Here is a 69,634-nt window from a genome sequence, read left to right as displayed (position 1 = left end):
GATGTGTCCCAGCTGGAGGGAGCAGCTGGGTAGGTTTTGACCCGAGGGGGCCTGAGGGGGGTGCTGCAGGCCAGGGGACAGCCAGTGTGGACAGAGGGAGGAGATGGGTCTGAGAGGGACTGGGAGGCCACTGGGCAACCCTGGTCACACTCAGGCCACAGGTTCTCACACTGGACAAGGGCAGCATCTAGGGGTGTAAGTGGCACATGGGTCTGAGGGTCCCTCAGGGAAGGGGTGTCTGTGAGGATGGGGGAGGGAGAGGAGCAGGGGCGGGTGGCCCCAGGGGCTGGGAGAGAACCCCAGTAGATGGGGAGGAACAGGTTCAGGGATAGTTCTCCCAAGGAGTTGGGACATCAATGAGGTTGCTAGCCACGCCAGCCAGGGACACAGGGACCTGGGGTCACAGGCCCAGCCTCCGTCAGGCCAGCAAAGATGGGGGTGGGGGCCAGCCATGGTGGCATCGAGGAAGCCACCAGCGGGAACTTCAGGGACAGGTGGAGAGGCCAGGAGGGGACTGCCAGGCCTTGGGAGAGTGTGGGGACAAGGCTGGTGACCTCAGAGAGTGGGCCATGGAGGGGAACCAGTGTGGGTGGGGCTGAGGGCAGGGGCATCCTCTCTGAGAAGTCCATGGAGAGGGCAGGTGCATGTGGGTGAAGTTTTGTTGAGTTTGAGGGGGGTGGGCAGGAGGATCCTCACCCTTAGCTACAACTGTCCCTGGGGGGTTCTGGAGGCTGAGCGCGGCCGTGGTCATAAGACCCTTTGTAAACTATAAAGTGCTGTGGGCACACTTGGGAGGAGCTCTTCGTATCGTGTCCCTGGGCAGCAGCCAGAGGGACCTACTGAAATTTCAGGTGGTGTCAGAAGTCCTTTCTTAACAGAGGTCCCCCCAGGCCCCAGGGAATGTCCTTGTGCCACAGGGGGCAGGGGAAGTGTCGGCCTGGTACCTGCTGCAATGTGGATGAACCCTGAGAACATCGTGCTGGGGGACAAACATAGCGTGACCTCACTCAGGCCAAGTCTCTAGAGGAGTCAAAGCGCAGAGACGAAAGGAGACGAGTGGTTGCCAGGGCCTGGAGGAGGGAGGAGGGAGGAGGGGAGATATTGTTTCCTGGGTACTGATGTCCTGTTTTGGGTGACGAAGTTTTGGAGGTGGACAGTGGTGGCACACAACTGTGAATGTCAGTAGCGTCACCGAATTGTACACTTGAATCGGCAAAGGATATGAAAAATACCATGGACTGGCAGAAGAACGAACAAATCCATCCTGGAGGCAGTATAGCCAGAACGCTTCTTAGAAGCAAGGATGGCGAGACTTGGGCTTTCTTACTTTGAAACTTCCTGAGGGAACACCAATTGCTAGAGAAGGACATCATGGTTGGTAAAATAGAGGGTCAGCAGAAACAAGGGAGACCCTCCATGAGAGGGATTGACACGGTGGACACAATGATGGGCTCAAAGAGACCAACGATCACAAAGACGGTGCAGGACCAGGGAATGGTTCCTTCTGTGTACCTAAGGTCGCAGGAGTCAAGGGCAACTGACAAGACAGCAACAGCAAGTTTAGGGTTGTGTATACTTTACCACAATTAAAACACGTCCTTTGTTTCCCCCCTGCTGAAAACCCCAGTGTGTCTGGAAGCAATGAAGGGAAAGCCCACAACCACACAGTGGCCATGAAGCCCTCCGTGAGCTGAACCCTACTACCTGTCTACCCACACCCACTCCAGCGCTCCCTTCCCCCACTCCGTTCCAGCCACACTGGCCACCTGGGGCACCCCAGCCTGTATGTCCAACGAGGGCTTGCTAGCCATCCCCTCCCTGCAGCCGACCCTACTCTTGGGTCCTACACAGCCTGCCCGGGTTTTATCATCTTGATCCCCCATCTCTCCCACGCTGTATTCTTTATCGTTCCCTACACCCATTACCTTCATGATAAATGCCTTGGGGCTCCTCCAGATGTCAGCTCCCCGAGGGCAGGACCGCTGCCTATCTTGCCCCTGCTGTACCTGGTTCCAGCACAGCACCAGTACCCAGTAGGACCCTGGCCCAGAACTGTGAGTCTTGCAAACAACAGAACCAAGACTCCTGCAATCCTGGATGTAAACCCACACACCCTCCACGACTGAGGAAGTGGAACCAGAAGACTGTGGGGCTGCAGACTTCCCTCTCCTCTATGTGGCGATCAAACCATGCTTGAATTCCTGTAGTGACGGGGAGCTCACTGCTCTCAGCAGCTAGGTCCTGAGAAAGGCCTTCCTTATATGCCGGAGGCCTGCCTCCCTGCTCCACTGGGTTGTCCTCACAGTCTCCCATGTGGGGGGCCTGGCGGGCCCCAATAGTGGCCGACTTTCCCTTGAGCTGGGTCCTTTGAGCAAGGGGCATGCCCCACCCTACAGAGGGCTGTCCTGGTGACTTAGCTGCCACCACACACTGCCCACCGCCCTCCACTTCCACAGTGTTTGTCCTTGAGATTTAATCAATCCTCTTCCTGGGAACCCAGGCACAGAGGCAAGCATTAGCCACCCTGTCCACGTGGGGATCCTTCGACAAGCCTATGCCTGCTCCCTCGGCGGTCGGGGGCAGACACAGGGAGTCCAAGGCTGGCCTGCCCAGTGAGAGCCCCCAGGGCAAGCCCCAGTCCTCAGAAGGCCACGGAGGCCCAGAAGAGGGGCTGAGAGTGGTGGGACCTGAAAATCCTCCAGAGACCCAGGCCCGGTGGAGGCTTGGGGGGCCAGAAGCAGCCTCAGAAGACGCCCCAGTGCCCAGCCTGCAACCACACTGGCTCTTATTTGAGACACTTTTCCACGGGGTTGCCAGAGAGGCCGGCTGGCAGGTAGGCCCTTCGTCCAGGGGGCACGGGACTATGTTAGCCACAGAGAGGAGAGGTGAGGGCCAATGAAAGTTCCTGCAAATGCTAGAAAATTCAGCCACATGCAAGGTTCCCCTCCATCCTTCTGGAACCTTCTGGAACTTTGTCAGCTGTGGGTCCACTCTCCAAGTTCCACTCTCTCCATCCCCAGGCCCCCCAGCTCCATGATCCATAGTCCCTTCAGTTAACTCCAGGCCCTTCCAGGTCCTCCCTCACCTCCCTCCTGACCCCTCCTTTCCATTTGTTGTTTTCCTGTTCAGCCTCAGCTTAGATGCCAGCTGCTCCAGGGGACTTTACCGAGCCCCAGCACCACCAAAGCCAGGTTCCAGACCCCTCTGTGTTCCCAGCCCCTATTTCCCCCCATTGCAGTCTGGGGCATGGAGCTGAAAAAGCCTGCCACCCCGCCCCCGACTCCCGTCCTGGCCTGGGAGCCAGTTGAAGGGAGACCCCATTTCCGACTCAGCTCTGGGACTCGTGAGGCCCCGGCCAGCTTGGTGATGGGGAATGAAAGAGGCAGGAAGTAAGGAGCATGTGAGTGGATGGACGAGACGTCCCACCCTGCTTGGTGGAAAGCATGGCTCAGGCCAGACAGAAGCCCAGCAAGGGGCTCAGGCAAGTCCCCCAGCCTGCTCTGGGGTAGTGTGGAGTCAGGTATGCACAGCGAGCCAGCAGAAGGCCCCCACCATGGCCCAACCTTGCAGTGCTTACTGGGCAGCTCGGGGCAGGGGCTTCTGGAACTGCAGACACCGATGTTGCCAGCCAAGCGAGCCTCTCCACTGGGCTGGTCCTGGAGGAACCAAGGTTCTGGAGGCCACCTTTAGGCTCACTAAGGCAGTGGGCAGGTGGGGGTAGCCTGCGAGAGGAGATAGCTAGGCCCCAGGGAGGATACCTGTGTCCCTCTGTCCTGCACCTGGATGGTGCCCCAGCTCCGTCCTACCAGCCATTGGTCCTTTGCCTGCAGGTGGAGTAAGAGGCCGCTTGATCCTCAGCCTGCGTGTCCACTATTTGAGCTGCTTCCTTACACGGATGAGGTGTCCAAGCTACACCCCCGCTGTGGGCAGCTAAGAGGCCGGTGCCGTGTGGGGCAGGTGGGCTGGCAGCGCTCTCAGATGCAAGCCAGGCCTGCCGGTTCCAGCTGGGGCACTGCCCACCCGAACTCATCATGACTTACGCGAGCCTTCAGTGGCTCTGGGTCCTCTCACCAGGCACCTGTCTGTCCACCTGCCCACCCCGGGCCACTGCTGGGCACTATGTGGGTACCAGGCCTGTAGTTCTCAGGCCTCTGAAGGTTCATGGGTTCTGGCTCCCAAGGGTCCTAGGTGCCCAGGCCAGGTAGCCCTTGGAGCCGGGACCCTTCCAAACCAATGACCTGAGAACAGGCAGGTGGAGTCCAGAGAAGGAGGGCTGATGCCAGCTTGGGAGGGAAAAGGGCTAGAACAGCAGTAGGCAGGATCCCAGGCAGACAACCAGCTGAACTTCCTGGCTCCCCTTGCGGCCCTCCCGGAAGGCGCAGCTGCTTGCTGGGGAGCTCTGGCTTTTCCTGTTTGCGGGAGGACAGGGTGGCTCAGCCTCCTTGCCTCTCCCTTCCCCTCCCACCTGCCTCCCTGCCCCTTTACCCCCTCTGACCACCAGCCCCACCCACCCCAGGCAGCCCCACGGTTCCTCCCTCTTCACCCCTCTCATGCTTTCCAGCCCTGAGAGTTAGGAAGTTCACCCTGATGTCTCACCCAGAGCTTCCCTGCTGCTTTTGAACCTGGTCTTTCTTGTTCTGTCTTAGGGGAAAATGGAGTGTTCCTTGTCATTGCCTCTGTAAGCCCCATCTTAGCTGTCCCCTTACCACACAATTGCTGTGTGGCCTTGGACAAAGTCCCTGGGCCTCAGTTTCCTCTCATGGGAGGAAGCATATGCGTCAGGTGGAGGGAGCGCTCACCTTGACCCCAGAGGCCCAGAGCTGAAATCCTGATTCGGCTTCTCACTGGCTGTGTGACCTCAGACAGATCCCTTTATTTCTCTGTGCCTCAGTTTTTCTGTCTGTAAAATGGAGCCAGCACTCACTGATTTAGGGACAGGGTGTCGTGTCTGGCATGGGGATGTGCTCAGTCTCCCAGGGGCCTCAGTCTGCTTGGGAGGCAGGGGCAGCCCAGGAATGGGGGCCCTGTCCATGAGGGTGAGAGCTAAGTTGGAGGCAGGGGGAGAGTGAGCTGGTCCCCCTGTGAGCTTGGAGAAGACAGGCCTCATGGGAGGGAAGGGTGTGGGGTGAGGGGCAGTAGGAGAGAGGGCATTTCAGGGCTAGGGCACCACAGGGGCAAAGGCCCAGAGGACAGGCACAATGGTGGGTCTGGGGAGGGGCAGTGCTGGCAGGGGCTGGGGGCTCCGTATAGGGGCAGGTAAAGGGAGACCAGGGAAGACTTGGCAGAGGAGGCAGGATGGACCCTGAAGGCCTTCCCAAGGAGATAGCCTTTCCACCAGGCTGAGGAGGGCTTCCAGCAGGGCAACAGGCCCCGGAGCTCTGGCCTCCAGACAGCGGCTAGGTGGCGGCGAGAGCAGCCCTGGGCATGGCTAGGGTGGGACATCCCGATGCTAAGGCTTGGCCTGAGCAGAGGGTGGGCAGAGGGCACCCACACTGCACTGGGCAGAGCCTGCCTTCTTCTTATGCCCGTTCTGCAGATGGGGAAGCTGAGGCCTGAGATGTGGAGCCACTCGTCAAAGCCTTTTCCTCACTCCCAGGATGCCTCAGTCAGCAGACTGCACCTCTACACGAACAACCGGAGCCCCTGGGGGTCAGGGCCAGAGTGGACCACCCTCAGTCTCTGGGGCAGCCCAGGGCCTCAGCCGGTGAATGAGTGGATAGTAAGACGTGTTTCTAGAGCTCTTGGCTCTCACTACCTCCCAAGTCTACACTGGGAAAGATTCACTCTGCCCTGGGGTATTGTTCTGCAGTCTGTCTGTCTGTCTGCTCGCCCACAGTGGAGCGAAGAAGGCAGGTCGGCGAGGGAACAGCTTGGGTAAATTTGAGCGCTAGGAGGCACCTGGTGTGTGCAGAGGCCAGCAAAGGGCAGGCTGGCCAGAACGAGGGGTCCCTCTGGGGGTAGAATGAGCCACCGCGGGGCTGGCTGGGGCCATGCCTCTGAAACACTGGCTTTAAAGGCAGAGCCTTGGCCGGGGATCAGGTGGGATTCCAGTCCAGGTGGGCAGTGTGGGCTCCACGTCCCAGGAAGGCAGGGGCCCCTCGGAGGATGTGCAGTGTGCCTGGGAGGCTGGGGCTGGGCCGGCTGGCGGGCTTGAACCGCAGCCAAGAACCAAGTACAGTCTGGGCACCTGGGCCCTGGCCTCCAAGCTGCTTCCTCATTCCTACCACTGTGGGAGTAGCCGGACCCAGGCGTTCCGCTGCAGCCACCATCACGGATTTTCTTACCGTCTCGCAGGGAACTGGGGCCTCCTGCCAAACTGCCCAGCCCAGCCCCTCCAGTGGGGCCACCTCTTGCTGTCCAGATGGGGAAACTGAGGCTGCGCCTTGGGAGGATTGTGACTGAGGCTGCCTGTGCAGGCGGGGTCAGGAAGGGGCAAGAACTGGACTCAGAGTCCAGTGTTCCTCCTTCTGCACACCCCACCTCCTGCTGCCCTGCTCAAGGGGCGCATCCCCTGGAAAAGCCCACCTGGTGGGCCCTACTCTGAGATCTGGGGCGGAGGCCAGGCTCCGTGGGTGCCAGGCTGGGCACAGAGCAGATGGGGGCTGTTTGATCAGCAGTTCCACCCAATACCAGGCTGCCAGAGGACAGCGGGCAGTGGCCAAACCGGCCCCACCGCATGCCTGTCGGCCCTCGGCTGGAATGCCATTCATCCTCCCGTGCACAGCAGCCTCGGGCAGGGCTCGGCAGGTGGCAGCCAAGGGGTGCTGAGCCCCCGTGCCTTGGAGCTGCCCCCCAGCCTGGGGAGGCAAGGCAAGATCCCAGAGGCACTGATGCCAGACCCAGGAGATTAGACCTCCAGGTACCCTGAGGCCAGACCCTACCTTGGGTCAAAGGGGAAAAAAGGTGCAGAGACAGGTAGGGCCAGGCCCAAGACCTTCTGGCTGTACCCCCACGCCGGCTCCCCCTTCTCCTGAGAGCAGCCATCCCGTCCCTGCACTGAGTCCAGGGCTGTCCAGGGAGGCCCTGGGCCTGGGTCCAGCCCCCACCAGCATCCCACTCTCTCCTCTCCCAGCCTTTCAGTGGCCTCTGGGTGGGGGCCAGCCAGGAGGTCCTGGAGGTAGGTGGGACTCCAGCCTCTGCTGGACAAACGTCTCCATGCATGGCTCTAAGAATGGAGGAACAGCACAGAGCCAGCTCAGGGCCTGGGGGCAGGTGATTGTCCAGGCAGACCCCTCTCAGCCCAGTGTGAATGAGACCCCAACTCCCAGGCCCAGTGTGAATGAGCCCCCCACCTCTCAGGACCAGAGAGAACAAGGCCCCACCTCCCAGGCCCAGTGTGAATGAGCCACCACTCTCCCAGGGCCTGGGGGCAGGTGGTTGTCCCAGGCAGACCCCTCTTGGCCATGGAGAAAGTCGAAGTGGTCACATAAGGCCAAGAAGCTCAGGGGCTTGTCCTCGGTGGACTGAATATCGCTCAGTGAGACCAAACCCCCAGGCCCAGTGTGAAAGAGCCCTATACCCTCCCAGGACCAGAGAGAACAAGGCCCTACCTCCCAGGCCCTGTGTGAATGAGTTCCCACCTCCCAGGCCCTGTGTGAACCAGCCCCCACCTCCCAGGCCCAGTGTGAATGAGCCCCCACCTCCCAGGCCCTGTGTGAATGAGTTCCCACCTCCCAGGCCCAGTGTGAACCAGCCCCCTGGGGCCTGCAGGGGCACATGCGGGGTCCACATACACTCAGCCTCTGATTCCAGCTTTTATTGAGCTGAGCACCCCTCTGCAGGGAGAGCCATGACACAGCCCACCAGACCCCCACTCCTCTCTTGGGGACGCTTCAGTGACAGCACTCGGCCATCGTCACCCCAGCCACACCGACCCTGGGCTGCGAGGCCTGACCCCTTCGACCGGGAACAGAAGGGCAGGATTCTGGACAGTTACAGGAGGGCAGGGTCTCGCGTGGGCAGGGTCGGTGCACCAGGCGGCCAAGGGACAGTGCGAGGGACTCGGTGGCATCGGGAGCCCCGAGGGTCGTTCAAGCAGAAGGAGGATCTGGCTCAGAGGGTGGCAGCCGTGGCCATCCCCCGCCCCTCCCGTACCCAGTGTAGGTCACAATAATTTAAAGACACTATAGACATTTTGACACTATATAACAATATAAGTTAATCAGGTTCCTGGGCTGGGGACGCTGGGCCTGTGGACGGGGCCGGGGTGGGGCATTCATGGCAGCCTGAGGCCCCCGGGACGGCAGCCGAGGGGCATCCTGGCGTGAATGGGGCTGGGGTGGGGGCATTCATGCCAGCCTGGAGGCCCCTGGGATAGCAGCCAAGGGGCATTCTGGCGTGGTCAGGGGCCAGGGCACAGACAGGGGTCACCGGGCTTGTTGACGGCCTAGAGAACACACGTTCAGGAGCTTCTGCAGAGAAAACACCCTAAATTTGGGGAGGGGGGTTGTGGGCAATGGAGGGTACCCTGGAAGCAGGCTGCAAACCTCCTTCCTGGCCTCATAGAGTGGCTCCCCCTGTGCCTCAGTTTCCTCCAGGGGGACTCTGAGCTGGGTGCCTGCCCCTCCCCCTCTCCCAGGGCTCCATCTGACACGAGCAGGGGAGGGCCTGGGGGCGGGGGCTCCTCTGGGAAGGCGGCTGCAGAGCAAGTGTCTGTTAGGGTAGCAGGGGGGGCCCTTCGGGAAAGGGCTCTGAGCCCCAGGTCCGGTTTTCTCAGTATCCGGTGAGGGGTAAAGGAGAGCAAGTCTAGGGCTGGGCAAAGTCGTCCCCAAGGGACTCTCGGAGGCACCGTGAGAGGGGTGCAAGCGCAACCAGGCGGGGTGGGGGGAGCCTCCGCACCCTCCCTGTGAGTCCCCAGAGCACGTCCTCAGAGATCAGGACACGGGCGACCAGGGAGGAGCCTCCACTCACAGCCGCAGGGCCTCTGCAAGTCCCCAAGTCCTCTGGGCCTCAGTTTCCCCATCTGTCAGTGGCAGACCTCCCTGGGCTCCCCTGCCCCTGCTACAGCGCTGCTGTAGGGGTCAGGCTGGTGCCAGGTGGGGAACGCTGTAAACCGGGGTGCCAGGTGGGTGGAGCTGGGAGGGCGGGCAGCACAAGTGAGGGGAGGCAGCAGGCCTGGAACCTGACACAAGTGACATTCGATTTGTTTGATAGGATTTTCAAGAAGAAGGGGTGTGGGCCAGAGGACCCTGTCCATGCCTCCTCAGAGCCACTTGGGGACCGCACCGGCTGCCAGGCCCCTGCCCAGCTCACCTCAGACCCACACGGGTTGCCCAGGAGGGCGCTAGGCGTCTGGCCAGTGTGGGCACCATGCCCAGGGCTGCTCCTGAGGCAACCCCAGGCTTTCTTGGATACTCAGGGGGCAGAGGGCCTGGTGGGCAGGAAGGGCCAGCTCAGGGGGCCAGAGTAGAAGCAGCAAGCGTGGGGTGGGGCTGCACTAACCAAGGATGGAGGAGGACTGGGTGCTTGTCAGTGCCCAGAGCCCTCTCTGGATGCTAGGAAGACATAAATAACCGTGTCAACATTGTCCACACCACCCGGGCCCAGCAGCTGCCGCAGCCTGGGAGACAGTCTTCCGTGTGGCCGGCTGGCTGGGCCTCTCTGTGTCCACGCCACCAAGCGGGGGGGGGGACACCCACGGTCCCGTCATTGTCAGTTTCCAGGGTGTGTGTGCCCTTGAGATCCGCTTTCCCGGGAAGAAGGAAAGGAGTCGCTGTGTCCTATCTGCGGACACCGTCGCCAGGTGCTGTGCCCCTCGGCCAGTCCGTGGTCACTACTCTGCTGCAGGAGGTGGCCAGGACAGCAGGAAGGAGTCCCCGGGGGGGGGGCAGGGCGACGCGCCCCAGGGGTGGCCTCCTGCGTTTGGGGCCCTGCCCTCTCCACCCACCTTTGCCCGCCGCGGCTGAGGCCCTGGCAGCGGCGGCAGGGAAGGCTGCGCAGAACGCCGCGGGGCCGCCGGCCGGCCGGGCTCACTTGCAGGTGAAGACCTCGGCGCGCTCGCTGCACGTGTTGCACTTGACGAAGCAGCACCAGTGGAATTTGCAGTTACACTGCCAGACCTTGGTGTACTGGTGCGTGTTGTAGCCGCGCCCGCAGCACATGGTGTCGCAGCCGTCGGCTCCGGGCGAGGTGCGGTTGCACAGGCGGCCCTGGGTGCCCACGCTGCCCGTGGCCGCGTCCTCCTCGCAGTAGTTGGGCGACTTCTCGATGTACACCAGGTCGGTCTCCATGGGCTTCTGGTAGCTGCGAAGCTGCTTGATGCGCAGGAAGGTGGGCTGCCGCAGGCGGCTGGCGCGCACCACCTCCACCTGCACGGCCGCGTTGTACTTCTCCTTGAGCAGGTGGCCCACCTCACGGAACTTAGGCAGTGTGGTCCAGCACGTCTTGGTGGTGCACGAGCCCGACACGCCATGGCACTTGCACTCCAGCTTCATGCGCTCCTCCAGGACCTGTGGGGACAGGGGCCATCAGCATGCGCTGGCCCGCTCCCACCACCCCTGCCACCCCCGCCGCGCCCTGCCGCCCATCAGCCTGGTCCCGTGCTCACCTGCACCCTGGGGCCAGTGCTCATTTCCCGCCCTGTGACCACGGGGATGTGTCTCTCTCTCTGAGCCTCGGTCTCCTAATCTGTTAAATGGGGACACTGACAACAGGCACCTACCGCATACGACGTGGGGAGGGCGTGGTGAGACCACGCAGAACTTGGCAGAGCCGGGTGCACGCTTATGGAATGTTTCTCATTCAATTCTCACAGCACCTGCTCAGGGACTGCTTCAATGCAGAGGCAAGGAAGCAGAGGCTCAGGGCTCCTGGTCCCCGGGCATCAGGTGGCAAAGCCAGCTCTCACATGCAACCAGCCAGCCCAAGACACGCACTGCCCCCTGGGGGTCCTCCCTGTGTACCTGCCTCAGCAACCGAACCAGATGGTGACAAGTTCATTCCAGCTCACGGAGGCCCCGTGTGTTACATGAGAGCTGTACGCCATGGGGCTTTCAATGCCTGATCTTTCTGCAGTAGATTGCCAGGTTTCCTTCAGGGGCACCTCTGAGTGGGCCCTAATCTCCAACCTTTAATTAGCAGCGAGCGCTTAACTGTTTGCACCACCAGGGACTCCCTCTGTTCCAGAAACAGTAGGTGCTGAATAAGTGTGGGTGCCCCTCCTCTCTCTCTCCTACTCCCGCCCCCTTACCTGGCATAGGGCCTGGCATGCAGTCAGTACTTAATAATGACCCCCTGGTGGCACAATGGTTAAGCGTTCAGCTGTTAACCAAAAGGTCATCGGTTTGAACCCACCCAGCAGCTCTGCAGAAAAAGACTTGGTTATCTGCTTCGTGAACGTATCAGCCTAGGAAGCCCTACGGGGCGGTTCTGCTCTGTCACGTGGGGTCGCTGTGAGTCGGAATCAACTCGACAGCACCTAACAACAACCACGAGAGCCTGGCCTGTGTATGGAGCTTGCTCATGCATGTTTGCTGGAGGCTGGGGAGGGGTTGACGGGAGGTGGACTGGGTCAGCCCACCTTGCCACCTGCTGGAAAGCCACAAGGCTGAAGCCACAAGGCCTGGAACCGGACTGCTGTTGCCCCTTCCGTGAGGGCTGGGTGGGCGCAGCCTGTGTTTTCCTTGCCCCCCTCCCCACTTGGCCCCGGAAAGCTGCTTCCCAGCGCCAGCCCTGACCCCGGGTACTCATTTACCCAGATCGAAAGAGCCTGCCAAGCTGGGCCTGATTAAAGATGGGGACTCAGAGCGCCATTTGTCAGCTGTCACTCCCGTGGGCCTCTCTCCACAGCCCTCGGGGTCCTGGGACCCTCTGCCCCCCCTTCAGCACCCGAGTCACGGGGCACCTTCCTACACCCAGCCCCAGTTAGCAGTGCAGGGAGCCTCCCCCTTCCCCACTGACAGGATGAGGCAGGCCGACGTGGTCCCCCAGCATATCACAGGAGCTGGGTCAGGCCCCGCTGGGAGTTCCTGACCCTGTGCTGATGGAAGCTGGTCTGGGCAGATCCCTCTCTTGGTGGGGATTTGGGGGGCCCAGTCCCCTGGGCCCAGACAAGGAGTAGTACCATCGATCAAGCACCAGAGTCCCGTCCCTGCTACCTCCCCCTACGTCGGTGAGTTCTGCCCCTGACAGCCTGGAAGCTCTGGCCCAGACGAGAAGTCTCACAGCAGATGAATGGATAGACCAGAACAGGGGAGGGCAAAGATTTCCCTGGCCCGGCCTGGCCCGCGTTAGCCAGAGAGGGCAGAGAAAATGAGTGGGGGCTCCTAGGACAGAGGAAGTGGGGGGACTGCAGAGCTGTTAGCCAGGCCATCGAACACAGAGGGGACAGTCTGACTTTATGTGGGGTGAGGATAAGCAGGGGAGGGACAGGGTCAGGTGTGGATGGATTTCATTGCTCCTGCGTGGAGGACGTTGCATTGGGGACAGAGACTGGGGGCTGGAGAGGAGGCAGGCACGGAGGCTGATGCCCCTCTGGAGGGACTGGAAGGTGGGAGGGCCCAGGGGCCTGGAGGAGTGAAAGGGGGATGGGTCTGGGGAACATCGGCCTGGCATTGGAGGGCGTCTGACTGGGGAGGGGTGGTGCATGTCTGGGTAGGGGTGGGGCCCACCTCAGCGAAAGCACAGCTGGGGCCTGGGCATTTACCTCCAGGTCCTGGCCTGACCATCCTCTCCTTCCCCTTCGTGGGCATCTTTGCTTGATTCTGTTTCTCCCCCGTGGCCCTCTCCAGCTAACCTGCCCTTCCAAGCCTGAAGCCAGGCCTGCCCCACTTGCTCCGGCTGCACTGCCCCGTCATCAGCCCCTCCTCGCCAGGAGCCAACAGACAGCCCATCTCCTTGGAGCAGATCCCACCAGCCCAGTCTGCTGGCCCAGGACGCTCCTCCTCAGACGGGTCTTGGGGGCCGGAGACGTGGCGAAGTGTCCAGGTGGAGGTTGTGCAGGCCAAGTGACCCAGAACTCTCCTCAGACAGGCCTTGGGGGCCAGGTGTCTGTCCAGGTTGTGCAGGACAGATGGTCCAGGCTCAAGTTCCCATCCTGTGTCCCTGTGAGGCCTGCTGGCTGGCTGGCCTCCCCCACACCCACCATTGCACGTCCACATCAAGGCCAGGCAGCCCGGCTTCCGCCAGCCCACCTGCCACCTGCCTGGCCTGGCCGACGACAGCCACAGCCAGGACCAATGGGGCAGCTGTTTGCGGAGCCAGGGTTCGCATCCTTGCTTGGCTGGTCCCCAGGCTGGAGCCTCTCCCAGGAAGTGGTCATAGGATTCAGGAATGTGCCGCTTCCTTCTCCATCATCCTCCTGATAAGAGCCCAGTGATGGTGGTGCCAGCTGTGGCCAGGACTGCGGGGCCCTGGAGCTACCCCCTCTGCCCCACGGGACCACCTGGGAGGGGCAGCGTGACCCTGTCCTGCCCCAGGGGCTATGGGGCCTCCTTCCCCTGCCCAGGCAGTGTCGGGGGTAGGCTTGGGGCTGACCTGGTGTTCCCTCCAGAATAAGGGGGACAATGGTGGGTTATAGCCAGGTGGGGAGCACGTGAGGTGGGGTTAGGCTGATGATCTCCCAGGAAAGGACGGTCAGCTCAGGACCCTGCACCCTTCACCCATCACTGGACCCCAGGTTTTTAACCGAAGAACGGGGATGGCACGTCCCCCCCTCAGGACTGCCATGAGCCCTGGACAGGTCAGCTAAGGGCTATGCCAACACACAGCATGTGCCCAGCACTGGGTGGTTCTCGTCAGCAATGGCTTCCACCCTCAAGTCATCAAGAAGCCCCCATGATGACAGCACCAGGCCTGCCAGGACTGATGTCCACCTTCACTGGGCCCTGAGGAGGGGAAAAAAACGGGGCTCCCACCTCCCCAGGAAGCTCCTTCCACTGCCCTCTGCCCCTGCCTCACGCAGCACCGGGGACCACAGACCAGAACAGAGCGGCCAGCGAGCCTCGGTCATCTACACTCACTTGACCCAAAAGCACCACAGGCCACAGTCAACTTCACTGAGGATGCGGGGTCTGGATGAAGATGGGGTGGGTGGGGCTCACTGTGATGGGCAGGGGTCCCGGGTCAGTTGCGAAGGGCAGGAGTCCTGGCCCAGGTGTGACTGCCCCCCACAGTAAGACCCAGCACAGCTGGGAGGAGGACGCCGCCTCACCCACAGGATCACTGCAGTGCCCTCTGCCAGGGCTCAGACCACCATGCAGACAAGAACATGGAGGCTCAGGGAGGGACCGACCACCCGGGCTCTCAGACAGACATCAGGCAGGCCGGCTGCTGACCACATCAGAGCCTCCTCACAGCAGGTCCTGAGGCCTTGCCCATGGCCGGCCCTCGCTCTGTGGTTCTCCTCTCCCCAGCAACCTCCTCTGTCTCCCGTTCCCCTCTCCACTCACGTCTCCCAGTTCAAACCCCGTGTGCTGACCTCTCCGCCCTCATCCCCTGCCCGGGCAGTGACGGGATGTACTGGTTCCCCCCCTTTCCTGCCCCTGCTCTGCTGGGCCCACCACCGGCCCCCTGGCTCCCCATCCTGTTCCTGCCGCCATCCCCTCAGGCCGTCTTCCAGCCATCAGCCCAGGCCAGCCCTGAATCTGAACACAGTCCAGTACGGTCAGCACAGAGGCCCCAGCCCAGCCTGGCCTCCACAGCCCTTCCCAGGTGGCCTGTCCACGTGCCTGTCCCTTCACCGTCCCGGCTGCCCCAAGCCAGGCCTTGGCCTCTTGGACCTTCGCACCGTGACCTGAGCCCCCGGGCCTTTGCCCGTGCTGGTCCACCTTCAAAGCCTGCCCTTCCCCTCCTCCCTGCTGCCTACTGGACACACTCTCACACAACAGTGACCAGAGCTGGCTGGGGCCTCACTGCCCTCAGCTGTAAAATGGGGGTGGTGAGACCCTATTCCCAGTGGCATGGGGAAGCCTGTGAACAGGACCTAAGCTCGTGTAGAGGCTCAAGGAGTGGTGCTTCCATTCAGGGCTTCACCGTGCCTCCTCTTCCAGGGAGCCTTCCCTGGTTCTTCCAAGGCCATGCCCTCTGTCCCCCACCCCACCCCGCCTCACTGCATGCTGGCTTCTATTCCGGCATGTATTCCCATCAGCCTGTGCCGGGAGAGTGGTGCTCACAGGCTGTCTGAGCTCCCCCGAGGCAAAGACTTTGTCACTCATTCATTCATTCATTCATTCATTCGTTCAACAAAAGTTTAATAACCACCGCTGTGTGGTGACCTCCACATCTACAAGATCAAGCTGAACCCTTGGCCTGGCATTCGAGGCCTGCCTGGGCCAGGCCCAGCTTACCTCTTGAGCCCCATCTTGCCCCCTTACCCCTTGCTCCCTCTCAGCCCGAACCATTTGCAGCCCCACAAGAGACAGCCCCTTCTTGCCTCTGCTCTTCTCAGCTCAACCTGTCCTTCAAGGTTCCCTTGGGACATCACCCCCTCTGGGAAGTCTCTGTTCCCTCCACCCACCCCACTGCACCTGGAGTGGCCCCCGTCCCCATCACATGGATCCAGTGGGAGTCGCCTGCGCAGAGCTGTATCTGACACCCACTTCTGTGCCCAGCCCAGCGCCTGGCCTAGGAAAGGGCAGGAGGGTTTGTTGAGTGAATGAGTGAGAGGCCCTGGGCCGAGGGGATTTTCAGCTCCTCTTTGCCTGGAAAGGTGAGTCTGTCCCACACCCACAGAGCCCTTGGCCCTGGCGCCCAGCGTGCAGCCCCCCTCTCCCCCGACCAGGGTAGGCAGCAGCCCGATGAGGCGTTCTGCTCCGCTGCCGCCCTATCTCGGGCCATCTTGCCGCCGGTGTGGCTGTTCCTCCCAGCCCAGTATCTGGGGCCTCATCTCCCTGAAGGCAGACAGGCGGGGCCAGGCTCCCCTGACTCCTTCCCCATAGTGTCTCTGCCTGGGTGTCCCCGTATGGCCACCATGCTCCATCCCACCCCACGAATGAAGTGCCCCTGATCTCAGTTGCTGCAGGCTGCTCCTGCTTCCCAGAACCTGCCTTTCTCTGCATCTGTCCTGGCAATCAGCTATCTTTGGGCTAACCCAAAGGCCATCTCCTCCAGGAAGCCTTCCTTGGTGTGTTGGCATGGCCCTGCTGGTACTAGCAGCGTCACGGGGTAGAGGCCTATCACTGTGGCCTGGAGGTCTCCACCCACCCTCGAGTCCCCAGCCAGTCCTGGCCAATACTCTGGGCGGACACAGGGTCCCTGACTGTCACAGCCCTGCTGCCCATCAGCTGGGGTCTTAGGCACATCCCTTCCCTGCTCCAAGCCTCAGTTTTCCCATCTATGAAATGGGAGCTATAAGGCCAGCCTCTAAGAACTGTTGGGAAATTCAGAGCTGGGGCTGGAGGGACCAGCAGGGGTCTGGGGCAGCACGTGGACATCCCCATCTGGGCGGAAGGCCCAGCACAGTCACCACGTGCACCTGCAGACCCCTCATCCAGAGGAGGTGCCTAGGCTCAGAGAGATCACCCGGCGGCACTACGCGCCCCGCGCCCTACCTTCCTGCCAGCCTCGTTGTTGTGCAGATTCATGAGGCGCCGTGCGTTCTTCTTGATCTCACGGGCGTCCACGAAGCGCCGGGAGAAGTCGATGCCATAGCGCACGTCGGCGGAGCAGCCGCCCCACTTCCAGCCCTCTGCCTGGTTGTAGTAGCCCTGCTTCTCCCGGTCGCAGCCGCAGTTGCTCAGGTTGCCTTGGCTGCAGGCCGCGGTGACAGCATGGGCCACGCCAGCCGCCGTGATGGCGTACGTGAAGGCGGCCTCACGGCTTCCTGCGGGAAGAGGGGTGCACAGTGAGACCCTGGAGGACGCCCTGCTGCCGGCGGGCTGTGTGACCTGGGGCTGGTCATATGCCATCTCTGGGCATCCAACTTGGCACCAGCAAAGTGGGGTCCACGGAACCCACCTTGCAGGGATGTTGGAGGGCAGTGCCTGTATATAGTGAGCACGCAATACACGCCACGACCCTCCCACTCCTGTGAAAGAATGCGCTTTTTCAGACCAAAATGCCCGACACTTGAGAGCAAAGGCAATTATTTGTCAGCTGTCTCCCTGTCCCCGAGGGCCTGGCTGAGGGGTTCAGAGCTGTGCAGTCAGAAGGGATGGGGGTCTGCGACTCTATCCCCCTTCGGCAGATTCCCAGCTGTACTCCTCGTGAACGAGCCGTTTGTGCTGATAATGTGCGGGGACCCTGAGAGCATGGAGATGGAAGCTGGGGCCCCAGGGAGCACAGAGGCCCTCCCTGGGGACCAGGAGCACCCTATCCAGGCAGCCAGGAGCCCAGTCAGAATCCCCACAGCTGGGACCCCACTTGGGCTCCCTGTGGCCACCTGCCTCTCTCTGGCACCACTTTCAATCCATCACCAGGTCCCCTGAGGGCCCCCTCCTTTCTGACGCCCCACCTAGTTCCAGGGACCCCTGAACTGCCTGGACTTGGGCACCAGCCCCCCTCTGCACAGGACCCTGTGCCTCCCTTATCCCCCCAATCATCCCAAATACCAGCCAAGTCATTCCGAAGTATAGCTCTGGGCAGAGCCTACCCCCTGAAACCTTCACTGGCTCCCGTCTGCCAGCAGAACCAAGACCATGGCTGAGCTGTGAAGGGTCGGCCCCACAGTCCAAGCTCGGCCACTTCCCCAGCACTGCACCCGCCTCCCCCCAAACCATGACTTGACCCTTTCTGGTGCTGTTCACACTCCCTTGGGGAGGGCGCTTCCTAGTCTTTGGGAGGAATGTTCTTACCCTCCATACCCAAATCCTAACAACCTTTCAAGGCCCAGGTCAGATGCCTCCTCCAGGCAGCGCTCCCAGATCCCTCTCACTGCCCCGGCCCCTCAGTCCCAGATTGACCCTCTCACACTTTCGGATGCTCTCCACTCAGGGTAGCCCTTAGGGTGGAGATTTCCTGGCCCCATGTGAGTCCAAAGGCCCCCTGTTCTTTTAGCTGCTGTCAGGTCGGCTCCAACTCATGGGAACCCCATGTGTGCAGAGTAGACCCGCCCATAGGGTTTTCAAGGGTGTGACCTTTCGGGATCAGACCACCAGGCCTGTCTTCCGAGGTGCCTCTGGGTAGGTTTGAACCAGCAATTTTCAGCTAGTAGTTGAGTGTTTAACAGTTTGCGCCCCCCAGGGGCTCCTCACCAGAGATGGGATGTTTGATTTTCCCCAGCCCAGGCCAGGTCTCTCAGGTCCCCTTGGCCTCCCCACCAGCACAAGGCCCCAGGCCCGACTGGGTCTGGGCTGTCTCACGTCCCCAGCCCCTGGCACCAAGCAGGCTCAGAGAATGCTAGCTGAAGAACCAAAAGCCAACTTCCAGTTTTTGGACTCTCTCTGCCTGTTCCAGCTGCACATGGCGCACCACTGTGTTTCATGGCAGGGCAGGGGATGCCCACTACTCTGTCCTCAAATAGGCCCTGCAGTCAGGGTGCCAGACACTGAGGTGATTGCCCAAGATGGAGAGAAGTTGAGAGTCAGGTCAGGTCCATTTCACACACACTCACTGAATGCCTGCTGTTGCATGCCAGGCCTTGTGCTGGGCACTGACAACCTGCTCTGGGGACCACCTCTTCACCTGCCAACAGGCTGGGGGTCTGCCCTTGGGGGTCCCTGCTCCGTGGTGGTCTTCACCCTCAAGGGGTCACTGCTCCCTAAAGGGTCTCCACCCTCAGAGGTGTCTGTTCTCTGAGGAGTCACCACCCTTGGGAGGTTCCTGCTCCCTGGGGGGTCTTCATCCTTGGGATGCCCCTGCTCCCTGGGGATCTCTGCCCTTGGGGGAGGGTCCCTGTTCCCTGGCAGTTTCTCCCAGGGTGAAGAGCAGCAGGGGTGTGGGCCAGGTCTACAGTTCAGGGCAGAGGGGCTCTGATTGGCCATCTGCCAGTAGCAAAACCACTTCCTGGAAACTTCTTTCCTTGAGAAGAAATGAAGGGGTGGCGTCCAGTGTGCACCCGCACCCCAGCAAGACCAGAGTCAGGTCCCTTGGGGAGTCAGGGAGTGAGTCCTCACAGATGTTGTGGGAAGGAGCCGGAGCTTCTGAGCAGGTGCTGGGCTGGACGGTGTCGAGCCTGGGTTTTAGAGAGCTCACTCTAGTTACATGAGGGATGGAGGTTCTGGAACCCCTGAGAAGCCAGGTCAGCTGAGCTGTGCCACAGTAATCGCAGTGGCCGACACTCACGGAGTGCTCACGGTGGCCAGCCCACGTACGTTCTCACTTCACTCCCAGGGCAGTCGTACCGGCAGCCGCTACAATACTGTTATTCCCATTCCACAGATGAGGAGACTGAGGCACAGAGCAGTTATGGGACTAGCTGTTGGGGCCAGGGCAGGACTTGAACCCAGGCAGCGGGTCCCAAAGCCCAGAGAGGCCGAGGGAGGGACTAAGGGCCCGGGATGAGGTCGTTGGAAGCCGCTGTCCCCCAGGTTGGCCCCTTTCTAGCTAAGTGACCTCAGACAGAAAAGACAGGGCAGAAGGATAGGCACCGTCCTCAGGAGAAGGTGCTGAGTCTGGCCTGTCTGTAGGACCTTGGGTTGCAGGCGAACACCTGGCCAGCAGCATGTGTCACAGCTCAGCACCCACAGAGGGGCTTAGAGAACTGACAATTGTGCAATCACTCAGGAGGCCTGGCTGAGGGAGTTAAAGTGTTCACAACCCGGCGAGCCCTGCCCGCACAAGGACAGATGTGGGCGTTCCCTGGGCGGCCTTGGAACTGGGACCCTCCTCGTCCCAAAATGCTGATCTCCCGGACAAAGGCCCATCAGGGACTTCGGGGTCACATCACCCTGAGCGCCCAAAGCAGGCCAGCAGACTTTGAGGCTGGGCCTGCTTTGGGGGGCACTAACCAAAGCCTCTCTTCTGTCCCTTCTAGAAGTTTCTGAGCTCACCCAGTTTCTGCCTGTCTCAAACTCAGACTCAGTTACTCATCAGCTACTCATCGGGCCGCCACTCCCGCTAATTCTTTTTTTATTTGGTTTTAATGAGCCAAGCCTCTTGTCTCTTGCCTCAGCGATGAGGTGGAGGCCGACAGCAGAGACAAGGCACAGTTTTGAGTGCGTGGAAGAGGGTCCCCTGTGCCCTGTGCTGCACTGGTTTCTCCTTCAACTCTCAGGAAGACAGAGCCCCATTTTACAGACCTGGAAGGGGGCTCCACGGGCTTCTTGACGCCCCAGATCACAGTGCGCAGGGGTTGGAATGGGGCCAGGAGGCCTCGGAGCATCATAGTGTCCTTCCAAAATGCCCCCAAGGCCTGGCTGGGTCGTCCAGCCAGCCCCGGCTTGCGCCCTTTCTCGTCTGGACCCAATGTGAAGCCTGGCCTCTGCGGTGAGAGCGAGTGTTGATTTACAAGAAGACTGAGCTTTTTCGGGTATACAGCAGTCCTGAGCCAGCAGACCCCTGCTCAGCAGCCATCGATGGCTCCCCAGGTCTCTGAGAGAACTTCAAGCACCTCAGCCTGGCCCCTAAGGCCCCCCAGGCCCAGCCCCACCCACGGTCACCCACCACTCCTCTGGCCTCACTTGCCCAAGTAGAACACCTGGCCCACCTGTGCAGCCACGCCACGGTACAGGCGTGAACGGCCTAGCTCCTGCACCTCTCCCTGCCTGGGCTGCCTGCCCACATGTGCCCCCACTCTTTCTGGGCTCCCAGGTGCAGCTCCTGCTCCAGGAAACTCTGAGCTGGGGGGGTGCAGGGGCAGGGCTCTGTCTGATTCTGTTGTGCACCCCAACACTGTTCCTTGAGTCCCACACAGCAAGGCTGGGGCAGGTGCTCTGCCCACACCACCTCATTTGACTCCATGGTGACCCCCTGAGACAAGCCCTGGGATCGGCCCCATCTCCCAGACGAGGAGCTGAGCCTGAACGTGGTGAACCATTGCTCCAGACTGCCCAGCCTGGCGGCGTTCGCGCCATTGAGTCTGGTGATGGTGAATGGGCAGGGAGGCAGGGCTAGAAGAAGGCAGCGCAGACCGTCTGCCAATTGTGGGTGCACGTGACTCTTGGGGGGCCTGGGAGACCCTCTCAGGACCAAGCATGGGTCTGCCTGGTGGGGTGAGTGGCCGGGCTCTGCAGCCTCAGACACCAAGCCAACAGCAGCCGCCCGCGGCATCCCTGGAAAATGCTGGAGACCGTGAGTAGGCTGCACACCAACCCCCACCTCCGCCCCAGCCTCCTGAGCCCCTGGGGACTTCTGAGTGCTCATGGCCCCGAGCACCCCCAGGGCAGGGCTCACTGTTTCCAGGGCAGTCATCTCTGGTGCCCAGACAGGCAAGGCAAACATCCCCCGCCCTGCAGTGGCATCTGCTGAGGCTCACGGAGGGGCCGGGAGACTTAGGCAGGGAGCCCTGGACCTGGAATCAGACTGTGTGTGTGTCCCCATCCCTCGACCCCAGGAGCTGGCTCCGGAAGCAGACAGGAGATGGTGAGGGGCCAGGTAGGCTGGGGCCACCAAAGCCAGCATGGACTTCCAGGACAGGCCCAGGGCGTCTCTGGGGCTCAGGATGAGCAGGGCTGGGAACTGGTTCCTCCCTAGACCAACCTGGTCAGCCCTGCCCTCCACAAAGAGTAAATCAGAGCATCATGGAAGCAGGGCACCCAGGGACCACTGCCACACAGGTAAACTGAGGCCTAGGTACAGCCCAGCTCTCTCTTCTGTAGGCTGTTCAAACTCAAGTCCTCTCTGAGGCGGCTGGGCACCAGGCCCCAGCTGGCATGGGGCAGCCTCAGATGGGCAGAGCAGCCCCCTGCCCTACTGTGCATCCTCGGCAGTGCCAGCCAGACCTGGATACCCAGGAAAAGGGGGCTTCCCGGGACAAAGCCAGGGACCTCATCCGCCCCGTCAGCCCCCCGCTCTGACCCCAAGCCGGGTGCCGGAGACCAGGTGGATCTTCATGAGAAGCTTCTGGGAAGGGCAGGTGTGCCTCCTGAGCAAAGCTAGGGCTTAGGCAGAGCTGGAGGCTGTGCCCGAGGCCCCAGGCCCCTGGCCATCCACTCAGGGCTGCCGCCACTTCCCAGCGTCCACATGGGGCCCAGTGCACTAATTTTAGAAAGCCATGATTGAGCTCATAATGACCTGATTAACAGCAGGTGCAGGGGAGGCAGGTAGGGGCCAGGGTGCAGGACCTCAGTGCTGGGAAGGGCTCAGGACCCCCACCCAGTGCAACCCAGAGAGGGACAGTGACCTGCCCAGGCTTACGTAGCAGCTAGGGCCATGGCAGATCCCAGACGTGAGGTGGCTGAATTGGCTGAGGGGAGGTCGAGGGCCCCAGAGTCCATCAGAAACAAGAAGAAGGGGTTCGGAGCCTGACACCTGGAGTTCAAGTCCAGACCCTAAAATCTGCCCCTTGGGCTATGTTGGACTAGCCAAGGGTCGTTTCTGAGCCCGTCTCCTCATCTGTGAACTGAGGATAATTGCTCCAAAATGGCTGAGTCGCTGAGCCAGACGGGTTCACACATGGTGCCAGGGCAGACTCGGCCCCACATGCAGAGGTCACGCCCTGAGCTCCCAGCCCACACACGTGACACACACCACACGAGGAATATGTGTGGGTGTGCACACATGGGGGTACCCACGTGTGGGCGGGTGTGCACCTCCGCACATACCTGCATGCATGTCTGCCTGGGCACACCTGGACTCAGACTCCAGTGAGGCTCCCGTGAGTGTGCGCAAGTGTGTGCCCCTGTGTGTGCAGCACCCGAGGCCAGCACGGCTCGGTCCACCCTTCCTCTCTGCCCATCGGCGCTCACCCTTCTTTTAAAAAAGTATGGCATTTCCTATAGCTCGACAATAAAAAGGCAAATCACCCAACTACAGATGGGCAAAGGATCTGAATAGACATTTCTCCAAAGAATACACACCAATGGCCAACAAGGAATGCAATGAGGCTCACTGTACCTAGTCATGAAACCACAAACCAAAACCCCTGCCGTGGAGTCGATTCCAACTCATAGTGCTCCCTGTGTTACAGGCTAGATCTGCTCCACGGGGTTTTCTTGGTTGTAATCTTTTTTTTTTTTTAAATATATAATTTATGTCATTTTTGTTGTTGTTGTGGAGGATGTACACAGCAGAACACACACCGATTCCACATTTTCTACGTGTACAATTCAGCGACATTAATGACATTCTTCAAGCTGTGCAGCCATCCTCACCCTCCTCCAAACTGTCCCTCCGCCGTTAACGGAAACTTGGTTCTTCCTAAGTTTCCTATCTGATCGCTGGAGTTGCTGTTGTCAGTTTGATCCCATGTAGACAGATCTGAGAAAAGCACAGCACTCGAGGCAGACAGTCTTCACTAGTGAAGCTAAGCCATGGTTTGGTTTTCAGAAGACTTCAGGGGATATTTTTGGTTTAAGGTTTAAAGATCATTTCACGGCAACAGTTGCAGGAGTTCATCTAACCTCCAGGGCTCCAGAAAGCCTGGGGTCCGTGAGAATTTGAAATTCTGTTCTGCATTTCCCCCCTTTTGATCTGGATTCCTCTATAGCATCTTTGATTAAAGCATTCAGTAAGGATATTGGCCGTAACCTTTACAGAAGCAGATTGCCAGGTCCTTCTTCCATGGCACCGCTGCATGGGTTTGAATCACCAACCTTCTGGTTAGTAACCATTTGTGCCACTCAGCGGCCTAGTTAGTCATTAAGGAAATGCATATCAACACCACAAAAAGATACCCCGCCACGCCCCGCAGGATGGCTAGAATCATAATAAAAAAAATGGCCAGTAACAAGTCTTGATGGGAAGCTGGAGAAACCAGAGACCTCGTTCACTGCTGGTGGGCATGCAAAGTGGTGTAGCCGCTGTGGAAAACAGCCTGGCAGTTTCTCAAAGGGTTAAATACAGAGTTACCCTATGACTCAGCAATTCCACTCCCAGGTACGTACCCAAGAGAATGAGAAAATGCATCCACACCGAAATTTGTACACAAACATCCATTCGCAGCGTTATCCGTATCAGCCAAAAAGTGCAACCAACCCAGATGTCCACCAACGGATGAATGGACAAAGAAAATGTTTTCAGCTATCAAAAGGGATGTAGCCCTGGCTCACGCTGCTGCGCCAGTGAACCTTGAAAACATTACGCCGAGTGAAAGAATCCAGACACAAAAGGCTCTATATTGCATGACTCCATTTATATGAAATGCCCAGAACAGACAAATCCAGAGACAGAAAGCAGATTAGCGGGTGTCGGGCACTGGGGTAGGGTGGGCCGGGGAGGCGGAAGGGACTGCTAATGGGTGCGGGCTTTCTTCTTGGGGTGATGAAAATGTTCTAAAGCTGTATTGATGTCTTACAACTCTGTAAATATGAAAACCACTGAATGGTATACTTCAAGCAAGTGAATTGTAATATGTGAGTTGTAGCTCATAAAACCATCGTAAAAGCACATGGCACTTAATGGGTTTTGTTGTTGTTAGGTGCTGTCCAGTCGGTTCTGACTCACAGCAACCCTACAGGACAGAGTAAAACTGCCCCGTAGGGTTTCCAAGGAGCAGCTGGTGGATTTGAACTGCTGACCTTAGGGGATTGCGTACACCTCAATCCGACCCTGCACAGCACCCCATCAGAATGCACTAGGGCCTCGCCTCAAGGTTCAGATGCTGGGCTCGAAGGAGGCAGGGAACGGGCCAAGGTCACCCAGCTGGCAGAGTGTGGAGCTGGAACTGACCCCAGAGCCCAGGTTGGGACCCCCTGTAGTGCTCTGCCCCGCCCCCCACCCCCAATAACAGGCCTATGCCAGCTCAAGCAGAGGCTGCCCTCCTGGCTAAGCCCCCCGAATCTCAGGAGTGAGGGACTCAGGTTCCCCCCTCATCTGTCAACCCTGGCCAAGGGCCTGCCCTGAGGCCAAGCACACGGCAGAGCAAAGCCAATAAGTCATAGCCTTGGCTGGCCGGGCCCTTCAGACAGAGGGCTGTGTTCACAGCCATGGAGCGGCCAGCAGGAGAAGGTGGATGGGGTGGCTTGAGTGGAAGGGTCAGGGAGGGCCCCCTCAGGAAGGAAGGTGAAGGCAGGTCCTGAATATGAGACCAGTAAGCCACCCAAAGGCACGGGGACCCCTAAAACGATTGTTCTGAGATAATCTTCAAATCTTAAACCAAAAATATCCCCTGAAACCTTCTTAAAACCAAACAACAGTTAAGCTTCATTAGTAAAGAATGTCTGCCTTCAGCATTGTGCTCTTTGAAGAACCATCTACATGGGATCAAACTGACAACAGCAATGCCAACGATCAGATAGGAAACCTAGGGGGTAGTGAGTGTATGTTATGGGCGAGGAGCATTTTGGAAAAGGAGGGTGAGAACGGTTGGACAACTTGAAGCATGTGATCCATGTAACTGAATTGTCCATGTAGAAACTGTGGAATTGGTCTAGGTTTTGCTGTGTGTATTCTCAACAACAACAAAATTAATTATTTAAAAAAAAGAAAGAAAGAAAAAGTGTGAAGAACAAGAACAAAAAAGGTGCAGAGAAGAGTGTTCAGGCTGAGGGAACAGCAATGCTGAGGCCCTGAGCTGGGAGTGATCCAGGTGTGTGTGGTTTGCCCCAGCAGAGCAAAGGGAGATGAAGTGGGCAGTGGTCCATGAGGGTCACCGCGTGTCAGGCCTGGGGAGCCAAGGGGAGGAGTTTGGGCTTCACTCCATGAAGATGGGAAGCACCAAGAGGATGTTTTTCTGACTTAGATTTAAAAGAACCCCTGGTGCAGTAAGGATGCCACACCGTGGGGGTCACAAGCGGAAGCAGAGAGGCCAGCAGAGGGTGGGGAGCTGTTGCAAAGGTCCAGGTAAGAAAAGATGGTGGGCTGGCCAGGTGGTGGAGATGAGGATCGGTCAGATTGGGGACAGTCTGATGGGGGAGCCAGGAGCGTTTGCAGGTGGATCGATGAGGGGGTTTAGGGAAAGAAAAGTCCAGAAGGACCCCTGGACCTGGGCCCTGGGTTGTTGGTAGGGGCTTTTACTAAGGAGGGGAGACAAGGAGAGGATCAGATTTGGGGGGAAAACCAGAAAGCTCTCGACCAGGATAGCTGGAGGGGCCCAAGGGACAGTAGGGTGCAGGCGAGGAACAACTGGAGACCTAAGTGGGGCCCCCATGGAAACACCCAGCCTTGCCTGACACCCCAACACTGGGGACCAACTGCAATAGAACTGGGGCTTATGCTGCACGACTTTGGCCAAGTCCTTTCCTTCCCTGGCATCGGTTTCCCAGTGTAACATGAGAGTGAGGCCTAGGCTAGGGGTCCTCAAGCCTCTTTAGCAGAGGAGCATTTTATCAGATGTACAGATCAGAGCTGGGCTGCTGGGATAGGGACACAGGATGGGGCAGGGCCCCCCAAGTCACCTCCAGAGACCCCCAGCTTATAGGTGGAGAGATTGAGGTGAGGGGAGGTAAAAGGACACCCTGGACCGTAGCACCTGTGCCACCAGCCGGCCTGGGCTGTGCCCATGTCCAGGTTTAGGGGGTCCTGGTCTGACCCTGGTGTTGCTCCTGGTCATAGGATCCAGGCTTCGAAAGCCATGGATCCAGGCTGGACCCAGCGTGTCCCCTCATGGCTGTCCACACCTCTGCCAGGCCCCTTGGCCCAAGATGGGGTTCAGTTCAGTTGAGTTGCCCCTCTGAGGCCTGGAGCCAGTTCCTACTGTCCCCTGGCACACGGGCTGGGTGCCTCTCCCTGCCTGAGCTGGTCTGGGGTCTGTACCCCACATACACATACACGGAGCCACAGCCAAAAGCACAGAGCCAGACAGACACAGGCTCAGCCAGGCCCCGGCTGGGCCGAAATCCCTATTTGTGCTGTTGAGGAGCCAGGAGCCTAGAACCCCTGACTGGCCAGACACCCTGCAAAGGTCTGGGGCCGAATCACCAGGTCCAATCCAACACTTCAGTTCCTGCAGTTGCTGAATGGGGGTAACAACAGCCCCCACCCTGAGGCGTGAGGGAGTTAAAGCAAGGGAGGGCTCAGCACGGGCTGGATGTGGGAAGGGGTCCACGCTGTGGCTGTTTAACTGTGGATCTCAGAGCAGGCCTGGGCCTGGGGCAGGCGGTCGGGGGGGCCACAGGCCTCGTCAGCGCTGTGCGTACGTGTGCTTGTGTGTGCATGTGTGTTCATGAGTGTGTATGTATGTTCATGTGTGTTCATGTGTGTGCACATGTGCATGTGTGTAGGGGTGGGTGCATGTGCACATGTACTTGTGTTCATGTGTGTTCCAGTGCGAATGTGTCCCCGTGTATGTGTTCACATGCGTGTGTTCGTGTGTATGTTCATGTGTGTTCTTGTGTGTATGTGTGCTCACATGTGTAGGGTGGGTGCATGTGCACATGTACATGTGTGTTCATGTGTGTTCCTGTGTATGTGTGTTCACGTGTGTATGTGTTCAAGTGTGCATGTGTGTTCACGTGTGCACGTGTGTTCACATGTGCATTGTGTTCGTGTGTGTGTGTTCACGTGTGTATGTGTGCTTGTGTTGCCCTCTCTCTGCCCCTCTCTTTGTCAATGTCTATGTGTCCCTGTCCCACTCTGTTCTCTTTCTTTCTGTGTTCCTGTCCCTCTCGTCCTCTGTTCCCCTGACTCTGTCCCTCTCTGTCCTCTCTCTTTCTCTCTCTCTCTGTCCTCCATCTCTCTGTCCCTCTTTCCTTTTGTCCCCCTCTCTCTGTCCCTCTGACCCCCTCTGCCCTTCTGTCCCTTTCTGTCCTCCATCTCTCTCTCTCTGTCCCTCTGTCCCTCTCTGTCCTCTGTCTCTCCCCGCCCCACCCTGGCCCCCACCCGGCTCCGGCTGAGTCAGTGTCTCCACGCTAAGCTCCATCCTACCGTTGTCATAAACAGAGCACTGGAAAAAGCCATGCCAGGTCCAAACACGCCAGCACGCCCGCGCGCCCGGGGCCTTTGTTCCGACCCAGCGGAGGCCTCACATACTGCCGAACAGCCCCCACAGGCCGGCCAGGCTCCAGCTGGGCAGCACTGTCACGTCCAGTCCCCGGTGGGGCTTGGGAGGCACAGAAGTGCAGAGCAGGCAGAGCCTGGCCAGGGCCACATGCCAGGGGGCAGCCTGGCCCGGAGCCAGGGGCTGGGTTACTAGCGCTGGACCCAGACCTGGGCCTGGCCTTCTGTGGGCTCCCACCCACCCCTTCAGACCTAGCCTCTGTGGGGCCAGGCTTCCGGCAGGGCTCTTATTAGCAAGTTTCGCCCCAGGCGGCCTGTCCAGGCTTTCAGCAAATGCAGCAGCTGCCTACCTGTGGTGGCCTGTGTCCCCAGGGACCCCTGCTCCCAGGGCCTCCGGCAGCTTCTAGCACCCCGACCCCATGGCGCAGTGGTTAAGCAAGCGGGCTCTGGAGCTGACGGTCAGGGTCAGACTCCAGCCCTCACCAGTCACTCAGCCCTTGAGCCTCGATAGCCGAACCAGGAACCGGGATGCCATGGAAAGGCCCAGCTGAGTTATAAAAGAAATGATCCCCAACAGCAGTGGAGGGATCGCTCAGGGATAGGTTGGCCTCACCTCATGGAGGCCGAGGATGGGGGCCCACCCGCCATGGTCTGTGTCCCAACCCTTATCTACGAAGCCCTTCTAGCTCAGTGCTGAGGAGTAGGGGGCCTTCCTGTCCCCCATTCCAAAGAGAGACCCCAGGTTCCACCCAGCACTAGCCCCAAGAGCCCAGGCTTGCCCACGATCACACAGCAGAGTCCTCACAGTGCCCTCTTCCCTCCCAGACCCCCTGCCCGCCACGGCCTGTCCTGTCTGCTGTGGCTCTGACAGAAAGGCAGAACATCTCATCCTGGATGTGCCCCAGGTGGCCCTTGGGGGGTACTGTGGGAGGCTCCGGGGTGGTGGACAGGCTGCCCGCCAAGCCCAGGGCCCCCAGCCTGTTAGCAGGGCAGGGCAGGCAAGGCTACCTCCTTGGTCACCTGGGAATTGTCCCTCCCAGGTACGAGCCGACCCTGCAGCGGAGGGGCAGAGCACTGGCCACCTCGAGTGACCTGGAGCCTGGCAGCCTCTGGCCTCCACGATGCAGGCTTGGGTGGCTTCGTCTACCCAAAAAGTCTTGCTGACTCTATCCTTCAAGGCACCAATTGTTCACTTGTCTTTGGTCCCTAGAGGGGTCACCATCTCTTCTCAGAGGCAGGCAGGACAAAGACATGTGGCCCCCACATCTGGGGCCTGCAGAACTCCTGGTCCCAGCCACAGCTGCCCGCACTGCCCTCGGCCTGGGCTTACCCAGCGCATCCCAGGACACGCCTTGGGTTGGCCAAGCATTGTGAGGTGAGGCTGAGCGGCCTTCCTGCTGCCCCCAGTGCTCTGCCCTAAGCCTGGCATATGGTGGGTGCTCAATGCGTGCAGGCTGGATGGCTAACAGGGTGGAAGAGCGCTCTCTCATGGCTGCTCCACCTACATCCTCTACTGCCACCCAGGAGACCCCAGCCCTCGGGTCTGCCCCCACAGAGTGGGAGGATGGAATCCTGGAAGGAGACAGATCTGGGTTCACAGCTCTGCTCCACGCAGCCACAGTGACCTTGGGCAATACCAGGAGACCTTGGGCAAGTAGCTTTCCCTCTGAGAACAGTGCTGTCCATCAAAAGCATACCACGTGCCATGCCTGTAATCTACAATTTTCTAGTAGCCACAGTAAAACCAAAAAACAAAACCAGACCCATTGCTGTTGAGTCCGTTACGACTCATAGTGACCCTACAGGACAGAGTAGGACTGCCCTGCAGGGTGTCCAAGAAGCAGCCGGTGGATTTGAACTGCCGACCTGTTAGTCAGCAGCTGTAGGTTCACCACTGTGCAACCAGGGCTCCTTTTATAAATGAAAATAAACTGGGGGAAATTCACTTTAATCATCTATTTTATTTAGCTGGTACAACCCAAATATGATCAATTGAACCCGTAATCAATGTAAAAGGTATTGATGAGAGACCTGAATCTGCCTGTGTCTTACCCTTAGAGCACATCTCCATCGGTGCTGGCCAAGGCTCCCCACCACCAGTGGCCATCGCTGTGGACAGGGCAGCCCTGAGCACTGCCTCATCCCTCCTGGGGATGGACCTACCCAGGGTGCGGCTTGCAGGGCCCTGGGCAGGGTTCCTGGTGTGCAGTAGCTGAGGTCCTGGGAGTCTCCCTCTCCTCCTCAGCACCTCAAGTCCTCACTGCCCAGACACCCCAGGGTGTCCCTCTGACCTCTCTGATTGTCCGGGACCTGACAGGCTCTGCTGAGCCCCTGCTGCACAAGGACAGTGGGCTCAGGCAAGGCCCACCCATGATGGCACTTTCAGTGCAAATCTCCCCCAGAGCAGACAGGCCGGGGACAGCTGCCCGCCACCCTGGGTGCTCACATTAGCCAGGGTCAGGGCAGCCCTATGCCCAGTCATGTCTGAGGCTGGCACGGGGGCAGGACATAGCCGTCCATGCAGCATGGCAGGGCCGGGGGCTAGGGAGCACACACGGCTGCCCAAAGGGCTCTGGGGGGGAGCAGGGAGTGGAAGGAAGTCTTTTGCCTGCTCAGCACCTTTTGGGCCCTTGGGTTCACAGCGCTCCAGCCCTGCCCCAGCGTTCCAGCCTCAGGTCCCCCTCCTGTTCGCCCTTGACACCCCTGCAGAACTGAACTTCCCTTCATTCTTGGAAAACACAGTCTGCTTCCAGGCCTTTGGGCCTTGGCACGTGCTGTTCCCTCCACCTGGAACCCCCTTCCCTGCACTCACCTCCAGGCTGGCCTGCATCACTCTGAGTCTCCCTCAGGTCTCGGTTCCATGTCACCTTCTCAGGGAAGCCCTCACCCACAGCCCTGACTTGGTCATGGTGCCCATTACGCACCTCCGCCCTGAGGAACCCCAAGTCTCTAAAAGTCTTCCCTGGAACACCACGTCAGTGGAGGGAGGGCCTTGACCCCTGAAGGGGGCAGAGTAACTGGTGCAGTGAAGGGGGCGGGCCCCAGGGCAAAGCCAGCAGAGGATTACCATCTGAAAGACCTAGCTGCGGGGAGTAGTCAGCTCCCCATACCCGGAGGTGCTTAGAAGCCATGGCACTAGCCTGGAAAAGGGATTAGAACTTTGCACAGAGGGCTGGTTTGCCCCTTTCAAGGTTCCCTCTTAGATCTGAAGAGTCTGGCATGGACCAAGGTCACAGGCAAGGCCTTCAGGGTCCATGCCACCCACCCAGGCCAGGCCACCTCTTGGGTCAATCATTAATTGGCACCGCTATCGTGGCTGCTCCCACGAGTGCCCCGGTCACCTGCCAACTCACGGTCTGGCTTCCATCCTGGGCCTGGGGCACCCAGTGTGCTCTGATGTGGCCGGCCTCCCTGCTTGGCCCCACGTCCAGTTTGTGATGCCCGGCAGCCAGGCCACCACGGGAGCACCCAGCCTACTGTCTCCCAGCCAAGAGCTGGGCCTTCACGCAGCAGCAGTGAGACCAAAGGAGGGTTTCAGGCAGAATGAGGAGACCCTAGGACTTGGCTTTGGAAAAAGCACAGGGGAGCCTGGTAGCTGGTGCTGAGCTGAGTCAGGGTGGGGTAGACTGGGAGATGCCCAGGGGTGGCTATGTCCTGGCTGTGGCAGCCAAGAGCCAAGGAGGGGGTGGAAGAGGCAGCCCCCACCCCCGTGGGGAACTCCTGTGAATAAGCAGAGCAGAGGGGAGGGGCCTCCCAGGCCGAGTAAATGGCAGGAGCTAAGCCCAGGGGTGGGGAGGAGACAGGGTCCAGAATGGCTGAACTTCTGGTTTCGGGAAAGGAAGCAGGGAAATAGGGGTGAGGAGTGGGAGGGGCACCAGACGGTAGGCTTAGAAGCTGACTTTATCCTGGGGCAATAGCGAGCCACCGCAGGTTTTGGAGGAAGGGAATGACGTGGCATGGTAACTCAGGCGGTTGGGGGTGGAGGCCAGGAGGGGGCAGTGACACTTGCCAGGTGAGGGCTGGAGAGGTGGTCCCTGCTGTGGTCACAGGGACAGAGTAGAGTGGTGGACAGGGGGGTGGACCCGGACCTGCCCCGCTTTCCATGGTGGCTGTGATGGGGATGAAATGAACACAGCCTGCACACAGTGAAGCTGTGCCCCTTAGCACTGTGTCTGCCACCAGCCCAAAGCCCAGACGCAGGACACCCCACTCCCCCTGTCTCCAATTCCATTGGTCCCAGCCACTCCCTGGCCCCACCCAGGGCACCCCGGCCTCACTGTGCACTCTGCATATGCCTGGCCCTCTGGGCCTGCCCAGTGGCCTCCAGTCTAGTGGAGAGACACACGAGAAAAAGTGATCACACAGCTATTGAATACCAATTGTGACCAAGTGCTTTTATCTCATCAGAGAAGTCAGGAAGGACTTCCTGGAGGAGGTGACAGTAGAGCTGAGATCTGGAAGGGAATGAGGGCTCGCTGGGTGGGGCTGAGGTCAGTGGAGTTTTCCATGCAAAGAAACAGCATGTGGGAAGGGACCGGTGTGGCAGACTGTGCTGAGCGAGGGGCTCACGGTTCAGTTGAGGCCAGAGCAGCCACTGACAGGGGCCTAGGGTCTAGGACGAGAAGGACTGTGAAGGGCACTGGACACAGGGACATGGTCAGGCATGCGGTTTTAGCAGCTCCACTCAGACTGCTGCAAGGAGGACAGACAGACAGAAGTGTGTGCAGTTGAAGCAGGGGGCCTACAAGAAGGAGGCATGGCCACCGGGGTGGACGATGGCGGGTGAGTTTCGAACAAGGGGCAGATCTGAGAGACGCTTGGGATAAAAGCAAGAGGACATGGTGGTGGTGGTGGGTACGGGGGAGGGAGGGGGAGGGAGCAGAAGGCTTCTGCTCAGATAACTGGGCAGTCATGCCGGGTGGAAGCTGGGATGTGAGATTCAAGCAGCAAGATGCTGAGGGTTTCCAGTCTGAGGTTCTGTGGGGGCGGCCCCACCAGTCCTGGCCCCAGGGGAGAGAGAGGAAAGGGGGGGTGGGGCCTCAAGTCTGTGGTATACAAGCTTTGGGCAGGGATGAGCCCCCATGCTGTGAGGGCAGAGGAGGGGGTGCCAAGGTGTGCCAGGGAACCAGCATTCCAGAGCCCAGAGGCCAGGGGAAGAGGGGGCCAGGAAGGGGGGTCTCCGATGGCCTGACAAGGAGTGGAGGGGGCAAAAGCCTCACTGGGCAGGTGGGGGAGTGAGGGGGTAGTGAGGGGCAGGGGGTGTGAACAGCTCTGCCACAGTCTGGCTCTGATACACTCATGAAAGAAGGGGATGTGCTAGGAGGGCTCCCTAGAAGCAGAGCCTGAGACAGAGGTTCTGCGTTCTCAGGAGACCGGGGAGCGAGGGATGTGGATGAGGAGGGAGGCCAGCTCAGCAAGGCTGGTCTTGGCCTGACCCTCGGGTGCTCTGGGGTATGAGTGGCCCACAGAGCCCCCACCCTAGTTGGTCCCTGGTGTACACCCCCCAGGCCCCTGTCCTCCAGAGAGGGCAGGCTGTGAGCTCTGGGGTTAGGTGGGCTGCTCAGTAACGGTGGTCTGGGAGGGCCAGAGCAGTGCCTACTATGGGAGCAGATAGCTGGCAGGCCAGTCCCCAGCATCACTCCTATGGGCACTGGGCAGTCCTGGGGGATCCTGGCTTTCCTGGGTCCTGGTGGTCCCTGGCCTGGGGCCTGACCCCAGAGAGCAGCTCAGAGCAGCCACTGTCTCCCACACACCTGGGTCTTGTGGCCACAGTACAGCCCCACCCTCCTTCAAGCCTCCCCATCCACCCTCTCTTGCCTTCTCTAAGAGGCAGTGGGGATTACTGGACAGGGTCTGGGAGACCTGAATCCAGCTCAGCCGCACAAACTGTGGCCACAGCAACTGCACAACTTCTCTGAGCCTCCATCTCCTTGGCTGTGCAATGGGGTTACTCATGGATGCCTCAGAGCCAGAGTCTTGGGGGTGAGGGGCCAGGAGGGTGAGTGAGTAGCTGGCAGGAGAGCATCCCCTGATGATACCGTCCCTACTGAGAGAATGGAGTTGGGCAGCCCCACCCTCCCTAGCTGGTTCGGAAGAGCCCTGCACTTGGGTGGTGGGGCCCCAGGGAGGGGGCGGTGCCACCCTCCTGGCTGTGCCAGGTGCCACCCACGGGGTGCTCACCACAAAGGGGCCCCCAGGGGCTTTCCCCTGTGTTACCCCCAGCCCTGCACCCATGCTCCAAGCCCTATAGAGCTCAGCTCTGGCCTTGGGCCCGGCAGCTGCAGCTCTGCTCAGCGGCCCAGGCCCTTGGCCCTAGGGAACTAGAGGGATGCATGGTGCCCACAGGCTGGGGTCTGGACTACCAGGCACCCCTGGGATGCCTGGTGCTGTGCTCGAGGTCCACTCTCCCCATCTGACCCTCACCACAGCCTTCGGGGCAGACATACCATACCCTACCCTCACCCACTCAACAGCAGTGACCTGAGTGCCTACTGCATGCAGGCGCTGAGCAAGGCTCGCCGATGCCCACGTTTTTGTTAGCTGCCGTCAAGTCACCTCCAGCTCGTGGCGACTCCGTGTGTGCAGAGTAGAACTGCTCCATGCGATGTTCAAGGCTGTGACTTTTTGGAAGCAGATTTCTAAGTCTTACTTCTGAGGTGGTTCTGGGTGGGTTTGAACTGACAACCTTTCAGTTAGTAGTCCAGCACCTAATCATTTTTGCTACTTAGAGACTCCTGTGTTCACATTCAAAGGAGGAAACTGAGACCCTGCATGGCCCCAGAGGACATGCCAGAGGTCACACAGCTGAATTCAAACCCAGGTTAGACTCCAGAGTCATACTTTCTCCTTGAAGCCTCTCTCTGAGCCTCAGTCTCTCTGTAAAATGGGGACAGCGGAGCCTCCCTCACAAAGCTATGAAGGCAGGAAGCTTGCCACCCCGCCTGCCGTGTTCCGTGGCCTCTACGTCACCATATCTCTGCCCACTGCTGCCCACTGAATTTGAGGCTCCCCCTCCCCCAGTCCCGACTCAGCCTGCCCTCAGCCCGCCAGGGTCCTCAGTGTTCCCAAATGAGTCACCATAGCAGCTTGTCCCCGGTGCTCACGCCGTCCCCCACCTGGAGCTCTCATCCCACCACAGAGTCCTCACAGGACTTGCTGGGCTCCAGGACTGACCTCATCCAATCCCCACGACCTGTTTGGCAAATACCAATGTCATCCCCATTCTCTGGATACAGAAACAGAGGCAGAGGCAACAAGTTCAGGGCCACGTGGGTGGTCGGAGAAGCAAGCACGCCTTTCACCACAGTGCTATACTGCCGCGCACTGGCCTGCCGGGCCCACATCTGTGCCAGGACCAGGGTCCCTCGTCCACTCTCACAGCTCGGCTCCCGCCAACACCCCAGCCTCAGGCCCGACACCCAAGGCCAGGCACGGAGAAGGCTGGGGAAGGCCGTGGCAGCCGAGGCCAGCCCTTGGAGGCTGTGGAGGCCAGGAGTGTGGCCCAGCTGGGCTCTCGGGGGGCCCAGCATCAGCCACGCGAGCCGGGAGGCGCCCTTACCTACTCGGAGCTCCTGGCCGAAGACGGTCCTCTCGCCCAGCGCCGAGCAGTTCCAGCGGGCGAAGCGGAACTGGTGCTGGCACTCGTTGATGCCCATCTGCGCCCCCTCCCCGACCACGATGATGGCGTCTGGCCGGCTCTGGCAGATGGCGCGCTGCCGCGGGGCCAGGCCAGGAATCTTGTTGCAGATGATGTTGGCTCCCAGGGCCACCACGGAGGACAGCGCTCTGTGGGCGGGGAGAGGGGACAGGCAGTAGGTGAGACAGGGTCACCACGGAGGACAGCGCTCTGTGGGCAGGGAGGGGGACAGGCAGTAGGTGAGACAGGGCCACCACGGAGGACAGCACTCTGTGGGCAGGGAGGGGGACAGGCAGTAGGTGAGACAGGGCCACCACGGAGGACAGCGCTCTGTGGGCGGGGAGAGGGGACAGGTGGTAGGTGAGACAGGCCTGGGCAGAGCCCTTGCCCCCCACCCACCCCAGTCATTCAGCTGGCAAATATTCACAGGCACCTACCACGGGCAGGGAGCAAAGAGAACCCTGCCCTCAAAGGCTTCTCTTTCTACACTCAACACTGTCAACCTAGCTTAAAATGGCGGCTGCTCACACAAACCCCCTTGGAATCCTAAGGCCCACGTGTTGCGAGAGCCAGGTCCCTGGGATGTGCAAACGGTTTGGGCTCAGCGACTTAAAGGTTGGCGGCTTGAGCCCACCCAGCAGTGCCTTGGAAGAAAAGACCTGGCAATCCACTTCCATAAAGATCACAGCCAAGAAAGCCGCACAGATCACAGTTGTGCTCTACAGCATGTGGGCTTGCCATGAGTCACAATCGACAGCCACTAACAGCATTGCAAGAATAGAACCACAGAGTTGTAAATCTCACAGAACCCCAAATCCCGTGAACCACAGGTCCCACAGAATCGCAATTTCCATGGAATCACAAGAACCATGAAATCACAAGCCCCACAACATCACGAGAACCACGGAACCCTAAGTCCTTTGGGATCACAAATCCCAGATTGTAAGTCCCACAGAACACAAGAATCACGGCCTCCCAAGTCTCTGAATCAGATCCATGGTCCCACATCTGGGACTTGAGAACCATCAGCTTGGGACCATTTGCATCTGGCTCCCAGCCACGCACCCCAACTCCGACGACTGGGGCTTCCCCATCCTTGTCGACCCTGGCTTCCCGTGACACCTGGGCCAGACAGGCTGCTGAGCAGGGTGGACGGGCTGGAGCCCAGCCCACAGGGTGCCATGCCCACTCCAGCCCGAATGCAATGCTGGAAGGCACACCGTCTCTCTCACTGTGCACAGCTGTGAAAGGTGGGAGCAATTACACCTGTCCCCCAGCCCACAGCTCAGACGAGAGCCTTGGGAAGAAGGCCCACACCCAGGAGGGGCGGCTACGGGTGTTATGAGTCTTCACTCACTGCTGGGTGACTGGGAGCACTAGGGGAGGAAAGGACCTGGCTGTGAACTGAGCACCTGCTGTGTGCGGGTCCTGATTTATTGCAACATTGTCTTCACTCCAGCAACCCGCCAGGCTCACTCACTTCCAACTCCTGGTGACCCCATGTGTTACAGAGTAGAACTGCTCCGTAGGGTTTTCTTGGCTGTCTTCTTTACGGAAGCAGGTGGCCAGGCCTTTCCTCCTTAGTGTTGCTGGGTGGGTTTGAGCTGGCAAACTTTAGGTTAGTAAAAAAAAAAAAAAATCCATTGCCGTCAAGTTGATTCTGACTCATAGCAACCCTATGGGACAGAGTAGGACTGCCACATAGGGTTTCCAAGGAGCAGCTGATGGATTCAAACTGCCAACCCCAGCCGAGTGCTTAACTGCTGCAGTAGTTGATTGAAAACCACGTGCGCCACCCAGGGGCCTAGATTCACTCCAGGTGACAGCACCTTACGAAGAGTGATCCTAGGTCCCCGGGTGGTACACGTGGCTATCAGCGTGGTTGTTTTTAATGTGGAGAAAGCCACACAGGGTAAAGTTAAAAATTTAAAGTGTACAACTCAGTGGCATTTAACACATTCGCAATGCCCTGCAGCTATCAACCCCACCTAGTTCTAAAGGAGACGCAGCATCCATTAGCCGTCGCTCCCCATCCCCCGCCCTCCCAGCCCCTGCAAACACTAACCTGCTTTCCGTCTCTATGGACTTACCTATTCAGGATCTTCCAGTCATGGAATCCTACCACACGCGGCCCTCTGTGGCTGGCTTCTTTCACTGAATATCATGTTTTCAAGTTCATCCACGTGGTAGCATGTGTCAGCACTTCATACCTTTTTGTGGCTGGGTAATATTCCATTGTAGAAACCTACCGCATTTTATTTCTCTATTCATCTGCTGATAGGTATTTGGGTTTCCCTACTTCTGGGCCATTGTGAATAATGATGCAATGAACATCCCTGTACAAGTATTTGTTCGAGCACCGGTTTTCAGTTCTCCGGGGTGTACAGCTGGGAGTGGAGTTGTGGGGTCATGAGGTCACTCCATGTCTCTCTTACTGAGGAGCCCCAGACTCTTTGCCACTGAGGCTGCATCAGCTGTTTGGGCTTAAGCACCCAGAGGAAGGGGACAGGGAGCTGGAAGGAGGGGAGACCCACAGCAGCACCTGGCTTTGAAACAACAGACTTCACTGTTCCCCCACTGTGGCAGTAGGGGAGACAGCCAGGGACTCCCAAAGCTGACACCCTGGCCCCGGACACAGCCGCCCCAACATTGAGAGAACAGCCAGTGTTTTTCCAGGCGGCCAGCGCCCCAGCCAGCTGGGAAAATCCCCGTGTGGCCCAAGCCCACAGCACGCGCTGCCACCCGACACCCAATCCAGGGTCCGCCCACCCACCGCCCTCCCATGCCCGCTAATCTGCCGGACCCCTGGGTCTCCCACGGGCACAATGGGCCGCTCTGCTCCAGTCTAGCCTGTAGGAAGGGCATCTGAGCGGGTGGGGCTGGGAGCTGGCTGGAATCTGGGGAATTCAGCCCAAAGTAACTGTAGATCCTTGGAAAACCGGCCTGGGGAACTGAGATGGATGGGAAACCTGTCACACACCGGGCCCCAAGCGCAGCGGGAGCCACCGGAGCCGTGGGGAGCACAGCACGCCTCCCAATTCTCCTGGTCGTCACATAGCCTGCTGGCAGGCAGGACCCGAACAAATGGGGCCTTACTGGAGGGCCCCAGGGGGACTTACGATGGACACCAAGGACAGAGACAGGCCATAGCAACGGCCGTTCCTGCTCTCCTGCCTCCAGGCAGGCAGCACCCAGTGCTCAGGTAGCATGGTCAGCACCCAGATCTGACCACCTCAGTACCCTGCTCCACGCCCTTGACCGTTAACGCTCCTTCCCTGGAGCTGGAGGTCTGTAGGCTACTGGCCTCTGGCGACCTCCAGTGTTGCCTCCGCTTCCCGCCTTTCCAGCCTTTACTTGCACGTCTCTCTGCCTGGGATACTGTTCTGTTCCCTCTCTCTGCCTGGCAAACTCTACTTCCGCTTCCAGGCCCTGGCGGAAGCCCCACTGTGCTCAGACCCCAGCAACTCAGGCCTGGCACTGAGGAGGTGCACAGTAGGTGCTTGTCTCAAGGACTGGACTCTTCCTGCCGTCTTCTAACTGCTGCTTCCAGGCCTGTCTCCTAGCTGACGGCTGGCGCTCTGGGCAGCGCCAGGTCTGAACTGAATTGGAGCCTCCAGGGCCAGCCCAGCGTAACTGCCCTGGAAGTGTTTGTGGAATGGATGAATGAATGAATGAACCAGTAAATACTCTAGAATTGTGTCTACAAAAATTCTTATGACTCAACAACAAAAGACAAACAACCCAATTTAAAAAATGGGCAAAGGGCTTAAATAGACATTTCTCCAAGACGACATACAAATGGCCAAGAAGCACATGAAAAAATGCTCAGCGTCATCAATGATTAGGAAGATACAAATCCAAACCACAATGAGATAACCCCTCACACCCATAGGCTGGCTATTATCCAAAAAAGGAAAAAAACAAGTGTTGGCGAGGGCGTGGAGAAATTGGAACCCTCACCCACTGCTGGTGGGAATGTAAAACGATGCAGCTACTGTGGAAAACAGTTTGGTGGTTCCCCCAAAAGTTAAACATAGAATTGTCACACGACCCAGCAATCTTATTTCTAGGTATATATCCAAAAGAACTGAAAATTGGTATTCAACCAAAAACCTGTACATAAAAGTTCATGGCAGCACTATTCACAATAGCTGAAACTTAGAAGCAACCCCAAGTGTCCATCAGCAGAATGGACAAACAAATGGGGTCCATCCATACCATGGAGTATTATTCACCATAGAGAGGAGTAAGGTGCTGCTACGTGCTACGACGTGGACAAACCCTGAAAACATGCTAAGTGAAAGAAGCAAGTCACAAAATGCCATACATTGGATGATTCCATTTATATAAAACATCCAGAGTGGGCGAATCCGTAGAGACAGGAGGCAGATTAGTGGTTGTCACGGGCTGGAGGGCCCGGGGATGGACAGCGGCTGCTAATGGGTGTGGGGATTCCATCTGGGGTGATGGAAAACTCTGGAACTAGATGCTGGTGGTGGTTGCACACGGCTGTGAAGGTGCTAAATGCCACTTTAAATTGGCTAAAGTGGTACATTGTATGTAAATTGGCTAAAGTGATACACTGTATATAAACTGGCTAGAGTGATACACTGTGTGTAAATTGGCTAAAGTGATACATTGTATGTAAAGTGGCTAAAGTGATACATTGTATATAAATTGGCTAAGGTGATACATGGTATGTAAAGTGGCTAAAGTGATACACTGTATGTAATTTGGCTAGAGTGATACACTGTATGTAAATTGGCTAAAGTGATACACTGTATGTAAGTTAGCTAAAGTGATACATTGTATGTAAATTGGCTAAAGTGATACATTGTATGTAAAGTGGCTAAAGTGGTACATTGTATGTAAATTGGCTAGAGTGATACACTGTGTGTAAATTGGTTAAAGCGATACATTGTAACTTGGCTAGAGTGATACACTGTATGTAAATTGGCTAAAGTGATACATTGTGTATAAAATTGGCTAAAGCGATACATTGTATATAAATTTGCTAAAGCGATACATTGTATGTAGATTGGCTAAAGTGATACATTGTGTATAAATTGGCTAAAGTGATACATTGTATGTAAAAAGAAATCCTGACTTCTACAACTCCAGACCTCTGGGTGGATGTAGGTGGAAGGGGTAAGATGGGCCTTTGCCCAGCAATCCCCTGCTTCTACTCAGATGACTACCTGGGGTGGTGGGGCTGAGGGAGTTGGGGGAACTAGAGCCCCCAGCCACCCCTGGCATCACCACTTCGTGACTTAATCCTTCAGGGAATCGTCACTAGGTGTTTTTGTGCCGGGAGTCTACATAATCAGATATGCTTGATAATTCAGAAATAATTTCAAAATTATCTCCCTTAGCAGTTGGGTTTTTCCCAATAACGATACCACTGCTCCCATTCTGGGTGTCACCTTTGGCAGTACGGGCCCTGGCAGGCCCCACTTCCACCCCACCTTGCCAGGTAGGCTTTGCTGTGCCCATTTCACAGGTGCAGACACTGGATCTCAGAGAGGCGAGGGGACTTGCCCGGGGTCACACAGCTGGCTTGGGGCTGGGAGAGCTGGGCTTGCCTGGAGCTGGGGACAGTACCCACTTCCTGTTCTCGGCACATCTGAAGTCTTTCCCTTGCTTAAAACCCTTCCAGTCAGCATTCGTTCGTTCCAGGTTCACGGACAGCTTCCGTTGTTGGCGGAGATTGGCATCTGAGGTCCGGTGAGGTCCACCCTGGCTGGCCCACATCGTCCCTCCCCAACCTCCACGTGACTGTCCACTCTGCCCCTTAGGAACAAGCCTGGCCCTTCTGCCCCCCAGGCCTTGCCCCCTGCTCCTCCTTCTGCATGGAGGGGAGAAGGCTGGGGGTCTGGGAGTTGGGGATTGGCCTCATTAGAAAACTGTCAGAGTGGGAACGGGGTGAAAACATACAACAACTAAACATTAGCGCTTTGGAGCAGGAGGAGGTGGGTGGGCACAAGGAACATTCTAGAATAATTGGCAGTTTGGGGGTGAATGGATGCTATGGGCACTCTCAGCAAGCCACCCTACTGGGTGGGTCTGGCTCTCCCCCCAAAGTGGGAAAACCCTCTGTGGCCAGCTGCCTACCCTCTGTTGCCCTCCAGGGTCCCAGGAGAGGCCAGCCAGGGAGGCTTAGTGACCTGTGAGCACAGAGACTGGAGAGGGGTGTTGGTCACTGGTGTTTTCCATGGAAAATTCTGCCCCAGGCTCACCCCCCTGCACTGTTTAAGGGCCTCGGGACACAGGCCAGAGGCCAGGAGGAGTGGGCAAAGCTAAAGGCCTGGAAACTTCCCTACCCCTGGCTGGATGGAAGGGAGGGTGCCCTGCAGACAAGCTCCCCTCATCCCCGGGGACTCAGACCAGAGGGCAACGAGGGCAGCAGGGGGCCCAGCAGGGCAACTCTTCCTGCAATGTGTCCTGGCACTGGGGTCGAGTCGGACACTGTTCAAGGAGGGGGCTGCCACTGGGTGCTGGGAAGATCCTTCCACCTGCCTGAGCAGCCCCAAGGGAACAAAGCTGCCTCCAGGGATGTTCCAACAGGGGGAGGGAAGGATAGGATAACCAGCCCCTCCAACCACTGCCGGGTGACCGATGGGAGCAGAGGTGGCCAAGAGGCCCACACCTTTGCTGCAGCATTGGCCAGGTATCAGGTTACCCACCTGGCAGCCCTGTGGGGCAATGGTTAGCAGTGTGGGCACTGGTGCAAGAGAGCCTGGCTGGGACCCTGGCTCTGCCTCTTCCTGGCTGTGTGACCTCAGGCACGTCTTAACCTTTCTGTGCCTCAGTTTCCTCATCTGTTCAATGGGAGTGATAATGGCTCTGCTACCTCACAGCTGCTGGGAGGAGTACATGACAGAAGACACCAGGCACTTCGTGATTGCCTGTGGGGACTTGTATTCAACGTTGACCATTACTAACACTCGAGGCCTGAGGCTGCTGTTGTTGGGTGTTGTCAAGTCAATTTCAACTCCTGCCAATCCCATGTGACAGAGTAGAACTGCCCCATTGGGTTTTCGAGGCTGTAATCTCTACAGGAGCAGATTGCCAGGTCTTTTCTCCTACAGAGCTGCTGATGGGTCGGAACCACTAACATTTGGGTTAACCTTTTGCTTGACCGCTGCCTCACCAGGGCTCCTTGGGGGACCCACTGCTCACCCTCCTTCATTTGACAGACAGGGTCACTGAGCCCCCAAATCCAGCCCACAGTCCCTGGCCTCCCAGAATCACTGTCCATCAAGGGCTGCACTTACTCAGGCAATACTGGGGCCCGTTGGTGTTCACATCAGCCCCTGCGGCTGCCACCGGGGCTTCATCCACCCATGTGACCCAGCAATTTCACCCCAGGGTCTGTACATCCAAGACAAAGAGTACATATACACTGCCGTGCTCCTGGTGACAGCCGCAAACTGAAACAACAGCCCAGGTGTCCATCCACAGGAGGACAGGTGAGAAAATCGTGGGAACGCAGACAATGGAGCGGCATACAGCAAGGAAAAGGAACAAGCCACGTACCTACGCCAACGTGATGAATCTGAGCTAAAGAAGCCAGGCGAGGATAAACCTGCCGCGTGCTGCCAGTGGCAAGACGCTCTAGGCCAAGCGCGACTCACCTTCCAGACAGAGCCCCACACAGGGTTACCTGTGTGCGGGGGTACGGACAAAGAGGGGCACGAGCGAGCCTGCCAGGTGCCAGAAGGTTCCATATCTAGAGCTGGTGGTGGTGATGCAGGTGCACACATACGTAAAAACGCATCAAGCTGTACACGCGAGAATTCCACACTGGACTCTGTGTACGTGACACCTCAGCAAAAAAGTAAAATATGAGAATGTTGGCCTTGAGCATGGTGCTCTTTTAGGATCAATATGGCATCAAACCAACAACAGCAACCTGAAAGATTAGACAGGAACCTCAGTGGACAGTGAGTTTATGCTAACAGGAGAGGAACAACTCAGAGGAGGGTGAGAATGGTTGACAACTCGAAGGATGTAATCAGCGTCACTGAACTGTACATGTAGAAGCTGTTTAATTGTTGTACGTTCTGCTGTGTATTATCTCAATAACAACAATAAAAACAAAACACAATTTTTAAAAAGTGAAATATTAAAATACAAAACCTTACAGAAAATCAGGCTGGCGGAATAAGTGTTTTTATACTAATTAACATCAAATGAAGAAAGCACACTTCAGAAATCAAACGTCAGCAGAGACAACAGCGCCCATGGGCCTCCCCGGTGTGTGCCTGGTCTGGGCTGGGGCTGACCCCTACCAGCAAGGGCTCCAGGGGCTGCTGCAAGCTGGGCCGACCACCTCCCTACAGGCCAGGCTGGGGTGCAGCCCAAATCCAGGGCCTCAGAGGCCCTGTGAGCAAAAGGCATCCCTGCCTGGACCCTCTGAGTGGCTACCTACCAGCCCACCCTTCACCCTGGCCTGTTGTCCATCAGCTAGCCTGTCCCATCAGGTCCTGGGCCTCTATGAACCCTAAAAGAGCAGGACAGCTGCTTCGGTGGCTCCTGGGGCAGCAGGAAGTGTGGGGGCAGGAGATGCTTGTTGCTGGAGGTGCCCTGGCCCTTGCCGGGTAGGGCTGCACCCACCCAGCCCTCAGGACCAGTGCCTACTGCCTACTGTCCCTCTGCCTAGAGAAGCTGCCTGGTGAGCCAGGCCTAGTGGGTAGCGTCCTCCCAGAGCTGCCCTGAGGTCACTTTGTTCAGAAGGTAACCCCTCGGAAGCCTGTCCCAGCTGTCGGGAGAAACTCCCCGGGGTCTAACCTCAATCCCTCACACTGTTGGCTCTTGCTCTGGGGGGCTGGCCCAGCTGCCCTTCTGCTACGTGCTGAATTTTAGCTAAGGGGTCCCCTCAGCGAGCCTATTTCAAAGCCCAGGGGGCAGGTGTTATTACTATGATTATATTAATACTATTCTGGTCTGCAGAACTTGGAAAAGGAACCAGAGGCCCAAAGAGATTCCACCTCCTGCCCAAGTAGCTCAGGAGGCAGGGACTGGGATGTGCCCCCCTTAACCCAGCTGGCCATCCCTTGTCCACCAACCTTCCCCGTGAAAGGCCCCTTCCCTGAGCCTCAGCGTCAGCGGGGGTGGGGGGGAGTAGTCACTGTGCCTCCCTGGGAGCAGGAGGCTGCATCAGAGGCCAGATTGGTCTGGGGCAGGCCTGCCCCAGCGGTTTCTGAGGAAGGAGGACCTCTAAACTGCACCACGCTGGGAGGGGTTTCCCATGTCACAGGCCGAGGTGTGGACCCTCCCAAATAGGCTGCCCCAGCCCCAGCCTCCATCACTGACTCCAAAATGGCAGGGACCCTATCTTATTTGACACTGTGCCCCGCCCTGGTACAGGGCTAGCATGGGCGGCCCCCTAGTGCTCACTGTCGAAAGGATGGATGGATGTGTGGGAGGGTGGGTGGGTGGATGGATGGATGGATGGATGGATGGATGGATGGATGGATGGATGGATGGATGGATGGATGGGTTGGATGCATGAAGACAACTCAGTCACGATCTGCAGGGGAAGAGGCTCTTTAAGGGACAGTGACATCTGCAGAGAGCAGAGGAGGCAGGTGGGGACGTGCCCCTGTGGGCCTGTGGGTAGGTGGTGGGGTCTTGTCCTGGCACCCCCCATTCTCACTCTGATCAATAAAAATACCTTTATCCACAATTGGAGAAATGGTGGCACAGTGGTTAAGAGTTCAGCTGCTAACCAAAGGGTCAGCAGTTCGAATCTACCAGCCACTCCTTGGAAACCCTATGAGGCAGTTCTACTCTATCCTATAGGGTTGTAATAGGGTCACTATGAGTCAGAATCGACTCAGCAGCAATGGGTTTGGGTTTCTTTTTTTTTTTTTGGCTTTTATCCATAATTGACATAAGGTTGAGAAAACACTGGTTGTCCATATCAAGGCTTAGGGCTCAAGCACGTGTGTTGGGGGGAGCCAGGGTGATGAAGGCAATGGGGTGAAGCCACCCAAAAGCACCCCTTGATAGGGCATCGATACCCTCCCGGGGGAAGACATCTGTTCAAAAAGCAGAAGGGAATGGGTGTCATTGCCAACCCCACACAATAGTGACAGAGCCATCTCACAGACCCAGAGGGTCCTCAAGCCTCCTGATTCTGTCCTCAGGCCTTAACGCTATGACCCCGGGGTGGCTGTGTGTCCTCAGGGCCACAGGAGGCAGGCGCCTCCCCTCAGCAGCCTGACTCTCCAAGCCACAAATTCCCCAATGACTGACCCACAAGCCACAGCCCAGGGATGGAAGAGCCCATGACAGTGCCAACCGCCTGGCCCGTTCTGCACACCTCTGTGCCCCTCTCTGGGCCTGAGCACCGAGGGCAGCCCAACTCCACCCCCAGGTTCCTGGGCTGGAGCAGCATCCTCCCCCACAAGCAAATGGCAGAGCTCCATGTGGGGAGATGGCAGAATCCAAAAGCCATCTGGAACTAGACCTCATGACGGAGCTCACCTGAGCCTTGACTTCTCTCCCAGGCCCCTTCCCCTGGAGCCAGGAGCTGGCATGGGGGGCATTGGGGACACCCGCCCCTCCACGCCTCCATGAGGGCAGGAGCACGTCCCCTCCCCCAAGGCAGCATGCCTCCCCTGGGGAAGCTCGGGGTGATGAGACAGGCTTCTGCTTGGACTGCCCACCCCCAACCTTCCCTCCCCACTCCCCACCTCGACCCAAAAGGTCCAGCCTCAGGGCATCCCAGAGCCAGGCCTCCAGCCCGGCCTTCTCCTGGATGGGGCCTCAGCGACCCCGCAGGCCACACTCATTCATGAGGTTCCCACCCAGGCTGCCCCTCCACACCTGACAAATCACCAAGCACCACATGGCTCCTCTTCCCCACATGGCCCTGCGTATCCATCTCGGCACCCGGCCCTGTTGTGCCTTTCCCAGCACCCCCTCCTCCCGAACCTCCTGAGTGTCGTCAAGGTCCACTGCAGAGACCCCCACTAGCCCCCTGGGAGCCGCACGTCTGTACTTGACCCCCTCGGCATTTTCCTAAAGCCATTTGGGGCAGTGTCTGCCTGCCTCCAGCAGTTGCGGATACCCTGGGGCAGGGGGCCCCAACTTTGCCCAACACCCAGCCGGGTCCTAAGCAGGCTGGGGTAGCCTTGGACATGAGACCCCAGCCAGCTGGGGAGCATGGGAACGCCCCTATCCCAGCCCCAGGGACACCCCATCACCCCAGGAGCTGGGGACAGACTGGCCCCCAGGAGCTGGGGACAGACTGGCCCCCAGGCTGGCTCTGGCCCGGCCGCCCAGCTGCCCACGCTCCTGGCCCGGGGCTCTCTGTAATTCTTCCCTCTCGGGCATCCTCCAGCAAAATATTTGAAGAATGTTCTAATTATCTTCGATCGGCCAGGGAGGCGGGCCTGGGTCCACTCGTCCAGGAAGTAACTCGGCAAATAGCCTGGAGGGCAGCGCCTAGCCCCCACGCCCACCCCAGCACCAGAGGCCGGCCAGTCGCTCCCGCAGGTGGGCAGGGGCTATGCCCCGAACTTTCCAGCCACATATAGGCTGGAGGAGGCTATTCTCTGGGCTCTGGAACTGAACAGGGCCCTGAGGGACACAGCGTGGGCTAGGGGCTAGTGGTGGCCTCAGTGTTCCCGCCTGTCAAGTGGGGGAATGTCTTCCAGCCCTGGGGTCACTCAGCAGACACCCCTGCCCTGATCCACTATGGCTGCAGATTACCCAACCGGCCTCTACCCCTGAACAGAGCTACAGCTGCCCCCATTGGCCACTGTTCTGGGCTGAGACAGCCCAAGAGAACATGTCACCCTGCCAGAGCCCTGCGGGTGAAACAGAAGGGGGTGGAATGAAGGAGGAAGGGTCAGAGCTGGATGCAGTCGGTGCAAAGGTGGGTGTGGCTCAGCTTGCCTGCCTCCCTGGGTCACCCAAACCCCACGTATCTGGGCTCTGGGTTGGTGGGCAGCACCCGCTCTGTCCCCAGACCTCAACAAGCCACCCCAAGGCTGTTCTGAGCCTCAGTTTCCTCATCTGAACGTAGGGCACAGTCAGCCCTTCTTTGGCAAACAGCCCTTCCCTCTGCTCACCTGGACAGGAAGAACCTGGCCCAGGTGGGGCCCAGATGGGGATAGGGTACGAGCAGGGGCAGGCGCATCACAGCCTATCCCAGCCGTCTTATCCACGCCCTCGCATGCCCAGACACAGGCCCCAAACACCGCCCTCCTGAGCGGTGCCTTGGTGTGATCCCCTATGTAGGGGCTCCTGCCCCACCCTTTCCCACCCCAACCCCATGGCGCTCTTCTGGGGAGTCCTGCCAGCCCCACTTTACAGATGAGGAAACTGAGGCTAAGGACCAGGAGACCCAGAAGGGACCTGTGTGAGTGGGAGGGAGGTGGACACGTGTCCCAGGAGGAGGCCCAGAGAGAGTAGAGGCCTGGAGGCAGGAAAGGGCTCGGAAGAGCAGAAGGCTGACACCCAGGGCCCAGCTCAGTCCCCTCCTCATTCTCTTGTCCCCTCATGCCCTCCCTGACTGGCCCTGGCCTCAGTTTCCCATCTGCATAATGAAGGGAGCCAGAGCTGTGTTCGAATTCTGCCCAGCTGCTACTGTCACTGGCCTCCCTGAGCCTCAGTTTCCCTGTCCAGTTTGAAGACAGCCCACCCGGGGGTGGGGTCTCCATAGGCTGGGCGCAGGGGCAGCCCTCCACCATGGGTCCTGTGCTGCGATCTTTCCAGGTCGCTGCTCCACACACCTGGCCGCCTGCAGTGTTCCCGGGGAAGAGTGCAGAGTGTCCACCAGCTCCCTCACGCCCCCGGCAGGCGGCCGCCCTCCCACCCTCTCCACATAACTGGCACTCTTGCCTGGCATCCTGCGACCCCGTCCTGGAGAGAAAGCAGGTGGTGGGCTGGGAGCCTGGGCAGGGCTGAGGCTGCTGGAGGCAGGCAAGTATAGTCAGGGATCTTCTGCACTCCCACTGGCACAAGGCAGCAGGGCTGAGGGAGCTTCAGGGGGCGATCTAGCCCCTACATCTGTGAAATCAGAACCTCACCCAGTCATTGTGATCCCAAAACCTCAGGACGCAGACCTCTGACCTCAGGAAACGTCCAGAGCTTTGCTGGGTGTTCAGGGCCTTGCATGGTATGCCTGGGATTGGCCACACAGGGTCAGTACTTCCTCTTCCGGGGCCCCTTCCCCTACCGCAGCCAGGCAGGACTCCAGGCCCAGCACAGTGCCACCTGCTCCTCCAGGAAGCCTGCCCTGGTCTCTCCTCGGTCCTCCCCTTCTCTCCTCTCTCCTGGAGTGGTCTCATCTGTGCCAGGCTCCGAGGAGGCAGCTGAGGACCAAGCTTTGGCAATGCCCACCTGGCCAGGCTGTGACCACACGGTAAATACTCTCTGCCCTGCCCTGGTTCTCCCTCAGGCCACCATGGGCACTGTGGTGGGGGCAAAGGCCTTACACCTGACAACGCTTCAACCTTCATCTCTACTTCCCATGGGGACCCTGACACCAGGGCACACTAGTGCCAGCAGGGATGAGACCCCTGGCTTTGGCCTTGGCCCCAGATCTGTGTGACTCTGGGCATCCTGCAGGCCTGGGTGGGAGGCTGGCTTGGCCAGGGTGCCAACCTGAAACCTCAGGACAGACGAACGGACAGACAGAGGGGCGGGCAGAACAGGTGGGTGGATGCCTGGCGGGCCCTGCTTGGCCCTCAGCCAGGCTGGAAGTCTGGGTGCCTGGTGGCTGGGCAGCACCTCTGCACAGGGTAGAGTGGGGTTTGTGGGCTGCGGATAACGAGCCCAACCACCTCGATGCAGGCTGTAGCGGGCTTGCTTGACCTGAGGTCAAGGTCTCAGGCCACCATCCCGGGGGACCTCCTCCTAGAAGCAGAGGTGTGCACAGGGAGGGGCCAGCCCCATCTGCTCTCTCCCAGCCGCTCCCTCAAAGCCGAAGACCCCCTCTGGGCCAGCATCCCCCACCACCCGCCTTGCCTTTTTTTGTGTGCTTGTTTTTGTGGTGAAAATATACACGCCAATTCAACAATTCACATATAACTCAGTGACACGGATCACATTCTCCAAGTCGCGCCACCATTCTCAGTGTCCTCATTCTGCCACCATTAACACGCACTCACTGCCCCCTACGCAGAAACGCCACCTCGCCTCCTCCCTCCCGCCCCTGGTAACCACTAATAATCTTTGGTTTCTATGCTTTCGGCCGTGGAGTCAGCTCCGACTCACAGCGAGCCTGTAGGACAGAGCAGCACTGTCCTATAGAGTTTACATGGAAAAGCCAGTGGATTCGAACTGCCGACCTTCTGGTTAGCAGCCACAGCTCTCACCACTTTGCCACCAGGGTTTCCTTGGTTTCTGTGTATTTGCTTATTTCATACAAGTGAGATCCTACGGTATTTGTCCTTCTGTGACTTGACTTGTTTCACTCAGCATGATGTTTTTGAGGTTGGTTCACATGGTGGCACGCGTCTGGGCTTTCCTTCTCTTTGTGGTTGAATAATATCCCACCTGGCTTTTTAAGCAGCTCACTGTCCCAGCCTGCTCCCTCCGAGAACTCCTGAGTCCCCATGCTTCCCAGACTCTGTGGTCACTTGCCTTGCTTGGATGTCTCACAGGACAGGGCACTCACTCCCTGGGGCAGCCCACTCCATCCTTTGTCCCTGGCTGTGATGATCACCATGACTTGGGGAGAGGCCCCCCCACCAATGCCTTCAGAACCCCTCCCCGGAGGCTCAGAGGACCCGTATCACCCCACTTTGCTGACGCTCACCCCACTTTGCTGACGCTCACCCCACAGGTGAGGCTTGGGGAGGCGCAGCATCTGGTCCTCAGCCACCACCGGCAGCCTGGCAGTGAGCCGTGGTCAGATTCAAGCAGGGCTGGGCTCCCCACATTCCTCTCCCCACTGCCACCTTTGCCCAGCCTTTCCTCCCTCTGCTGGTTGCCCCTACCCTCCTTCTCCTGCTCTCTGTCCCCCTTCTCCTTGCCTCCCTCTTCATCCTCCCCTGCAAGAGTCTCCACCATGGAGGCAGAGAGGGAGACTGGTGTCACTTCTGGTGTTGTGGTCAGACCTGAGTGCAAACCTGCTCCCCCTCTCCCTGTACTTGCCCTCTTTGGGAGAGGCTCAGAAACAAAACCCGTGGTGGGTGCTTCCTGGGGTAGCCCCGGCCTCCCCCGGCACTCCCCCCATGTCCACTCCTCAGGGCAAAGGCTAGACAATGAGGAGGACTTCCCTGCAGACAGAGACTCGCACTTCTCACCCTGCTCACTAGCTGGAAGGAAAATGAGCGTGCAAAGGGCTAAGGCATCCACCCCCACCACTCCCAGAGCAGCAGCTGGGCCCTGCCCACCCCGCAGCTGGCCAACCAGCAAGGGGTTCACCGCACAGTATGAAGCCCCCTCCCCGAGTGCCGACACACCGCTTCCAAGTGCTTGTCCCCTGGGGCCCTGCACCCTGGGGGTGGGCCCAGGGCTTCTGTTCACTCTGGGCTACTTCAGGCGTGGCAATGGCAGGGCTGAGCTGGCGCTGGCAGCAGACTCCCTGTGCAGTGCTCCCTCCTAGAGCAGCCCACCAAGGGCCAGCTGTGTCTCATCAGCCCTGCTTCACCAGCCTGAGGCTCAGGAAGGCTACCCCGGGAGCCTGGGTGTCCCCAACGCTATGCTCCACCTTCTAAGCCACCAATGGGGTGACAATCCCCTGGGACACGGCAGGATGGAGCCAGCTCCTCAGCCCACAGTTGCAGGCTCCCAGGGCGGGCCCTGCTCCAGGGCCCCGTGGTACAGAGGGGCCCGCCGGGTATGCCAGGAAGATGGAGCCCGCAGGGTGATCGGGTGGCTCCTTCAGGAGGAGCATGTCAGCACCACCTGGAAATACCCGCAGCTTCTCGCCAGCAGTGAAGTCACCTGGGAAGACCTGAGTCAGGGGAGCCCGGAAATCATCCAGACCCCACCCTCCTCACTTCCCCACCTGCCCCAACGGGGCCAGCACACGTGGGGCTCTGAGGCCTCGGCCACCACTGGGTGATGGGCCCAGGCCAGGTCCGTGGGCCTTGCTGGGCTCAAGCACACACGCGGCCACTCAATCCCCCAACCATCCGGCATGGATTTGCTGAACCCCTCTGACTGTGGGGAGCACTTGTCTGGCTCATGGAGCTCACGTTTGAGGGTGACCCTTCCCACAGCTGCACCCCATCAGGCCGCAGATTCAGCCTCCTGAACCTGTCCTGCACCTCAGCTCCAGCCACTCCTGGCTCTGGCAGCAAGTCCAGCCTCCTGCCTCTTTGCCTTCACGTGCCTATCCTCCACCCCATACCCAGAGAGCTCTTCCTAGGATGAAGCCTCGAGATGAAGCTTCGCAACCTTGCCCTGCTCAAACCTCCCCTGGCTCCCCACCCAGGGCCTGCATGTCCAGCCTCCCCACCCACTGTCCACCCCACCACACTGTCTGTCCCCTACGTCACCAGGTCCTTGTCACACCTCCAGGCCTCTGCCCACATGGTCCCTCCACTGGGAATGCCTTCTCCCTCTCTCCAGCTCATGCCTTGGTGACCAGAGCCCACCTACCCCCGGCGTGGCCCGCCCTGATCTACCCTCGCTGTGGGTGTGCAGGGCTTTGTGTAAATAAATGACGGATGAGGGGGACAAGAAGCCTGCCTGCTGCTGGGACCCTGCTCCAGGGGCTCTTCCTCCCACTTACACAATCACACACACATAGATAGATGCACACATACACATATGCACACACATGCATGTGAATGCACACAGATACACATGCACACACACAGACACACACATGCACACACACACGTGCGCACGCAGACACGCACATGCACGCACACACACACAGACACACACGTGCACACACAGACACGCACATGCACACATACACACATACATGCACGCACACAGACCCACACGCAGACACGTGCTTGCACACACACACATGCACACAGACACATTCAGACAGACACACACACACGGACACACACATGCATACACAGGCACACATGCAAGCACGCACACACACACACACACACACACACGACCACTCTCATTCCCTGGCACAAGAGCTGCAGCGAATGCAGCTGACGTGAGGAGCAAGCTCCAAGTGGTGAGAAGGGCTGTCAGGAGGGGGAACAGGGGATGAGGGTAGAGCAGGGTCCTGGGTGAGCATCTGGGCTCAGAGAAGGGATGGGAAGCCCTCAAAGTTGCCATGGTCTGGCTGAGCCAGGGCCAGGTCCCGGGCTTCCCTGCGCCCTGCACGTGCTGACCCGACAGAAACTGTGAGCCAGCCAGCCTGAGGCTGTCTTCTCTCCCTGCTCCCTGGTCTCAGAGCCCCTGGGGTCAGGGCCCATGGTGGGAAGGGCCTGGTGACAGGGGTCTAAGAGCCCCTCAGCTCCTCCACACTACCAGGAGAGCTGCCCCCCAGGCCCGAATCTAAACATGGAGGCAGCCCCAGAGGCCTGGAGAAAGCCTCCCTCGGGTCTCAGAACTTGTGGTCAGCAGACACCTCTAACCAGCTGGAGCAGTTGGTTTCCTGGCTCAGGTGAGACCATTGTTGCAATTAGCTGCTATTGAGTCGCCCTGAGTCATGGCGATCCCATGCACAACAGATCGAAACGCTGCCGGGTCCTGCACCACCCCCACGATAGGCTGCAGGTCAAACTGTTGTGACCTGTAGAGTTCTCACTGGCTGATTTTCAGAAGTGGGTCATCGAGCCTTTCTTCCTAGTCTGTCTTAATCTGGAAGCTCCACCGAAACCTGTTCAGCATCATAGCCTCCACTGGAAGACAGGTGGTGGCTGCACATGAGGTCCACGCAGAAGGCGAGAATTCTCCCACTGAACCCCCACTGTGGTGGGACGGGCACAGATCAGAACGGCTGGGGCTTTGCTGGGGGCTGGAAACCTGCACTGGCAAGAACAGGCAGCATGGAGCTCAGAGCCAGAGCCGGTTCAGACCTGGGCTCCGCCACCTCCACCGTGTGACGGACAACTCCAGCGCTCTGACAGACATCACATGGCCTCACTCCACGCCTGCCACAGACGAAGGCCCTTCGTCAGCCCCCTCTCTGACAGCCACGGAGGAGAGAGGCTCAAAAGCCTGCCAGGATGGCGTGCACACATAAGCCCCGGGAGAGAAAGCCCTCGCCAAGGATGAGCTGGGCCCTCCGGAGCGGGAACGCCAAGCTCCGCGTTCAGGGCAGGTAGTATATTCTGGAGAAATTCCTTTTCTAAAGGGTTTTTCATTTGTGTTAACACTTACGGTAGTGTGGTCCCTGGACCCCTCAGCCCCCTGGATGTTGGCACTACAGCTGGTGCGGGTGTATCGCGAGATGAGACGCCACAGTCTTTGTCCCCACCCTCCCCCACCACCGCCCAGGCATGGCCCACCGCAGCTCTAGCTGGGTAGAGTGGCTGGACTTGGAGCACAGGAACACCTCTGGCCTGGGTGGGCACAGAGGAGGGTGGGGAACAGGGATGGCAATGGGGCAGGCCAGGGTTCTGGAAAACAACGGAGGCCCACATGTGTCAGCTGGGACAGGGCCACAGGCAGATGCTGACTCTGGCTTTTCCACCCCAGATTTGCCGGCCGGTGGGGTGGGGGCCTCGCTGCTCTGGCTGCAAGGGGTGGCTTGGGGGCTGCCGAAGTTGGGTGCTTACCACTCAGAGCCTTAAACTTAACTCTGAGGCCCAGAATCACAGCTGTGGTTGCTGCCTGCTGCAGCCTGGGGCTGGGAAAGGAGTTGGCGACCCAGGGCTGAAAGCTTGAGGCTCAGCTTCCTCGCCCGTAGAATGGTCAGCCTTCACCACCAAGGGCTGTTTGGCACTAAGGGCCCAAGAGCACAGGCTTGCCCGCCCAGGGCAGGGCTCTTCCCTAGCTTGGACTCCTCCAGGGCCAGGGAGCTCAAGGCTCGCTGCTGAGAACGGGACTGGCCCATACCTGGGGCTCCCTCTCAGACAACAGAACGCCTGCGTTGGGGTAGCACTGGGGACCTGGGCAGGCACTGAAGGGAAGGGTGGAGCAGCACACACCTGTGCCCACCCCCACCCCCAGCCAGCCCAAGGGTAGGCCCCCAGCCCAGCGCACACCTGTGCCCACCCCCACCCCTGGCCAGCCAAAGGGGAGGCCCCCAGCCCCGCACACACCGAGAAAGGAGGACAAACGGCGGTTTTGTCCTTGGCCAGCGGGCGGCCGGCGCCACACAATGACCCTTTCATCAGGCTGAGGAGCCCTGGGCTGGGGTTTCATCTGACAAGGGAGAGCGCCCAGCCTCCTGTCCCCTTGGAGGGGGTGCTGAGCCCTCTCTGAGCTGGACCCAGGGCCACAAAGAATGGCGGCCTCCCAGGAGCCTGCTGAAGTTCCTCTACCTCCCAGGAAAGAGACCCAAGAGGCTGGAAGACTGCCACAGGCCGTACAGAGCCACCTGGGTTCTCCCCACGCTGACCCGGGGCTGATGGTGGGTGTGGATCTCTGCAACCAAGATCTCTAGCAGCCCCTCGGCCTTCCCTGCCACCACCCTCAGGGTCAGCCTGGGGCAAGTCCAGGCCTGGCAGGCCCCTGGGTTCTCTGAAGGCGCCACCCATTGTGCCTCTGGTGGCCGGGGGGCCCAAGCCCACCTACTTCCTGAGGCTGGTGTGAGGCTCCCAGCGGTGGGTGGGGTGCAGGGCTGGGTGCATGGGCATAACTTACTAGGCTGTCCACGGTCCCCCCAGAGGAACCTGAGAAGTGTGTGAAGGAGGAAAGTAACAGGCATCAAAAATCACCTACCTTCCTCTCCAAGCTGGTGCAGTTGCCTGCACCAGCCCTGAGGACCCCAGGGACCCAGGATTCCTCTCCCTGCTGGACCACCACAGTGAGAATTTCCTTTCAGAGGCAGGGGTGGAGCCAGTGAGGAGGCCAGAGTGTGGGAGGCTGGACGCTGGGCCCTGGGTGACCTCAGGGAATGGCTTGGTCTGCCCACCTCAGGTAGATGCTGCAAGACTGACCCCTGGGTGAACGTGCCTGACAGTGAAGTGGGTTCCCTCTACCAGGAATCTCTCTCCACGTTTCTGTTTAGCCTGGCCAATTCCCATCCATCCTTCAAAACCCTGTCTGGGGTCACCCTCTACAGGAAGCCTTCTCAGGTGCCTCTCAAAAGTTCGTACTCCCTCATGAGCAAACACAGGGCCTTCCCTTTGAGGCACCACTGGCCAGCCTCCTAACAGCTGAGATGACCCCATCAGTGGGGATCTGACCAGACATCAGGCCCCGAGGCAAGCATGTCACCATTCACCTTGAATGCTCACAGCCACCCTGTAAGGCTGGGGCTCCCATATGACCACTTCACAGAGACCACTGGGTTGACGAGATGTGCCCAGACCATAAGAGACAGAGATGGGATGGCACCAGACCTGGATACCACTGGGCCCCTCAGCCTCATGAGGACTCAGGGGAACACAGTTAGAAAGTGGCCAGTTGTCCTGCAGGTCCCGTGGTCCCTGAGGAGGCACAAGAGGACCAGCCTCTAGGAAGCCCTGCCACACCCCACCCCCGAGGGTTCAAAGGTGTCAGTTTCCAGAATGCACTGTCCTCCCCTTAACCAATGCTCTGAGGGTCTCAGTCACATGTCGATGGTTCTTGGGAGTTTTCTGTCATTAAGAGACTCACTTTGTACAGCTGCACCTGGGGGTCCTCTGGGGGCTCCCAGCACGAATCCTGCCATGTGCATACTCCCCCCCTCCCCACAGGCATCCTGTGCTCCATATCCCTGTGGACGGCACGGGCATGACTCTAGCCTGCAGCAGAGGGGCTTCCATGCCTACACTCCTGAGGAGGAGACGGGCCCAGAGAGGCCATGGACTTGCTCGGGGACACACAGTAGAGCCCCTCCCTGGCCTGAGCAGACTTGGACTCTCTGAGCTTCAACTGCTCGTCTGAGGGCGACCTGTCCAGACTGGGCCAGCAGCCTGCCCTACCCGCCCAGGCTGTGATCCCTGGGAGTGGGCCTGATTCAGCACCCAGTGGGCCCTGGGGCTGCTGTTGGCACCACCAGCAAAGCCACAGCGGCTGAGCCGGGAAGAGGCTCAGCCTCGGCAGGGCAGTGGTGATTGCCCCCCCTAGCCAGGTGGTCGGTGAGTAAATGCCCCGTCACCCGTGACTCACTCTGCTCCCCAGAGCGGACTGTCACCATGAGAGCCTCATACCGGAAGACCTGTGGGGTGGTCGCTGCCAATCCCACATCTGACCAACAGGGAGAGGGAACCCTAGACTGGGAGGGACCTGCCCAGGACAGTAGCCCAGCCAGCCCTGGCTTGAGGCCTCAGTCAGGCCCCCAGGACAGGGCGACCAGGCATCGCAGGCCCTCCTTTTGGCCTGTGGCCCCCCCCACCTGCCCTCCCTTTGGCCACCCTGGTGGGCTCCTGCTTGGACAAGAAAGGCACAGACAGAGATGGGCAGGGCTGATGGAGAATGGGCCAAGCCAGGCTCTGTGTCGAGGGCTCAGGGCCCTTCCGGGCCAGCACACCCGTCCAACGTGATCAGTGGCTAGGCCAGGCATGTGTCTGGGATTCGCTGCACGCGGACCACAGCCAGGGCAGGGAGCGGGAGGGCAGCCCAGATGCAAGCAGGGGGATCAATTGTCTACCAAGTGTCTGTGGGCCGAGCAATGGGATGCCTTCTGGAAAGTTCTCTGGAGCAGAAAAAAGCCTCTGTTCAGGGCCCCTCCTAGCCCTGGAATCCTGGGATCCAGAGCCTAGCAGCCATCCTGTAGGGCTGAGGCTGGGCTAGCCGCTTTTCACAGTTCTCAAAGCACCCCCGCGCTGGCCACCTGGTCTGAGTCTGGGCTGGGTCAGAGGTGCCCGAGTGAAGATCTTCTCACAATGCCAATATTCCTTCTCATTGCCCGGGCCCTGCGCCCACCCACGGCACCTTACATGCCCTGCCAGCCCTTGTCCATCAAGGTTGGGGGCACACGGTACCCAGAGGTTCATGGCCTCCCTCTCGCATACCCCTGCACACATCTGAGTAAGTCTCTCTGCTCAGGGAAGACCAGCACCAGGGCTTTCTACCCTGGGTCTGAAGATGAGACTGGGGCTGGCGCTAGCGCTGGGGAGGGGGTGCTGAAGGCAGACAGGGGCAGGCAGGGAGGTGGAGTCAGCCTCCCGCCCCCCACAACCCAGCCCGCCCAGCCCTGGCTCAGGAGCATTTGGGAAAGCTGTTGCCTCAGAGTTTCTGCCAACACAGCTGGCTGCACACACTGGAGCCAGCGGGAGGGGGCGCAGATGGCAGGCTTGGCAGGCCCGAGCCTGGGGGCTCCGTTTTGGAAAGAAAATCTTGGGGTCTACAGAGGTATCCATCCAGGTCTCCACCTGCCCGAGAAGGAAGGGGCAGGGGCCCCACGACTGTCACCCGGACCCCTTCTCCCCCCTCCTCTCAGTCTCTCACTTTACAGCAAATCCCCCCTCCCCCCAGGACCCCTGGTTTTCCATCCTGGATGCCTCCCCATGAACACCAAACCTCAGCCTGCCCCCAAAATGATGTCAAGCAGAGGAGCTGCAGATTCTCTGACAAAGCTCAAGATTGAGGTGTTGGGGTTCTGGGGAGGCGGCGGCTCCCGGACCCCCCAGACTGAGATTCTAAGACCCCCTTGATTTATCCGTCTCCAAAGAGGGACAGCACAAGGACGCTCCAGCCCCTCTGGCATTTCAGCCTGGCACTTTCCAAGTCCGGGCCGCCCCTAATCAGGCGGCCCCCACCCCGTCCTTTGCCCTGACTGGGGCGGCCTGCTCCCCCCACCCGCCCCAGGCGATGCCTCCGCAGCCGGGGCTGCCCGCCGGGCCTGGAGCGCTCGCTGCGCCCGGACCTTGTAATTATGTCCCACAGCCCGGGAAACCGCGGGCTCGCAGCATCTGGCTGCGGTTGCGAACTTTTGTTTCAAGATGCGCGACTATTTATAGAAGGAAAACTGGTAGGATAGTAATTTCCTAGGAGCTGGAGGAGAAATTGGCTGGATCTCTATTAAAAGGGGGTGGGGGCGCGGCTATTTATTAGGACTGCGGCCGCGCGGGGAGGGGGTGGTGCGAGGAGCGGGAAGGCCGTGGCTGCCCCCTCTGGCCGCGTTAGGCGACCCCGGACGTGGCCCGCGTGTAAAGGAGCGGGAGGGGGAGGGGAAGGAAGAAAGGGGAGGGTGAAGAAGGAAGGGGAGCTGACTCTGAGGTTTAATCAGTAGCATCCAGCTTAAATTCCCCCAAACGGCGGTTCCATAAATCAAACTTCTTTTTAAATCGGAGACCAGAGCATATGCGTCCCATTAGGAATCAGGCGAAGCCACCGCTGCGCCGACGCGCCCCTCGGCTCGCTGGGCCAGGCCGGGCCCTGCTGGAACTCCAGAGCCCGGCGCACGCGCGCGTCCACGCTTCCACCCGCTCCGCGCGCTCCCTTGGCCTGGGCACCTGGGCGCCCCGCGGCGCCTGCGTACACTGTGCGCCCCTTGCCCCTAAGTGAGGAGTCGGCCCCGCCGGGGTCAGGCTGCCCAGAGCGGCAGGAAGGCGTAAGAAGCCGCAGCGACCTCAGGGGGGATGGCCCGCGCCCCGTCTGGCAGGGCTCAGAGCGCACGTGTATGCCAATGAGTGTGCGAAGAACGAGTGTGTGTGTGCGAATCTCCCGAGTGGGGCACGGGCGCGGGCGTCACGTGGGCTACGAGAGGGTCCCATGCTGTTTCAGGACTCGGCTGGGGCGCGCAGAGAATCTCCGCGCCGAGGCGCGCTCTCCGAACCGCGCGCTCAGTGCGTGCAGCCTGATCTAAGCAGGTAGTCGGGCTACTCTTGGATCACCCTTTCTCAGACACCAGAGCTGGGACTTCTCACTGCCACAGCCGCCCCCCAGGTGCTCGACCTCGGCGGCTTAAGGCTGGTGAGGAGACCCAAAGCCCCCTGGCTCCCGCGCGCGCTGGTCACCCGGCGCCCCGCCCAGGGGCCTCGTTGCCAAGTCCCCTACCCGCCAGGCTCCGGCGCAGGAGGCCGGGCCCCACCCGCCCACCCGCGCGCCGGCCGCGGCACTCACAGGTAGCTGCCGCTGGACAGGATGAGAAAAATCTGCGGGCAATAGACGGAGAGCAGCGCGCAGCGCGGCGACAGCAGGAGCATGGTGGGCCCTTGCGCCGGGCGGGGCTGGGCAGGCCCCGCGGGCAGGGCCTGGGCCAGCTGCGCCCGGGGTCCCCGCGGCCCTCCCCAGGAAGGACGGCGGCGCGGGACGCTAGGGGCCGGGGAGTGCGGGCCCGGGCGCAGTGGTCGCCCGTGCCCCGCCGCCAGGGCCGCACATCGCGCTGGGGCCGGGGCTGCGCGGTTGCTGGGGCTGGAGTGCGGATTGGGGGTCCTGCCGGGCGCAGTATGCACCCCTCCGCCGCTGTTTAGCCCTCCGTCCGTCAGTCGGTCCGAGCCGGTTCTGTCGCTCTCTCTGGCTCGCGTCCCCAAGTCTCCTGAGGCGCGCAGCTGCCATTGGACGGGCCGCCCCTACATCCGCCTCCTCTGCGGGCGGGTTTTTTAAAGGGGAGGCTGACCAGAGCGCGCGGCAGGAGCCGCCCCTGGGGCTTGCCCAGGCTGACTTGGGTCCGCGCCTCCCACCCCCACCTTCAGTAAGCCGCCGAGCTCTGGCGGGCTCTGGAGAGTGCACCTGGGGGAGGCGCAGCGGGCGTAACCGCGCGGTGGCGTGGGCTCCTGCGGGAGCGTTTCTTCCAGGCTGCACTCGGACAATGAGTGCCCGTGCGCACTTGCAGTTCGTGCGTGTGCCTGCGGGAGCGTGGGCGTCGGGGAGGGCGCAGGTGCGTGCTCACAGATGGGCGGGGAGCCCCTGCGCCTCTCCCTGCGCCCCCTGGGCTTGACGGGGCGGCTTGTGGTCGCACATACTCAGCGCCCCAGCCAACTAGGCCCAGCCCTGCATGGCTCAGCCCTGTCCTGCACCCAGCTGTGGGCTGGGGTCTTCGCAGGGTCCTGGCTCTGAGCCCAAAGAGGCAGCCAATGGGGAGGAACTGCCAAGAAGTGTTCTCTTAACCCACAGGCCCCAGACCCGGGCATCCCTCTCACCTCTTTTGCTCTCCTTTGAGGGGCTGGTTGAGATGGGCATGGGAGAGGGATAGATCTACAGGGACCCAATTTTCTGAACAATCCTCCCTGTTCTACTAATTTTTTTTTAAAGCTCAGGAACACAGGCTTAGGGTTCCCCTCCTATTGTCTGCCCAGCCTGGCCGCATAGAGAAGTCCCGCTCTGCAGTGCAGATTCTGTCAGCTGAACTGAAGCACAAAGCAGGGAAGAGGGCAGAAGTGGTCTTTGCAGTGGGTTTCACAGGGAGAGGGTCTCCTGGCTTCCAGACCTGGCTTGAAGACATCCCCAGCACCCAGGAGGACACCCTCTTTCACCTTCATCTTTCCCTGTCTAAGGCTCCCGGCCCTAAGAGCAGGCAGGCAGCAGCAGGGCTGATCCTGGGACTCCAGGGACTTGGTTCTCATGGGCAGGGGGTGTCCAGACTCCAGCCAGTGTCTCTCCACACTGGCTCAGCCCCTTCCAGGGCTTTGACTTGGAGGCTTTTCAGACCAGCAGGGACCCTGAATAAGGGACTTCGATTGTCCAACGCTGTTTTGTTTTGAAATTGCTCAAGATTGAAGGTGTGTCTGCTCTGGTCCCACCCGCAGGGCATTGTGAGGCTGAGTTCTTGATCCCTGCTGATGGGGGAGCTCCCGCCCCGCCCCGGGCTGCACATCTGCAGTCGCATCGGGGCTCAGGTGCCCGTGTGATGGTGATGTTGCAGCGGGGGGCTCTCTGTGTGCACTCACAAACACACAGCACTCGGTGTGCCCACAGAATTGCCCTCCCAACGCACAGCTCTGGTTTTTGGTTTGAACTTTATGATGCTGCGATCCGAATTCCTGGATTCTCAGGTCCCGGAATACTTTGTCCAGCGGAGTCCCCAGGGTGCTGATATCCTGGAGTTAACCATAGGAACGGTTCGGCTGGCACCCACAGGTGTTTACTGTGACACCTCCCCCAAACAAAGACCCCCGCACCCAACCCAGGACCAACCTTCACAGTACCCAGGAGGGAGGTGCTACGGCTACCCATTTTTCAGCTGAGAGGTTAAAGAGCTCACCTGGGGCCACCTGGAAGGTGTGGACAGCCCATTGGTTCCCAAACCTGGCACCTCATTCTCAGGCCATATCTTCCCTTGTGCTGCTAAGATGGCTTGCAAAGGAAGCAGGACCTGGGAGGGTCCTGGTCATGCCAATGGACGGGGCAGGGACAGCCCTGTGCAGGTGGCGGCCTGGCCCCCTCCCCTAGCAGGTCTTTCACAGGGTGGGGCTCTGGCTTCCCGGTTGGGTTCCACAGGCTGTTTGGGAACCACGGTTTTCCTGGCCGCATAGGAGTGATGATTGTGTGTTTTAGTGATTGTGTGTTTTAGGGGACACTGTGGGAGAAGCCCCTCCTGGAGGACAGAGGCTGACTCCTGGCTGGGGGCAGAGGGCAGAGCCAGGACCCCACAAAAGGAAGGGAGGCCACTGCCGTGCTCTCAGAGGGGACCCCTCCACCCAGACGCGGCCACCATCCTGCTATGGATGCCCAGAGCTTCAGTCTCATTGTCAGGGGGGACCCAGAGGCTCCAAAGGCGGGGGGCTGCCAGTGGTCACAGAGACCTCAGAGCCCTGGAAGCAGCCCTGGGAACCCAGGCTCACTGGGACTCCAGCTCCTCCTGCTGCGGGGGTGTGAGGGGTCAGGCAGGGGTTATAGAGGTTCCCATTTTGTCCCCACCTGGGCCCAGCAGAGGGAGGGGCTGCTTTCCTGCACCTCCTGGGAAGAACGGAAGCATGCTCAGACCCCCCCTCCCAGCTCTACCACTCACTTCTCTGGACAAGTCCCCTAGGGTCCTTGGGCTCTGTCTCTCAATCCTTGGCATGGGAAGAGCAAAGAGAATTAACGCTGAAAACCAGGCTGTATAGACAGAGTGCTTTTGAGGGGTGCCAATTACTTTGGGGAGCACATGGGGGTAACTAACAACAGGGTCTACTGGAGAGTCACAAAACCAGCAGCCTCCCCTCCCTGTCCCCAGCGTCCTCACCCCTAGCCTCCCATAAACAAACACCCAGGGACAGGGCCTACACACAGACCCACAACAAACAGCCACCAGTGGCCACAGACACGCCCGTCCAGGCCTGAGGGACTGAGACAGGGCCAGAGGCTTCCAGCCCTGCCTTTCAGCTACGGCTTCCTTGTCTGCCGGAGCTGGGCCTCAGCTTCTCCATCTGTGAAATGGCGGAAGTTGTGGAAGCGATTGTGGATGGAGGGGCGATGGGAGAGATGAGTCTCGGGGCCTGCTTCTACCTCTCCGCCTGGGAAGTGCGTCTCTGACCTGGGACACTCAGGGGCCCTCCGGTAGGCTGGTCCCTGGGTTTGCCCGCTGCCAGGATGCAGCCGGCCTCCGGGCGACGGACAGCAGTGCACAGTAGGTCCCCACATATGCAAGAGGCGCAGGGCCGGCGGGGGCCTGGGCGCCCAGGCGAGGGGCGCCACACACCCTGGCGGTCACACCGCCCCTCCACCCCCACTGCGAACGAGGCCGAGACACATTCTGTCTAAAGGAGATCGCGGCTCAACAGGTAAGGACTCGGCTGCGTTCAGGAATGTGGAAATACGACTTGGAGCAGCTACTGCAGCGAGCAGCAAGCGCGGCCCGCCGGGCGCCCGCCTGCCCGCCCGCCTGCGTGAGGGGGAGCGCGGCGAGAGGGGGCCGCGGGCGGCGGGGCCGGCGGGCGGGGGCGCCGGCCGGGACCGAGCCCGAGGCGGCGGCCGGCCCCGTGGCCCTTCCCGAGCCAGCCGGACTAGTTGTCAAGGCAATTTCAACACGTCCCGGTGATGGATAGAGACGAGGGCCGCGGCGGGCCGCCAGGCTGCGCGCTCGCGTCCGGGGTGCGCGCCCCCAGGCGCCCGAGCCCGGCCGCCCGCGCTCCGCGCCCCCCGCCCAGGCACGCCCTCCGGCGGCCCACGCTCGGCCCGGGCTCGGCGCCCAGCGCGCCCGGGGGAGTATAGGCGCGTCCCCCCCACCCCGAGGCCTGGAGCCCAAACAGGTGAAAGTACGCGCCGGGCACGCTCGCCGCTACCCGCCGCCGCCGCCCGCGCGCCTCGCGTCCTCCTATGGGCCCGGCTCCGCGCCCTCGGAGCCCCGGCCGATGGAAGCTAGGCTGCGTCTCCGAGGGGTGGTGCGAGGGTCCCACACGCCGGCCACCTCGGAGCCCCAAAGGCCGCTCGGGCCCCCCCGGCGGCGCGTCCCTGCAGGGACCCTCAAGAGAAGGCTCCTCCCGCTGCCCGGACCTCGGCGGCGGCCCCCGCCCCCGGAACACTCACCCGAGCTTCACGTAGAGGACGCCAAAGCAGAGAAAAACGTAGAAAATCCACTTGCGAAAGTTTCTGTGCATGATCCAGGGAGGGGGGCTGCGCCATAGACAGCGGCGGCCGAGGGGACGCGCGGGCCGGGCGGGGCCGGGCGGGGGCCGGGGCGCGGGTAGACCTCGCTCAGCCGGCGCTGCGGTTCGGGCGGCCGGCGATGTGCGGGCACTCGGCGCGCGCTGCCACCATGGTGAGCCCGGACCGTCGCCGCGTGCGCCCTTGCGAGTCACCCGGCCGGGGGCCGCGACCTCGGAGCCCCGCGCGCGGGCGCAGCCTCCGCTGGGCGCAGCCGCCTGGGGCAGTGCGCGCCTCGCCGAGCGCTGCGGCGGCCAATGTGTCCGCACTTGTCGGCCTCCCCAGGTGACTCGCGGCCCCGGCAGGCGAGCAGCGAGCGAGGGAGCGCGCCCCAGGTAGGAGGATCCGCCTCCCGCCCGCCCTCCTCGCTCGCCGCGCTCTCTCTCCCTCGCTCCCGGCTCTCCCCTCCCTTTTCTCCTCCCTCCCCCGTGACACAAACGCATCCGCCCCAAGCCCCCCTCCCCAGACCAGCTCCCTGCAGATCGCCCTCCCGGGATTGGACGGAGGGGGGGTTGGGTGCGCTGGGGGGGGGCGCTGGGGAGGGTGCGGCTCGGGAAAGACACCTGCGGAGGGGCGGGCCGCTTCTCTGCGCCCGCGATGTGAGGCCAGCAGACTCGGGAACGACCGTACACCTCCTGGTGGCCCTTCAGCTTCCAGCTTCTAATAGGGATGGGCAGCGACCACCCACCCCACCCCCGCCATTGCGGGCGCGCTTTTCCTCCCCACAGCAATGACACACCTGGGTTCCTCTGGGGACCACTCCCTTAGCCTCGCTGCCTCCCCAGGAGGCCTCTATCGGAGGGCCAGAGCACCCTGGATCCCACCTATCCCCGCCTCCCCGCAGCCAGCATTTGGCGGTGCTTACCCAGCGCGGGACAGGGAAGACTCACAGAAAGACTGGCCAGGCCAGGTGCAGGGGCATGGCTCGGATGACCTCCAGGAGATGCCTTTCAGTCAGGTGGCATGATGGGGAGGACCAGGGATACTGAGGGCTCCCCTGGTATTGTGGGGCGGATCCGGCCCCCAGAACTTCCCCCCAGCCTAGTCCCCACGGTCTGCTAGGCCTCCTCCGCGGTGCCGGGTGGTGTTCAGTGCCCACGGCGCGTGGTCAGCCTCACCCCGCCACCGTGAGCATCTGGCCTTGCTTGGTAAGGCGAGTGGGCGCCTAGGCCCCGCAGACCCTGACGCGCGGAAGCCCAGTCTGTCCCCGAGGGGGCGGGACGGGTAACGGATGGCTTGACTGCAGCTACTAACAGGCTGCCCTGCCCTCGGCTCATTCCCAGGCCTGGAGGCCTGTGAGCTGTGTCCATAACAGAGCCGCTGGACTGGAGATAGCTTAGTGCCCCAGGGACAGCTGGACCGAGACTCGGTGGGGTTGGAATGGTACGTGTTTGTGTGTGGGAGGTTTCCAACAGCCCTTGGTCCTGCCTTGCTAAGCCCACAGGCACCCCATCTCAGAGTTTACGCCCACCAGCCAAGACACACCCGCCTCCTGCCTCTGATCCCTTTCAATCCCTCCAAATCCCCTACCCCTTTGCCAGGACACCGTGCTGGCCACTCCTCCGCTTGCCCGGGATCCAAGGGGGGCCTTTGCAAAGATGGGGATGGAGTTGGGGGGAGGGTGTGTGATGTGGAAAGTTTCCAGATGAAAGGGCCCCTTCAGGAAAATTGAGGCACAGAGAGAAGTGCAATGACAAAGAGCAGCCCTACCCCAGCCAGAGTCCCAGATGTCACCAGGGTACACGAAGCTGCGGGAACCAGAGGTTCTGGGCCTGGCCCTCGCCTTCGGTGGCGGGAGCGCAGGCGGGCCGGCCGACTAGGGTGGGGGAGCCGTGGGAGGAGCTGGGGCGCGCGGGCGGATGCTGCCACCCGGCGGCGACACGGCGACAGGTTCGTTCAGATTCCGGGTCACGGGCAGCTGGAGCCACACCGGGGCCAGGGGGCGCACACCAGTCCCTGGGCTGCCAGAAGGGGTGCCCCCAGGTCCGGCACAGATTCGGGGGCCACCCGCCCGCCACCGCCACCTGCCTCAGTCTCCGCGTCTGTTAATGGGTGCAGTCACACAGCGCTGGCGGGGTTTAAATAACCAGGACCGCAGCGGTAGCCTCCTCCTGGCTCTGGGCTCAGCGCCCACCTCCACCCCGCGGTAGTACCGACCCCCAACCCCAACCCTAGTCCGCCTGCGGGCCCTAAGTCAGGTTGACTCTTGGACAGCCCCGGAGGGGTGGGGCCAGATGAGAAGAGGGTTACAGCCAGCAGGTGAGACTCCTGAGTTCGTTCGCCAACTCAGCCCGACTCTCTACGCCTCAGTTTCCCCGGGAAAGCGGGCGGTGCGACTGCGCCTCCGGACATGCAGGGACAGCGGCGCATGCTCGTGCTGCCCCCTGCCGGCTGCAGGGGGAGGTGCACCGGAGAGAAAGGGCCTGCCTGAGCAGGGGTCACTGGGAACGTCTCCAGGCCAGGCTTGGCCACTATCAGACCCTGGGCAAGTCGGTCTTCTGTTAGGTTTCCCGTCTGCATCTGAAGGGGATCCATGAAGGCTCCAGGGTTGGGGGAAGTCTCGGATGGGAAGAGCTCAGTGAAACCCCTCCAACACACACCCCAGGCAGCTGAGCTGCTGGGTCTCAGAGGACCTGTGTCCAGCCTGGCTCCCAGGGCTCCTTCCAGGGCTCAGAGGTCCTGACCAGGGGCAGGTCCCCCTCTCCCTCTGCCAATGGGATTGCAGTTCTGGCCATCCTGAACAAGACAGTGGCCAGTGTCTGGTTCCAAGGGCCCCTGCATCTGTTTGAGAGTGCAGGCCATGTGGGAGGGCCATGCCCAGGGTTTGCAGACCATGGGAGTGGGAGGATGGGGAGGGGTGTGCAGAGGGCAGAGGTCCTCAGAGCCAGGACCCCCTGGGGCCCTCAGTGGGTCTTAGGCTACCTTTGGGCTCTGTAGGGTTTGGTGGGGCTCAGCCTGGCCTCCTGGGGAGGGGGCTTTACTCCTGGGATAAAGCCCATGATCCTTTGGGGGAAGTCGAGGCTGCTCAGTGTGGCTAAGGAGCAGGGGTGAGCATAGGCAGAGCCTTGAGTGCCCATCCAAGAGTCCTGGCCTTGACCTTGAGGCACGAGAGCCATGACTGGTCCTATACAGGGAACTACAGGCCATTACCATTTCCATGGCTCCTGTGCCTGCAGCACCGGTGGGCCCCAGGGTAGGCTCCTCCTCTAATTGGGTTCCCCAGGCTGGGAGACCCCCGAGGCCACTGAGGTCAGGGCCATAGCCTAGGGCCCAGAGCACGGGCTGAGAAAGCATGGGTGGACAGACAAATGGGTGGAGGCATGGACAGAGAGTGGATGATGGGTTTGCTGTGGGAGGCGGCAGCAAGCGTCCCGGCAGCACCTGGCATGGCTGCAGCAATGGAGTCAGAGCTGGCAGGGTTGGCCCAGGACATTCCAGGTGTTAGCACTGAAAGCTCCACATTTCAGGAACCCCTCAGTCCTGGGCACACAGGACTCTTGGTCACCCTAGATCTAGATGCATAAAAGCAAAGAAGAATCCAGAATGTCCCCAAGGGCTAAAGGTTTCTCTGGCACCCTGGTGGAGGCACCTGGACGTAGTTACACTGGGTTGTGCTTTGGGTAAGAGGAAAGTAGCAGTAATAATAACAGCCCACACTGGGTGAATAGTCATGTGGCCCTGTCAGCTTTGCTGCATGATGCCACTGAGTCCTCCCAGGGGCCTGCGAAGCAGGGACCGCCCCGTCCCCAGCTCTGGGTTCATTTCTTCATTTACTGAGCGCCTGTAATAGTCCAGCCAGGGGCTAGGTGCTGGGAGACAGAGGGGGACAGACAGACCCAGCCCTGGCCTTGGGCACTGGCAGGCAGGTGGGGAGGTAAAGACACCAAGGGGGTGGGGCTGGTGCCTGGGACTTGAGCCCGCCTCTAGCAGAGTTGGCAGTATTCCTGTCCAGAGCCTGCGTCACAGTGACCAGGGTCATCAGCTCAACTACACCACTCCAAACCAGCCTCCTTCCATTTAGTCATGCTGGAATTCAGAGAGTCCTCCTCTGTTCTTTTTTTCTCAATTCCCACATTTATTAGTTCACAAGTCCTTCAGTCCTAATTCCAAAACAGAGCGTGCTTGCCCTCTAAGCCCACCCCACTCCCACGCTACTGCTGTCTCCTGCCAAGCCACCATCCTTTCCTGCTGGGAAGATGAGATCGGCAACAATTATTCCTCCTGCTCCCTTTCTTGACCTCCACAGTGCAGCCTCCAAACTGCAGCCAGAAGAACCAAAACCCAAAATGAAACCCACTGCCGTCGAGTCAATTCCAACTTATAGCAACCCTATAGACCAGAGTAGAACTGCCCTGTAGGGTTTCCAAGGAGCAGCTGCTGAGCTCTTAACCACTGCGCCAGCAGGGCTCTCCAATGAGAAGGGTCTTCTGGAAACATGAGCCAAATCAGGCCGCTTTTGGTGTTCAAATTTACAGTACCCCGTTACCCCTAGAATGAAATCCAAGTCCTTATCTGGCCTTTGGCCCGGCATCTTCTGGCCCCTTCTTGTCTCTCAACCTCATCACATACATAAGACTCCTAGTCTCTCCTCTCCCTTCCCTGTGTTATTTATTCTGATACTTGAAGGTTCCAAGGTAGTTCCTGCCCCAGGGCCTTTGCAGGAGCTCTACTGCTGGAGCAGTGCTTTTCCCCGGGTGCTGTGTGGCCTCAGCTTAACTGTCCCACATTACACCGCCCAAACACACTCACTAGTACTGTCTGTCATGACACTCTGCTGTTCTCCTGGTGACTCTGAGGACCATCTGCCCTTATTTGTTTACTGTCTGCCCCATAAACTACATGGAGGCCACAGTCACGTCTGCTTTGGTTACTGCTCTACCTCCAATGCCAGACACAGAACCTCGAGCACAGTAGGTGCTGAACAAGTAGTTGTTGAATGAAGGAGCAAGTGAGTGAACGAACAATTTTCCCAGTTGACCCCTGGGACCAGAAAGCAGCTGGCATCTGTGACCTGCAGGTTGTGAGCTGGAGAGAGCAGAGACCTGATCCTGATTCCTTTGGACCTTGAGTTTGAGCTCCATCCACCCTCCCCAGCCTTGGCCTCTTCCCATTCTCGCTGCCTTTCTCCTGCCCGTTCCTGCGTGTCATGGCTGGCATGACCTGTAAGCGTTCCCTGAATCCCAACAGCTCCCATCCAGATGACACCAGGTGTGTATCGGCCCCTGGATAAGCCGTGGGTGCTCACCCAACAGCCCTCGGACAACCTTGTGAAATGGCGCTACTAGACTCACTGTGCAGATGAGAAAGCTGAGGCAGAGAGGGAGGGCTTGGCCAAGGTCATACAGCTGGTAGGTGGTAGAGCTGGGATTCAAACCCAGACCCGCCAGGCCCGGGGCCTGAGCTCCACCCATGGCATGTCTCAGCCTCCTGGGAGGCCGGGCCTGTGTCTCAGAGAGTGGGGAGTCCCAGGAGAAATCACTCACATCCTGCTGCCAGGGGCCCCCAGCCCAATGCGGGGAGCACTGAATGTGGCTTAGAATTCTAAGTTGGTCCCCCCGCCCCCCGCCCCGCAAGACGCCTGGCTCTAACGCCCTGGTCTGTGAATATGATGAGTTATCATGCCCATGATGATGTTAGATTACATGGCAAGAGGGATTT

The 69,634-nt window shown here is 59.8% G+C and overlaps 1 protein-coding gene across 1 annotated transcript; it reads right to left on the bottom strand.

Moving 5' to 3' along the window:
• Positions 1–9,958: 9,958 nt before the first annotated feature.
• Positions 9,959–63,930, bottom strand: WNT7B (Wnt family member 7B). The gene is made up of 4 exons (XM_064285208.1): positions 63,860–63,930; positions 35,408–35,634; positions 16,488–16,759; positions 9,959–10,448 (listed from the first exon to the last, which is right to left on the bottom strand). Exons 1-4 carry the CDS (start codon positions 63,928–63,930, stop codon positions 9,969–9,971), a joined length of 1,050 nt encoding a protein of 349 aa, XP_064141278.1. The 3' UTR covers positions 9,959–9,968.
• Positions 63,931–69,634: the final 5,704 nt, after the last annotated feature.

The sequence above is a fragment of the Loxodonta africana genome, chromosome 4 (assembly GCF_030014295.1).
Source record: "Loxodonta africana isolate mLoxAfr1 chromosome 4, mLoxAfr1.hap2, whole genome shotgun sequence".
Lineage (NCBI taxonomy): Eukaryota > Metazoa > Chordata > Mammalia > Proboscidea > Elephantidae > Loxodonta > Loxodonta africana.
Note: the sequence above shows the minus strand (reverse complement) of the source record. Positions and strands in the feature narration are given on the sequence as shown.

Coding starts and splice junctions, on each gene's coding strand:
- WNT7B (XM_064285208.1), bottom strand. CDS start 63,930: ATGCACAGAAACTTTCGCAAGTGGATTTTCTACGTTTTTCTCTGCTTT. Junction 16,760..35,407: donor CGGCCAGGAGCTCCGAGTAG/GTAAGGGCGCCT, acceptor CTCTTCCCGCAG/GAAGCCGTGAGGCCGCCTTC. Junction 10,449..16,487: donor ACAACGAGGCTGGCAGGAAG/GTAGGGCGCGGG, acceptor CTGTCCCCACAG/GTCCTGGAGGAGCGCATGAA.